Source organism: Marmota marmota, unplaced genomic scaffold, assembly GCF_001458135.2.
Source record: "Marmota marmota marmota unplaced genomic scaffold, marMar, whole genome shotgun sequence".
NCBI lineage: Eukaryota > Metazoa > Chordata > Mammalia > Rodentia > Sciuridae > Marmota > Marmota marmota.
Genome location: NW_025999932.1, coordinates 23,038,976 through 23,111,064, shown reverse-complemented (window position 1 = coordinate 23,111,064; position 72,089 = coordinate 23,038,976). Strand labels below are relative to the sequence as shown.

Here is a 72,089-nt window from a genome sequence, read left to right as displayed (position 1 = left end):
GAGCTGTGTTGGAGATGGAACCCAAATCTAAACACAGAATTCAATGATGTTCTATAGAGACTTGATATACATAGCCAGAAGATAATCCTATACAATATTTTTAGTGTGCCTACCTTTTGATTGTGACCTGCCACAAGGACTTCTGCTGCCCTAGGAAACAAGCACTAAGTAACTCATTGCTGAGCAAAGGTCCCCTGGTGCTGTTGATTGCTTACCCAATAACTAACCATCTCTACTTTTTCTTGTTCTTAGAATCCAGATTCAGTCTGGTCAATAGTATGCTTGGTTGCGTGAGTTGACATGTGATTGGTCTTGACAGTCTCTTCCTAGCCATTGTTTAATCTGAGGTTGGGCTGTGGTCCAGTTGTGGCAGTGAGAAAAATAGGGATATATAGTGGGGACTTCTTCTCTAAAAGAGGAAGATGGAGGAAGAGACAGCCTTTGAAACCCATCTCTTTCCTTCATGTTCTGGGCTTCATAATGGGAAGCTGATGCTCATCCATGAAAGAGAAAAACACCGAAGCTATTGAAGCTCTTATCAGAAGCAAAAGTCTCATCCTTGAGGGTATTGTTGAGGTGCCAAATCAACCCCTGGGTTGCCCACTTCCCAAAGTTCTTGTTAAGTAAACAATGTGTCTTAGTTCATTTTCTGTTGCTATAACAAAATACCAGAGACTGGGTGATTTATAAAGAAAGAAGTTTATTTTGACTCATGGTTCTAGAGGCTGGGAAGTCCAAGAATATTGTGTTGGCATCTACTTAGCTTCTAGTGAGGGCCTCATGCTACTTTAATTCATGGTGAAAAATAGAAGGCAAATAGGTGATGGTAGAAGAGATAAAAAGGATCCAAATTCCTGAGATAACGGCATTGATCCTTTCATGAGGACTTCACCTCCATGACCTAAACACCTCCCACAAGGCCCCACCTCCCAATGCTGCTGGTCGAAGTATCGAGTTTCCAGCACATGAATTTATGGGGACACACCCAAAACATTCCACACTACATAACCTTCTATTTAAGGAACATGTGGCAAAATTTTCTGTTCTTTACAGCCAGAGGCAAATGTGGTGTGAAGAATGGGGGAGTGGGTCTGGAATGAAGCTTCAGTTATGGCAAAGGCAGTTCTGGGGTCATCGGCTCCTCACACCATAGCTGTGTCTCAACCACAAAGACTAAACAGCAGCAGACAAAGAGCACAGGACTTGGGTACACACACACAAAAACAAGGGGATCTAGAGGGCCCAGGGAAAGACAAAAGCTGGGCCTGGCAAAGGAATGCTTTCAAGGTTTGGAAGTATTTTTAAAATATTCACATTGATCCAAAAAATATGGAGCTTTGTGGTTCTGGCCAGTGCTGGGTGTCTTGGCCCCAGTCACAGCTGCACATAGGATGCAAAAAGAAGCCCTTGTTCTTGGTGAAGAAACTACAGCTTCGAGTGTCAACTCCTACCTCCTGGTAAGCACCAGAGTCGGAGTGTTAACACGCTGCTGAAAGACACTTTAAGACTCTATTTACGAAGGCTTTTGCAGTTAACATTTGGAGGAGGTATTGGGTTAAAACAAGGTTTTTCTCTGTGGCTGGGAGTTTTCACTGCACAAGCTCTGGGGTGTGTGCAGGTGGCAGCCACCTGCTCTGTCCTGTGGCCTTCTTCTCTCTGTTGCTCGGGGACACCTCTTGCCAATCTTCGTTTGCAGATTGGTTCCAGGTGTGACTGAGACATTGATCCCTTCTTCCCTTGAGGCATCCAGGTGGGACTTAAGCCAGCCTTTGCCCCTGGGCCTGTTTGATCTTTGATAGCATCAAACACATACCCCTGTATGCTACCCAAATGTTATCATTTTCTTTTTCTTTTTTGGTACTGGGGGTTAAACCCAGAAGCACTTAACCACGCTGACCTAATTCCCCAGTAAACCCCCATTTAAAAAAAATTTTGAGACAGGTTCTTGCTAAATTGCCTAGGGCCTTGCAAAGTTGCTGAGGCTGGCCTTCAACTTGCCTGAGCCTCCCAAGTCACTGAGATTACAGGTGTGCACTAAACGTCAGCTATTAGCATTTTCCACAGTAAGATGTTGCACAAATATTTGGGAAGGCTGCTAACTGATGTTCGGTCTTCCAGCTGCCTTTGTAGCTAGGGACAGTCAAATGGCACAGCTCTGGCTAATGGTCTCAAGTTGATGTCACCCAGCACTGACTCCTACCCTCCTTCCTTCTCCAACTTGAATACAGAGACTGGCCAACTGGTCTGTAGGTCACATTCCACTGGCTGCCTGTTTTTGTAAATAGGTTGTTTTGCAACACAGCTAGCCCCTGTGTGTATGTATGTCCGCAGCCGCTTTTGTGCCACAATGGCAGAGTTGATTAGCTTTAACTAAGACCTGTGACCCATATGCCAATGCCTGACCCCTTCAAAAAAGTTTGCTGACCTCCGACGTAAAAAATGTACCTTATGGTCATGAGGACAAAAGCACACACTGAAGACAGTAGAGCAGGGTAAGAAGGGAGCCAGAGCCCTTCATAACACCACTGTATCCATCCTGGGTCACCCAAGTCAAGACTGCCTGGAGCATATAGCTAAAGAATACTTTCTCAAAAAAAAAAATGAAAATGTCTTTATTTTGCCGAGATTTAAAAATTATATTTTCCAGTGAGCATGTATTACTTTTATAATTAATAACCCATTAAATCTTTAGAATATATATATATATATAGTACCAGGGATTTAACCCAGAGGCACTTGACAACTGAGTCACATCCCCAGTCTTTTTAATTTATTTATCTTTATTTTGAGAAAGGCTCTTGCTAAATTGCTTAGAGCCTGGCTAAATTGCCAAGGCTGGTCTCAAACTTGTGATCCTCCTGTCTCAGTCTCCCAAAACACTGGGATTTCAGGTGTGTACCATCACACCCAGCTATAAGAATCATGAGAGAGAGAGAGAGAGAGAGAGAGAGAGAGAGAGAAAACTATTGTTTCAGGAATAATACAGTTCATTGTAAATAATTATTTAAATATGGTAAAAATCTGTATTCTTTTTTTTTTTTACTTCTTGGAAGGTTTTTTTTGTCCTATTTCTATTTTAATGAATATATTGAAAAATGTAATTTTCATCAATGTCAAGAATTACATAATATGCATAACTTCCCCAACTTCAAAAAACAATGTGCAATGTTTTACTTCTTCTCTGCCTCCTTCCTCTGAGTATTTCAACCTCTGTTGAAATCATCTAAATATTTAGACTTACATTGTTATTAATTTTTACATTTATGCCTATTCTATTTTAAGAATACTTTAAAAATATGCCACAATTAACCATGCTATTGATAATTACTTGAACTTAACTTCAGGATTTATTGTTTATCTCTGATTCTTGTCTCCTTTTCTGAATTATTTATTTGGGTGAAATTTTTTATTACTCCCTTGAGATTTTTGTTGTTCATTTTTAGCAGAGGAGAGATGTGGTAGGAAGTCACGATCCCTTCCTTGACCCTCACCCACAGCCGGTCAGTTGAGCAGATATGGCAGCCCCCTTTCAGTTCCCTGGGGACAGTGTTTCACAATCTTAGTTTTTGATGTTGTGAGTCACAAGTCTGATTCTCTTTTCTCTGAAGATATATTTTTTTCTGCCTTGAAATTTTATACATTTTTCTCCTTCACCTTGGAATTGAGAGCTTTCCTCCGTCTATGCCTAGATAATTTTTTAAAATTCCTACTTGGCATTCCAGGGTCCCTTTACCACTCAGAAATGATTATATATTTTCAATGATTTTTTTTCTTCAATTCCTCTATTCTTTCCTCACCAAGTTTTAATTGTATAAGTGTTGGTTACTCAACATTTTTTTGTTTTTGTTTTTTAGTTGTCAATGGACCTTTATTTTGCTTATTTATATGCAGTGCTGAGAATCGAACCTAGTGCCTCACACATGCTAGGCAAGTGCTCTACCACTGAGCCCCAGCCCCAGCCCTAGTCTAGGTTTTTGTTTCATTATTTCTCATGATTTCCTTCCCCCCATCCCTCCCCCGCTCCCCGCCCCGCTAATTTTTTTGACTGCATTTTTCAGCCGAATTACAAATCGGTGTCCATTAGGATATTTTTTTGTTGTTTATAAGAGGGGAGTCAGTTCATTTGGTCTTTGTATACTTTTTAAATTACTGTATAATAGTCATACAATAAATTATACAAATGTGTGGGTGCAGCAGCCTTCGCCTGTAATCCCAGCTACTCTGGAGGCTGAAGTAGGAGGATCATAAACTTGAAGCCAGCCTCAGCAATTTAGCAAGACTCAGTCTCAAAATTTTATAAAAGGGCTGGGGATGTAGCTTGGGGTGAAGTGCCACTGAGTTCTCTCTCTAATACCAAAAAATAAAAAAAATAACAAAATATTACACAAATTTCAAATATATAGTTCAAGGAAAACAAGTGCATACATATAGCCATATAAGCCACCTGACTGAGAAAGTATTCCCACCACCTCAGAAAATTCTTCTGACCTTTTCCTGTCAATTCATGATGCTGCCCCAGAAATAACTAATGATTTATGTCACCACAGATTAATTTTACCTATTTTAGAGTTTCGTGCAAATGAAACCATGAAACATGTATTCTTTTATGTCTGGCTTCTTTAGCTCAACACCTTATCTGTAGGTGCCTCACTTGGAGAGGGGTCCCTAGAAGTGGCCTTGGCACATTTGCCCTTCAACCATCCCCCCAAATTCACAATATCCTGTGACCAGCCTAAGCTTGGGTCCACTGGGGAAATGTACCCAGCCATTTCCCAGGACAGCCCTCCACTTCTTATCCCCTGGGAAACAGAAGGCTGAGTGCTGTGTGGCTTCCCCCCAGACTGGTTCCATCTGCTGTACAGCTTCCACTTCTGCTATGGTTTGGATCTGGTTTGTTCCCCAAGGGTACATACGTTTGGAAGCTTTGTCCCCAGTGGGGTGATGTTAATAGGCAGTAGGAACTTAAAGGTGGAGCCTGGTGGAAGGTTGTTAGCTCACTGGGAGTGCTGCCTTCAGAAAAGATTAAAGTTGCTCTATGGGACCCTGCTTAGTTCTCTGAAGGGGGTTGTATATAAAACAACAAGACTGGCCCCTCTCTCCTCCCTGGCTTCCTGTCTTGGCTACGTGATTTCTCCTTCTTTCTGCACTTCCATCATGAAGCTATGTATCATGATGTGACAGGCTAAGGGACCCTCACAGGAGCTGACACCTTGCTTTTTGGACTTTCCACGCCCAAATTTGTAAGCTAAATAAAACTCTTTTTATTATATATTACCTTGCCTCAGGTACTTTGCTATATAGCAACAGAAAACAGGCTCATACAACCTACTATTTATCTCACAGGGTTGTCAAGCATATTAAATGACATGATACATGCCAAGACATTGCACAATGTGCATAGTAAATCCACATAGCTATTGTCATTATGTCAGAATGTCTTTTCTATCAATGGTGTGCTTTCCAAATATCTATTTCTGGCTTAGATTCTTCCCATCTGGTCTCTTGGGATACTTGATTCTTTCTCAGTCCCAAGAGAAAAGATATCAAGATAACAAAACTGGGATTCTCACTCTCTCCTACTGTTTACATTCCTTCATTGTTTACTTTAAAATTTTATTTCAGTGAAGATGTTGGGAAGGACCTAGAGATAAACACATGGCAATTCGTTAGTTTTAAGCCAGAAGTCAGCTTTATTTATTATAGTTTTCAAAACGTGACAACAACTTATAGTCCAGCAATAGGACCACAATTGGGTCATGGGGTACTTGAAGAATGAGATTTTTATGTAGAAAGGAGTTTTAGAATAAGTACAGAAAATCACAACTAAAGTAGATCTTCTTCAGACTGCAAAGAATTATGTCAATGAAAGGATGACATAAAGCATGTCATACTTCTAAATAAATCAGCAGAATCTTACACACTCAATTTGTAGAGTTGCTGGCTGGAAATGAAGTAGACTGATCTGCCTAAGAAGTCCAGGGTTCTCCAAATCAATCAGTGATTCCTTTAAATTTAAACTTAGAAAGCCTGATCAGGTACAAGGGTAAGGGTGGGGGCCTTGAATCTAGCTGCAGGTAAGTGAACAAGATCTTGAAATAAAGTTATTCTGAGAAAAGAGAAGCCTCAAGTCCCAAGTTCGTAGGAGGGATCTAAGAATTGGGGGTGAAACTGGTTTCACAGCAGAATATGGCTGATCTTGGAAGCACCTCAGACCCTAAATGTTGCCAGTGACTGTGGCTTAGAGGGAAATGGCTGAGCAGCGTGAAACAGTGAACTACAAAGACGGGGCCACAAAGAACATCCTGGGAAGGACATCCGGGTTGGGTGGTCTTTGCTGTTGAGAGGGTACAGGACTACTCTTCAACAGTGACACCATGTGGCATCCAGGAGGAACTTCAGGGCCGGAGCTCAGGCGGGCGGTTTTACTAGTTGGTTGTCAGGAGACCTCTTGGGACTGAGGAGGGATCCAGTGTTCTTGAACAACCTGGCAGAAGTGTTGGTGGGAAGGGAATTTTGACAGGGAAAACAATGGACTTTCTACTCAAAGGACATGGGCTGCTCCATCAGTCAATTCTAAAAAAAAAAAAAAAAAAAAAAATAGCACAGGTATGACCATGTTTTGTNTAAAAAAAAAAAAAAAAAAAAGAACATAGCACAGGTATGACCATGTTTTGTTTTGTTTTTTTACACTGTGCTTATGAAACAAACCTCAAGATTCACATGGAAATTTTTAAACAACCATTAGAGGGACTGCTATAAGCCTATTAATATAATGCTTTAGATCAATAATTAAAGCTTTAAACTATTTATAATATAATGTCAAATTTTAAAGGCAGAATATAAAACCATACATGTGTATTTTATTACATTTATCTATCAAAAATAGGAGCTTATGAGGAATGGAAATACATGTAAACAAGAAGCTGATCAGAGATGAGCCCTCTGTTGCTGGCTGTGAGGCTCATATTCTCCTGCTCCACACTAGCAGAACTGGCTTTCCTTTTACCCATGATTTCACCTTCAATGCTGAGGCAACTCTCCTAAGAACACAAGTGTGGGGTGGATGTGGGTATGGGAGAAGGCCTTCCTCTTTCTTTTATTTAATTATTGCTTGATTCATAACAAAGGTCCTTTTACCTACATTTTTATCACATAGGGGAGTATCATAAAGAGAACTTCAGATTCTGCACTTCAGATTTTCCCTTCTCTCCATAAGAAAATAATGGAAATTTGATTGGCAAGACCCCTCCAGCTATTGGACCCCAACAGCAGCAGGTAAGGTCCTTAAGTCACAAAAGCAACACAGCACAACATCAGGCCTCAGTGTCATCTCTTGCTCCTTAGGTCTGTTTGCCCTCGGGGACGCATCCTTCCGTCTTGGTCTCCTGCCCCACTCACCCTGAGCCCCTGAGTTAGAGCACGCCCTTCTTCTGCTCTACCTGATGCTAAGCAGAAACCTTTAGTTTGGGACCTTGGGAAAGAAAGGAGAAAGCCCTTATCTTGGCCAAGGTACTTTCATTTTCAAACCAGTTTTGTTGCTTTGAGACTGACCATCTGCTCCCATTTGACTGGAAGCTATTCCTAGTTGGTAGAACTTGGAAGCCTTGGCCCCGAGTGGCTGGCAACCTGAAAAAAGAGCACCTTCATTTAAAACAACAACAACAACAAATCTACAAGGTCCTTTTGAAGTAATGTCACATTTTCATCTTTGCACTTTGGCAACTTGTATAGACTAGGAAAAAAATTCACCTGACTTTATTTGAGTACATCCACGTAACAAGCAGGGACATGGGACAGGGAGGGAGGGGATGAGCTCAGAGCACATAGTCCCTTTGGCCCAGGGACAGAGAGCAACTTATCTGCCCTCTGATCCATTGTTCCTCCCTTCTCTGCTCTGCTCAGTGTCACTGCAGGCTTCAGGGCCGATTGCTGCCAGCCAGGTGTGGCATAGGAGGCACTGGTGCTGGTGCAGAGGAGGAAGAAAGGACCCCAGTGTTCCTTCCCTCCTTCAGGGCCTGGATCCACAGGAAATCTCGCGGGCTCCTGCTTCTTCAGAGCCACAGCCATTGGCTCCCTTTGTCCCTGCAGCCTAGAGACAAGGTCCCTTCGCTTATTTCTCAGTGGCTTCATGGTGCCCTGTTGGTCTCTCAGCTCTTGCTTCACCCGTGAAGCTGATTTCTTCTATTTATTTCTCCCTTCCTTAAATACTTGGAGACATTTCCATTTCCTTAGTTGGACTTTGATCATATCTACTTTGTTCTGAACATGTCCCCCAAATGCAGGAGTTGGCAGCTCAGTCTCCCAGGCAACAGTGTTGAGAGGTGGGACTTTGAGGGAGGCGTTTGGGTGAATGGATTATGAAAGGGCTCCATGGAGGGAGCTTGGCCCTTTCTGCCCTTCTGCCTTTACCACGTGGGGATGGCGAGGCCTTCACCAGATGCCAGCACCTTGATATGGAATTTCCCATCCTCCAGGGCGGTGAGGGATAAGCTGGTTTTTAAAATAAATTTCCCAGTCTCAGGTATTCTGTTATAGCCACACAAAATGAATTAAGGCAGTGAAATTGTCACCTTAAAGCCTGAGCATAGAGATCCTCCAACTGCGGGATTGAGAGCTGCCCACAGTTCCTACTGTCATAGGATATGTGGAGATGGAGGCCCAGGTATCTATGTGAGACCCAGAAAAGCATCACTAGGAATGCCATGATGTTGGTGATGTTACCCGGTCACTGCTTGTGGTCTCTTCTCCAGCCTCAGGTATTAATTGGCATATTTTATTTCTCCATTACCTGGTCTAAGCTGGCTGTTAATTAAGTCCTCTGAAAATGTTGCCAGATGACTATTGAAGAGTTAACCAGTTTCAAGGGTATCTTTGAAGAGGAAATAAAATGTTTATTTCTTTGGGGATTACAAAAGTAATATAGGCTCCTATAGACACTTTGATTAAAATGTAAAAAAGGAAACTAAAAGCCAATTACAATCTCAACCACCTAGAGATAACCTCTTTTAACATTATGGCTGTGAAGTTTTATTAATTTTTAAATGCACCTGTGCATGTATGTGTGTGTGTGCGCGTGTGCGTGTGCATGCATGCACTGAGTGTGTGAATGTATTCATAGCTGAGCTTATATCTTATATATAGTTCAGTTTTCTCATTTTTATTATTTAAGAATCAAAGGCTTATCAAAACCAGAAACTCTCTACCTCCCACCCCAGAGCAAGAAACTAATTCATGTTAACACATGCTGATTCAGTGTCCTCCTGTCTGCCTACTAACTGCTGGGGTCATATTAGCACAAAGAAAGGATGAAATTGGAGACAGGCTGACAAGTACCCCCCACAAAATGCAAAAGAGTGGCCCTGAGTATAGTTAGTGTGCAAACAAATCAAGGGACAAACTGTGACAATGTGGCAATCAGGGTAAGTGGGCAGGAGCAGAATAGGTGTGGAAGTATGTTCTCTTCATCTCTACTTTACCCCAAAGAGAAATAAAACATACTTTCCCAAAGAGGAGGTGGTGTAAACCTCTCCTCTAACATCTCCTTCACACAACAGATTCTCCACTCCAAGGGGACGGGTCCTTGTTAATGTGTCTTTGCAATGAGAACATCCCCTGCACAATTTATACTCATGTCCTACCTAGCATCTAGATACAAGCATGGTATTGTGGGTGGGAGGATGCAAACAGGTCGAATTTCAAAACCCTTGGTGATTCTGAGGCTTCTGAATCCAGGAATAGTTAATCTCAGCTTTATTTTGTTCTTCATTTTAAAAAAAGAGAGCATTTTGGATTTGGATGAAGCATCCAATCACATGTACCAGGCAGAGGAGAAGGGAATAAAGACCCTACCTCCTTAACAAAGATGAGATCTCTCCCCTTCTCCTTGCTGAACTCTTCTGGTTTGTGGCATTTTCTGATCAGGGTGATGGCCCAGGAGATATCCTATTAATGAAAATCAGAATAAATGCCAAAAATGATTTACATAGGAGGAGACTGTCCCTACTGATATTTGAAGAGGAAGTCCCAGGGGAGGTGCCCCACATAATGGACCTTCCTTTGTCACCTTGAATTTGAAAGAAGCAAGTCTAGAAAAACTAGTTGCCAGTTTCTCTCTCAACCAGGGAGCGCTGGCAAGACTCCCTCCTGTTTCCAATTGGAAAAATCATTCTGCAAATCATTCCACAAGTGTGTGTGAATTTGCACTCCTCTTTGCTCTAGGAATGCCCAATAATACCCCCAGGGCCTGCCCCAGGGGGACCAGGAATGGGGTCTGCTGCCAGATGTGCAGATGCAGGGCTCTGAGATCAGCCAATTTAGGACAAGGAAGGGGAAATGAAAACACTGTCCTGAGCCACTGGTGATGGTACACGACCATGTTGAGTCCTTCTCCTGGTGGCAAGAGCTCCATCACCAAGTTTCCAAATTCTAGGAAGGATTCTATGCTCCCCGAATCTTCCACAAACACCAGGGTCTATGGCTGAGATGGAGTTCAGGTGTTAGTGTTGCTGAGAGAGACAAAGGAGATGTTCAGGTCTTACAAGATGTCTCTAGAACTTTGAAGGTGCCCAGGGCTCCAGAACCTTCCATCATCTTCTCTCTAAGACAAATTTCACCTCATCTGGGAGCCAGTGATTTGGGGGTGATTATGGAACCAAATGTGTTATGATTCATAGTTAACTTCAGACTGGATTTGGGGTAAGAGGAAGAAGGACAGTGACATTGCTAGGTACCTACTATGTGCCAGGCTCTGTGCTGGTACTTTGTTCTCTAAATTCTCCCAACAAATTTACAAGATGGGTATGATTATCCCCTAATGCAGATACGGACACTGAAGCCCAGAAAAACTAGAAGCCTCACTTAAGGTCATCTGAGCCAAAGTCCAAATCTAAGTCAGCCTGGTTCAGTCTGAGAGCCTTCTGACATTCATTCTTCCATCTCATTCCTCTTGGTTGAGGGCTACTGTCTGCTAGGCATTCTATTCAGTGCAGGGACTATGGCGGGGAGTGACACACTGGGCTTGGGGAAAGCAGATCTCACAAACCAGATGTATAACAATAGGTCTGTGCCATGCAGTGAGGAGACACCAAGGTGCCCGAGAGAGGAAGCTGTACTACTGACTAGGATGAGATCTCAGATCTGGGTTGTGTTGCAGGGTGGGTCAACCAGGTAGAGACAGGTGAGAAAGTTACCTGGGCTGAGGATCTAAGGGGTTGGGAGGACACCAAGGAGTCTGGAGGGCAGTGCCCCAGGGATGGAGGGAAAGTGATGAAGTCATTCTGCACAGGGGGCACAGATAGCTGGGCAAAGATTTATGCCACCTTCAGGGATCTAATCAAATTCCAACTTAACATTCTGAAATGATCCAAGTGTCCATCAATAAATGGATGGTTAAACAAAATGTGGAATGTTATTCAACCTTAAAAGGAAGGAAATCCTGTTACATGCTGCCAATGAGTGAACCCTGAGGACATTATGCTAAGTGACTATGACAGTCATATAACAACAAATGCTGTATGATTCTACCTACAGGAGGTACCCAGAGAAGTCAAAATCACAGGGACACAGAGTAGAATGACAGATGCCAGAGGCTGGAGAGAGGGGAGAAGAGGAAGCCATTGTTTAATGAGGAAAGAGTTTTCATCTGGCAAGATGAAAAGAGTTCTGGAGATGGGTGGTAATGCTGGTTGCACAACAGCGTGCCTGTACTTATGTCACTGGGAAATAGTTACAAGGGTAAATCTTATGTGCATTTTATCACCACGACAACAAACAAGCAAAACCCCTCCTAGCTGCCAGGTGGAGAGAAAGTGGGAAGGAAGGTTAGATAGGGAAGAGCAGAACCAGACATGATACTTTTCAGGAGACCAGGTGAGAGATGGCACTATACTCATCTCCTCAATGGAAATATCTCCACTTAAATTACTGGGGGAATTTCCTCTTTTCCAGAACATCTGGTTGGTGTTCATCCAAATGAAGACTGTATCTTTTAAGAATGAACTCCTATTAAAACACACACACACACACACACACACACACATCAGAGGGTTCCCTGTGGCATGAAGCCCTGCAGACAGTGCAATTTGATCTTTCATCTGCAGGCAGCGGGCTGTCTTTACATGACAGGTATGGTAAGTCTGGGCCTGGCCGTGTCTGTCATCATAGACCTTTGAGGATGAAAGCAAAAGATTCCAGGTAGCATTCCAGTGAATCACTTGGCACAAGTGTCTTCTACAGTTTGGGGGCTTTGGCTTCTGCTTTGCTTCCAAGAAGCAACAGTGTGTAGGTCTGGTCCAGCCTCAGCAGAGGTGGATCATCAGCAAATCTTCCCTGTTAATGCATTTTATTTATTTATTATTTATGTATTTTAGTACCAAGGATTGAACTCAGGGGTACTTGACCACTGAGTCCCATCCCCAGCCCTATTTTGTGTTTCATTTAGACAGAGGGTCTCACTGAATTGCTTAGCGCCTTACCTTTGAACTCGGGATTCTCTTGTCTCAGCCTCCCCAGCTGCTGGGATTACAGGTGTGCCCCCCCCACCCCCCTGCATCCGGCTGTTAATGGACTTTCTGTATTAGCTCTGTGGTGGGCCTGAAAGCTCCTCTTTCCAGCTCCCAGGTAATGTCTACAGGCCCAGAGGCTGTTCTTCCTTGAGACTGTCCCAGGCAAGACCAAGGCAATCCAGGCAGAAGGGAAGCCTAGGAACTACCTCTGCTGCTCTCAAAGAGCATGGAGTCTGCATATCAGCATCAGCACATGGACCTTCTTTACTGGGAGGTGAAAAAGAAATCCCAATGGATTTAAGGGAATGGATGGGTTTTGAAGGATATAATAAAATTGTTTTGTAGGAGATTCTCTCCCCAAAGCATCTTTAGAGATGACCCACTTAATTATTTAAAAAGAAAGAAAGCAGAATCCCATCCATTTCTGGTCTCATTTGTTAATTATCTTGGGAGAGAAAACTGAAAGATAGGAATCCTGGCTCACTTTTCAAGTTCTTCTGTGGTCCCTCCATCATACAGCAAGGCGTGGGGGTGTGATGGGCTCTGTATCCAGACTGACTACTGTTAGTTCTTTCTTGGCAGCAGGGGTGGGTGCAGAACTGAATTCACATCTACAAGAGTCCACAGAGCTTGGTTGTCTTCCTTCTAAACCCTCTGTCTTATTTTCTCTTCTTGAATAATGACTTTTGTTGATTAATTTTCTGGGGCTTCCATATATAATACATAAGCAAATATAAATAATAAACTCAGAAGACTCCAACCAATTATTAAAATAGATTAAAAGAAGTTAATTATAATCAAACTCTTCAGGGTTTTTTTAAAAGATAGGCATTATATTTAAGAGCAGTTTTAGGTTCACAGCAAAACTGAGCAGAAGGTACAGAGTTCCCACGTATCCTCTTTACCTCCACACATGGCCAGTGTCCCCCACTGTCAACATCCTCAGCAGAGGGGGACATTTGCACCACCTGTGAACCTACACTGACACATGGTGATCACCCAGAGTCTACACTTACCATTAGTGCTCACTCTTGGTGCTGTATATTTGGTGGGTTTGGACAACTGTATGATGACGTGCATCCACCATTAGAGCATCACACAGAAGAGTTTTACTGCCATAAAAAAAAAAAAAAATCCTCTGTGCTCCACCTACTCATCCTCTTCTCCCCCAAGCCCTGACAACCACTAATCCCTTTGCTGTCTCCATAATTTTGCCTTTCCAGAATGATGTATACTTGGAATCAGCTCTGCTCTGTTTGCCAACTCAATAAAAGTCAGGAATCAAAATTAAAAGGCAAGTTCAAGCTCACCCTCCTCATGCTTCGGTTTCTTTGTCCATAAAATGAGAGGGGTGCATGGCTAAACCCTGACACAGTCTCAGTGTTCAAGGGTGGTACAAATTTGTTTGAATGTAGGAGTCCCTTGAAGGCAGGGCTCGTGACATTCTTCTACACTGTGTGCCCAGCTGCTAGAACAATGTCGGAAACACAGTGAGCCCTCATGAACTGAGTGCCGAATAAATTTTATTTACATGATTTGATTTAATTAATCAAATGGTCTTGAATTATTTAAACATTAAAGAAAGTGATATTAAAACATAATACCTTTCCAAGCCAAGCTATAAATTTCATCATGACCCTTCTCAAATAATTTCAACTCTATTAAATTTCTCTTCTCTACCAAAAAAGGTAAAAATGGTCAAAATTACAAGTGCATCACAAGGCTCATCGCATGACTAATACGTCACATGACTGGATGTCAGAAAAGAGTTATAAATTTTATTTAGGGGGGGTGACTGAATGGATACCATTTTACAAATACAGAAGACTGGAAAAAACTCACGCTGGTCCCTTGGACTGCAGACATAGTTATAAAAATAAATCCACAGCACTGTTGCTTCATCCAATAAAGACTGACTACAAAGTGCTTTCTACCCCTTCATGATTTACTTTTATAAGTTTCTAACAGACTTGGTGAGTAAAGTTATTCCTTAGTCCTGCCTAAACATCTCCTGTGTTCTCAATCAAGAGTGAATTTAACATAGATGAGTGGTGGACCTCAGGCTTGAAGGTGTGTTTGCATGGCACTACTAACAGTCCTCACTTGGTGGTGATTGGAACTGTTTTTGTTTTGTTTTGTACCAGGAATTGAACTCAGGGGTACTTTAACACTGAGCTACATCCCCAGTCCTTTTTTAAAAATATTTTTTTGTGTTGTAGATGGATCAAATACCTTTATTTTATTTATTTATCTTTATGTGGTGCTGAGGATCGAACCCAGGGCCTCACACATGCAAGGAAAGTGTTCTGCCACTGAGCTACAATCCCAGCCCTCCCCAGTCCTTTTTATTTATTTATTTATTTTTATTTTGAGACAAGATCTCATTAAGTTGCTAGAGGCCTTGCTAAATTGCTGGCCTGGAACTTGAGATTCTCCTGCGTCAGCCTCTCAAGTCTCTGGGATGACAGGTATGTACCCCCTCATTATGCTGGAACTGTTTTTTGGAGATAATCATCAGTCTTTGCCACTTGACATGTCTTATTCCTTTCTGCCTTCATCACCATTCTGCATTCTGTGTTTATTCATTTAACATTAAAACATGATGTTTCTATATCATAGTAGTGTTCATGTTTAGAACAGACCACCTTTTTACTGCCCTCCCCTCAACCTCCCATACACGACACCCACAGGTCTCTTTGGCCTTGACTGAGGGCACTACTTGATGACCCAGAGTCAGGGACATTCTGAGCATTGGAGACTGCTCTGTGCACACCTGCTCTGTGCACACCTGCACACTTCTGCTGTCACCTGTTGGATAGTCTGATCAAAAGTCTATTCCCCCCCCTCCGAATCTGTTCTTGTCAGCATACTATAATTATAATCACATGATTTAATTAAATACAATCATGCACTGAAAATAACATCTCAGGCAATGGCAGATCACATATATAGTGATCCTGTAAGAACACATAGCCTAGGTGTTGTAGTAGCCTAGGTGTGTAGTAGGCCATACTGTTTAGGTTTGTGTGAGTGTACCCTAGCATGATTGAACAATGACAAAATTACCTAATGACCCATTTCTCAGAACAGTCTCTCTGTGGTTAAGTGATACACAACAGTATTACATAAATCATTTAATTGTGAGCGTAGAAAGAATCATAAAAACTAAGTTGCAAATCTCAATAAAACTGAGTCACTAAAAAATAAAGATTATTGTCATAGGTACAGTGAGAAAACTAAAAACCTTGGGAGGGGGAGATCTAGACCCTTCTACATTCAAATAGATTCTCAAATGTCTTCAATTTTTACACACAGTAGTGTATAGACACAATTATGCAAAAGACAGTGTGGAACTCCAAGCAGCAAAAATGACTTTGGCTCTGCATCAGAGGCAGTCATATAAATGTAACTTTGTATTCTTTAAGTAAAAATAAGTATTTAAATAAGGATTCATTTTTTTTTATCTTTGGTTTCAGTTGAGTTCATAAGAGGGATTCTATTGTATCATTTTAAAAGACAGAAATTACCATTCCTATGCATTGATGTATCACAATTTAGTGAACCTATAATTAATTTCTGCTCCATTAGATTAATTGTAAGCTTTTAAAACAAGAATGCCAAAATGAACACTTTTCATGTTTCTGTTTCTGTTTGTTTGTTTTGGCTTGTTGGATCAATTTTTAGGGTCCTATTAGAAGACGAGCATATAAATACTTTTCTGGATTTGCTAAGTAGTACCTTTCTGATTTCCCAAAGAGTAATATTTCCATGTTTTAATATTAGTCTAGTGGATTATGTTTTATCTGTTACTAGTAACATCATGGCTTAGACCAACCACCATTGCATTATTACTCGTGGCTCTTAAAACTTGCCTTTAAGATCAAACATTTCAATCTACATTTTCTCCCTTCCCACCCCCAGCCCCTACCCCAGTTCTGTGGGACAGCTGTAAGCTCAAACAACACAGTGCAAAAGTCAGAATGTGGCCCTGGGGAGCCAGTGTGGATGGATTTCAAGGGCAAGTGAGTCCTTAATTTATTTCAAGAACCTGCTTTGAGAACCGGCTTTAGCTTGACATGATGAGGGTTCCAGAACCCCCTGAAGCAGTGGGAGTCGGAGGCTCATGTGGAAGCTTTTGTTCTGTGTTCATCCTCATCCCTGCATCTGGGCGTGCAGTTCATAATTACTACTTTCTTTTTTAAACACTACTTCAGCGAAGCTAGAGTGCCACCAGTATAGGAGGCGACTCTGAAAGGAAGACCAAAATGTGGAACAGCCCCTCTCAGAGCACAACAAAAGCTGGGCTGTGACCTTCACAGGGGAACCAATATTTCAAAGGAGCCTGTGCACTTCTGGGAACATAATTCTATCCAAACGCCCGGGTCCCATCTCCACCCTCTTCTGCAGTTTTCTCCACATGCCACACCTCCTCCTCACCAGGGTCCTCCCCACTCCCCACCTCCAAATAACTGCCAAAAAGCTCAGCTGTCGCTGAATAAGATCTCCAGTAGCATCGCCATGACATGACTCTCAGTTGAGAACTTCTGGAAGGAATAGGGACCTTGGTGGAGGGCTGTGGCATCCGCCATACCTTAAATTGGCAATGACTTAGAAGAGTTTCAAACTATCAACCCACCAAAAAAAACAAAGCAAAATAAAAAAAAACTGTCTTCCCCTAATGCAGACCTGAAATTCTCCTGAGTGTAGAGTGCAGAGGGAAAAGAAGGAGGGCTGTGGGTGAGTGGCAGCATCGTGATGTGGGAGAGGAAAGATAGTCCTCCGCAGGGAGGCGATTTCAGGGACCATCAGACTTGAACTTGCCCAGCTCGTTCTGGCTCCTGCTGCGGTCCTGCTGAAGCTGTTCCTACTGGTCAGATGCAGTAGTGGTTCTTTTGTAGTGTTCCCAGTTCCAAAACTGAGCTTTCTTGAGGCAGTACTCTTACAGGGATGTTGTTTACCTCAGTTTCCTCCTTCTGTGGCTCAGATTCTGGATGGCAGTCACCAGAGGAGAACTGTCAATTTCAGTTATTAATTATTACCACTACCAAGCAGAGGTCCTGAACCTTTCTCTTACTAAATAAGGAAAGGGATAGTTGAACATGATTGCATCTGCACTATAGATTGAGAACTTTATGCTGCTTATTATATAGACCACTTAAATAAAATTTTGTACCATGAGCTTCAGTGATAAGAATTTTGATATTCATCGTCATTTCTCTTCTCTGGGAAGCTGAGTTAAAACCCTCTGCTACCTGGACTCAGGAAATAGCCCCTCTTTGGAATTTCTTTCACTTTCCTTCTTCATCCAAGTTTTGGGACCCTGCTCTCCCTGACCCTGCCTATCTGTCGCTGTGGGATATTTTTGGAGTTTGCCCCCTCCCCGGTGAAGCAGTGGCCACCACTTCTAACACAGGAACTTGAAGTTGGAGGGGTCTTTCTCTCTGCCAGATTAAGAGTTGCCTAAGGGCAAGGAGGAGGTCTTGTTCACAGCATCTGAGTTGCCCTACACAGGATAGAAGGGAAGTAAATATTCAATGAGTTTAGCATTTGCAGATAATTGTTATAGCAAGAACAGTCTCTTCTTCCCAAAAAGACAAAATTCATCCTGTTTGCAACTCAATAAATGAGCAGAGCTGATGCCTAACAAAGGGAGAGAGAGAGAGAGAGAGAGAGAGAGAATCACCACATTCTATCAATACCCTCCCACACTCCCTCCCTCGTCCCCTTTCATTCTTACTTCATTCTTCTTCATTCTTGTCTTTCATCAGTGCACATTCAAGAGCCCTATCCATCTAAGTATTGAGCTCTTGGGCCGGGGTCATGGCTCAGTGGTAGAGTGCTTACCTAGCATGCATGAGGCACTGGGTTCAATCCTTAGTACCACATAAAAATAAAATAATAAAATAAGGATATTGTGCCCATCTATAACTTAAAAAAAAAAGATAAATAAAAGTATTGAGCTCTGAAAAGAAGCAAAAGAAAAGAAAAAGCAGGCTAGTTTAGGGGTAAAACCAAACATAAAACATTTTACCATCCAACCTGAGAGGTAAATAATAGAGGTACCAACAAAATGCTGAAAGGTAACCTCCCATGTGGAGGGGAAAGTCTTCAACTGAGATGTCTTGAAGGATGCCTAGGGAAGATGTAGGAAGGCTTGCAAGCAGAGAGGTCAATGGGCACAAAAGCATCATGGCCAGAGAGAACATTTTGGAAGAGCATTTTGGAATGACTGGAAGATAGATGGTGGTTGGGAACAGAGCAGAGCTGAAAATGCAGGTAGGCACCTGTGTCCTGCTGAAAGCGGTGTGGACCACGGTCTGGTCCACTGTGGCAGTGCTGTGCCTGAGTTGGCACTGGAACACTATCTCAAAGCGTGAAAAGGAGTTCATTAAGAATATACTGTCACTGAGGATAGCAACTACATCTTGTTTTCCCAACAGTGACTGGCCTTTTCTAGAGACAGTCCATAAGTATTTATTGAATGAGTGGATGAACCCCATGTTGGTACCTCTGAAACTGCAGCACACATACAAATCACTGCTCCATGCTCATGGTTTTAGAATCAATATGTCTGAGAAGTTGCTTTTCTAATGAGCTTCCCAGTAATGCTGATGCAGCTGTTCTGTGGACCACATTTTGAGGAGCACTGATTTTACATAGTATATCTCCCCTTCAGTTTACATACAGAAGTTAGAAAATACTCCGAGTGAATATTTTAAGAAGATTTTATATTTTTCTTATAGTTTTCCAAGTAGTCTCTCTCTCTCTTCTCTCTCTCTCTCTCTCGACCCTTGCAATTCATTCTTTCTTCTTCTTTTTTTTGTTAAATATTTATTTTTTAATTATAGGTGGACATAATATCTTTATTTTATTCTTATGTGTTGCTGAGGATCGAACCCAGTGCCTCACACATGGTAAGCGAGCGCTCTACTTCTGAGCCACAACCTCAGCCTCCCCTCCTTGCATTTCGGAGACACTATTGTCTGATGTTACAGAAGACATCCAGATAGTCAAAATTACTTGTGAAAGGACCCACCACAGGTAAAATATGGAGCTTGGAAATAAATCCAGTTTCTCTAATTTCTACTATAAAGCCTTTTTCTCCATACTGAACACAAATAAATTTGAGAATAAAGGAAATACCAATAAAATATTCCTTCATAGTAGATGATTTTCAGTATTACTCTCCTAACAGTATTTTTGAGAAGTTAAGGAAGTTCTGGAACTCTAATGTACTTTAAGATAGACCTAATGTAAATGTAAAACTTCAGTTTAATAATAATAATATATTATCATGATTACACAAATAGCATAGAACAGTCTTAGTTGTGCTATCATTTGTAGTGCAGTAGCTAAGAGCATGGGCTCTGGAGACAGACTTCCTAGGTTTAATCCCAGCTCTGCCATCTATTAGTTGTATGAACTTAGACAAGGACAACCTTTCTTCCTCAGTTTCCTTATCAATGAAAATTAAAACAATAATAGTAATTGTTCACAAAGTTTTTAAAAGAGAGCTAAATGAGTCAATTTATGTGAAGTGCTTGTAAGAGTGCCTGATACATATAATCAGCTATGTACATATGTATGTGTGTGAATAAGTAAATCATGTTATTATTTTAAAATGTGCCCTGGAGTCATTTTGTCTTCAATTTGGGGGCCAGGGATCTGTAGGAGGCCAGAATCTGTTGAGCACCAGGACTCCTGAGTGTTGAGGCTGTTTCCTGATCCTGAGTTCCCTTTCTCAAAAACAAGGCATAATATACCTTTTTTTTTGGTCAGTGCCCATGAAAGTTTTCCATTTAGAGTGACTACCATTTTATGCATTTGTTGCCCTTCAAAAAATAACTTGAACGATTTTTAGGTAATCTTATTTCAAACAATAAATATGTACATGTCACTGGAGAGTCATTAAAATAGATAAATAAATGACTGAAATTTGAAGAAAAAAAAAAAAAGGTAGAATTTCTCCATCCAAAATGACAGGGAGGAATGCACACAGCATGTCTGCCCGGCCCTTGTTGTGGAGGCAGGAAAAGCCCAAAGGCTCCGGGGAGGCAGATCTGGGGCAGCCAGACGGCCGGCACAGGATGGGCAGTGCCAGCAGTGCTTGCTGGCTGAGTACCACAATCTGCCGCCACTCACCGCCCCACCCCCCGCCTTTATGTGTGCACATTGCTGGGTCATTGGAGGTGCATGGCCAACTTACAGTATCATTTCCAAGAAGGCACTGAAGCAGAAAATTAGACAGCTGGAGAGGGCAGCACTGCGCATCCTATGCTACCACCTAGAGCATCCCTGAGGCGAGCCAGGGTGTGCACCAACAGGAGGCTCAGCGGGTTGCTCCCTAGGTTTATTTAACTCCTGTGTCCTGTGTCCCAGGGCCTTTTTCTAACTGTGAGTCCTCTGGGTTGGCAATTCCTCTCCTGTCTGTATTCCTCCTTAGTAGTTTTCCTTTGGCTGTGTGTGCTGCCCCCTTCAGGAATCCCATGTCATTCATTTGTCAAGGAATTAGGGACAAAACTCACCAATGTAGTTTTTGTCCTCAGAAGACTGATTCCCATTCAGGACAATATCTGTGAGACACATAGGAATTATTCCACAGCAGGACCGTGGAAACCCATCAACCTCTCGGTTTGGACTTCTAGAAAGCCTGAAGAAAGACTAGAAAGTCTAGTGGAATCTATAGGACTAATACCCAAACCAGAGCACTGTAGACACCTGAAGCCTTTGCAGAGGAGCCATTTAAATATAAAGTGTCAGCTCTAGTCCAGCCCAACTCATGAGAACATTTTAGACAATTATTGGTAAAAACAAGAAATCTGCCTTTTTGTGAGATCATATGCTCTCTCCCATTTACAAAGAGTCTATACATTAACCATTTTTATGGGTTAATTTAGAGAAGAAATTCCATCTACTTACAGGCTGAATTTATAAAATCTCTCCTATAAAACTGATTTCTATACAATCTAATTGCAAAAATATAGTTGTGTTTTAATTTTCATTTTACATAATATTCTATCAACATTAATCAAAATATTTTACAATTATGACATCTTTGAAACATAAACATCATGAATATTCTGCTGTAATTTTTTTTTTAATTGCTAAGGCCACAGCGTAAAACCTAAGCAGCCTCAAAACCCCCATGGATGTGGACTCCCTGGGGAAAGAAAGCATGCAGCAGTCAAGCCAATGTCACCTGGATCCAAGTCACCTGAGTGCCAGGTCTGCAGCTTTGGGCAGTGTTGGCAGCCGGCAGGCTGTCATTACTCTTTAGACCTTTTCTGTATATTGTCCTTAGAATGCTCTGTTTTCCTCTTCAAGTTTGTTACATAACAATATTAATGTGTGCCTCAGCCACTGTTTTGTTCTTTGACCCACAGAATTGCCGTTGCAGGAAAGCAGGGAAGCAGGCAGTGGCCTTGCCTAACCTGGTGTTGGGAAAGATGCCGCTCCTGTGTGGTCAAGTGCAACTCAGCAGATTTCCTTCCCATTCAAGGAGCAAGTGAGCTACTGGCCAGTTATCAGAAAAACTTCAAATCATTCTAATTTATTAAAAAAAAAACCAGCAAAATCAGTGGCAACTTCTATCCCCATGACTCATACACCCTGGTATATCAGATGTGATGACTGAATATGTAAAGGGATTCAATGATTTGCCAGTGGTTATCAATTACAGCCTGACCATGGTACATCAGAGGCAAATGTACTCTTTTTCAATAGCCCACATTATTCAGTGGCATTCTGTCCTGGTAATAATTTAAAGTTGCACTTATAATTTCACATGGATCAGTTTTACAATGTCTGTTGTTCACAGTGAGCATCAATACCCAAACATTTGTCCAAGTCAGTCATAAAATTTGTCAATTATATACAGAAAATGAAAGAGGTGGTTACACTGGCTTTTCTATCATGTTGTGAACTAGATCTAATCTAACCATCAACCCAATGTTACTTACGTTACTTATTTAATAATCTGACAATTATGTTGATAATGATACTGGATGTAGGTTGCAGATAATAGAATCCATAATGTAGTAGTAATTAATGCAAGGAAATCTAGAGATCTCCTTATTACCCATTCATGAGACAGGCTTTCTCTGTGACTTTTCATACATCGTTTAGACTTTCTGTGCTTCTACTGTGGTCATAAGCATACTTAGTATGGATGTGTGTTTCCACAAAAGGTCCCTATCTCAGCAGAGCTTCCCATGGTGACTGTGTTAGTCAGCTTTTTGTCACTGTGACAAAATAGCTGAGAAAATTAACTTATAGGAGGGAAAATTTTATTTTGGCTTATGGTTTCAATCCAAGGTCAACTGACTTCATTGTTTTGGGCCTGAGGTGAAGCAGAACTTAATGGGGGTGGGGAGAATATCCTGGGGCAAAGCTGCTCATCTCATAGTGTCCTGGAAGGAGAGAAAGAGGCAAAACGGAGGAAAAGACCAGATAGAGTGTACGAAGGCATAGTGCCAAGGACTCACTCCTTTCAACTAGGTCCCACCTCTGATATTTCCACCACCTCCCGATACTCCCTTCAGCTATGAATCAGAGCCCTCATGATCCATTTGCTTTCCAAAGCTCCACCTCTGATATTTGCTGCATTGGGGACCAAGCCTCCAACGTAAGAGCCTTTGGGGGACATTCCAGATCCAATCTAAAACAGTGACCTAGAAAGTTTCCTTCCAATAACTGCCATGAAATACCTCATGGTTTCTTATTAAGCACCTTCAACTCAAAGCCACCTTCAACTGACACAAAGGCTTACACCAAAGCCCATATACCTTACTCAGTGAGAGCCTGCTCTTAGTTCAGGGACCATTTGGAAAGGCTTTGTTATAAATTGACAGCCCACACTGTTCGATGAATATATACGCTACACTGATGAGACACAGACCAGTCTGCTGGGTGATATATATGACACAAAACTTATAAAAATACAATCCCTGCCTCCAAAGAGCCAACAATACTAAGGGCAGGATGTTAGGATGTTCAACTATGTTAGGAGATGGAGAAAAATAAATGTCACAGGATGGGCCTGGGCAAAATGACAGGGGGTAAGAAAGTAGAAATCCACTCAGTTGGGCTGAGAGATGGCTTCACGAAGAGGTGGTCCTGGGCAGGGCTGAAAGAATCACATTCCAGGCAGAGGAGAGATCACAAACAACACAGAGGCAGGAAAGTTCGAAGCGTGTCTAGGGAACAGCAAGTCGCCTGTTCAGCAGTGTTGGATAAAGAGAGTGAAAGCTCTAAGTATATCTGCTTGCAATGAACAGGAAGTTATCTACCTAGAGACAGGGCATGGAAGAAGAGGAGGCCACTGGGACTGGAATTTGAAATGTAGAAATAAAGCCCCTTCCTCCTTTATCATGGGGGTCCGAGAGTCTCAGGTCTTTTTTTTCATTCTCTCTGCAGAATAACTCACCTGCTTGAAGGTCTTCAGCATGCAGGTGACATTGGCTTGTACAGTAAAAGAAACACTTTTCAAGGTGTCTTAGTTCAGGTACTGCATTGGTTACAAGTAGGTTCAACAGCAATATGAAAGCATATTTCTTGCTCATATTTCAGAAGCCCAGGAGTCCTAACCCTCAGGCTGGCGTGATGTGTCATGGTGTCAGGACCCACTCCTTCCATATCATTACTCTGTTATGCATGGTTTCCATTCTGTGATCTCCTCATCCCCCAAAGTGACACTGAAGCTCAGCAGTTATGTCCACCTTCCAGCCAGCAGGAAGGAAGGAAGGGAGCAAGAAGAGGACTCTGTCTCTTTCAGAGAACTTTCTGAAAGTTGCCCATTCCATATCTGCTGATTTAGGTTGACTATATAATATGCTATCAAACTTGAATCCTTGTGACAGTGAAAGTGATGCTATTAATGATTCTACCAGAACAAAAGGGTTAGGGCTATCCCAGGACTTAATGATTATCTCACTTTATAAATTCCATCGGTCAGAATGCAGGTATATGGCCACAACTTTCTGTACGGAATTATTCTGGGCAGCCTGTGCCTGCTCAAGCTTGGGAAAGAGAACAGATATCCAGTTAGTGCTCCTGTCACAAGTACCCTTTGACACCCAACTCATCTGCCAGTTCAAACTGGCAAGCCATCACTGTCTGTGGACTAATTTCTTACAGGTACAGGTAAGGCTTCTATCCTGCCCTAAATGTCTATGACAGGACATTTGGGTATCGGCAGCCCTTTCAGAAGCAGGAGTAAAGACCTGAGAAAGGGGCCAGGCAAATGGACTGACTCCTTTACTACAAAAGGCTGTAGATATGTTGCAGAGGGTGATAAATGCCAGAGTGGAAAATCATCATTCAATTAAGCAGGCAGGTGTGGGAAACCCCCAGAAGTGTTTTGAGTTTTGTTTATCTTGGTTTTTGTTTTGTTTTGCAAGGAAATGTTACAAAATGAAGCTTTAGTATGACAAGCTTATACTGGCAATGGTGCGTGGGCTGATTTGGAATAAGATGAAATGAAGACCTAGAAAATCCTTCAGGTGATGCCTGCATTAGACCAGATGAGACTGAATTTGACATTGAGTAGAACTTCAGAAAGGGAGGACTATTAAGACTAGCTGGGCAATTAGAGCAGCAAGAAGAGGTAACTTCCAGTATAATGCAAGAGTAAGAAAACCTATAAGGAGTAGGATTACAAACTCAAAAACTCATGACAGCTTGAGCCATATGTAGTATACTGGCATTTAATACAAATCTGACTGTATTATATATCACCATATAATAATGTACAGTAGTAATGATACCAGTTCTTTAAAAAATTTATACCATATTTCAGAAAGTGAGAAAATTCTCATAATTTATTAGATAAAATACTTTTATTCAAACTGATAAGAATAAGAAAGCTTTGTATTAATTCAAGAAATACACTTAGCTGTCTAGAAATTCTTTTATACAAGAGATATAATTTCCCAAATAATAATTAAATGATTCTCACCCTACCTGAAACAAAGATATTTTCAAACACATAGTATAGTTTGGCACTCAGATGTGTACAACACATTTACCTTGTTGACCAGTGGGTAGACAGCATATCTCAAAATCCCAAGTTCAGCATGCTAACACATAACCTAAAAGAATATGTAAAACTCATTTAAAAAGCCAAGCCTCTTGTTTATAAGAGAAGTACATCTAAATAACACATAAGGCCTTAGTGTGAGGAAGAACACTCAGCCTGAGTCCTAGGTAACTAGACATTTCCAATTGAAAGGCTGGAGTGTACCTGACTCTCTTTTGAGAGAACCGTTTTCATAACATATCAATCCTTCAACAGAAAATGTTGAGTAACTGAATTATAGAGAGAGCATAAAGGATATATCCAGAAATCTATAACCATCTTTTTTGTTTACATAGAAATAAACAAGTTGTTCTGCCCAGAATAATGCTCTAAATTTAGACACCTACATCCAGGGAAACTAAGAGAAGGCCTCTTCGGTAATTTTCAACAACTGGGAAATCTATGCTAGGACAGCTGAGAGAAAAATACAAAGAATCTTCTAGAAGTTTGAGCCTCTGCATCTGATTGCTGAAGCGTTCCTCCATTTCTAATGGGGATTTTTTTCAACATCCCTTACAGATTATTTTTGACTTAGCCAAGCAGGGAGCCTATTTTAAAGCTCCCAATTTGAAAATCATGGAAGCTTTATAAAGCCCTCCACCTGCATCTCTTTTAGGAACACAGTTCTTTATTCTTTAAAGGATGAAAACCTCCAGCATGTAAAAACTTTGTTAAGCTGTCACATCAATAGGGTTAAAAAAAATAACAGTGGACAAAGAAGAAACAAATTGCATCTTCGAATAAGTTTTCTTGAAGCTCTTGTTAAAAGCTATAACCTCTGATGTTAACTAAATTTAACCCATCATGACCCTAGTGGTGACCTTCACCTCTCCTTTCTTCTGCTTCCTGAGGCTGCTGGAGAAAACTGGCCTTGTCATTGGAAAAGCGTTCTCTGTAGCACACAAAGACCCAGCCTTCCTGCTACCCTGTCAGGAGGCCCCGCATCGACCGAGGGGTCAGCACCTGTGCTGAGAAGCAGGTGACAGTGGCCTGCCTGTATCCTTCTAGAGCAAGTTGTAAGAGTGTCTACCCTTCAAATATCACACTGCAGTTTCAGGCATTCAAGCCAATGAAGTTCAGGTTTCCTTTGTGAATGCAGACTTTACACAAATTAATCCATTGCTGTTCAACTGACTGTAAAATTAGTAGATTTACTGTTGCAAAAGGGGGAAAAAAAGAAGACAGAAAGAAAGAAGAAAAACTGAGAGCTTTCATTTCCACTTTGATAAGGTCACGGATGCGTCCTAGCTTGCCTGCCAACAAAGCATCCTTTAAAATCTTTGCAGCAGAACCTAGCAACTTTCAGGGGAAAAGCAGCAAAACAATGACTCCCAAAGACAGTGGAAAGTCTTCCCCGTACAGTAAACATATAAAACTCCACACTGGAGGAACTGTCCCAAATGGAATTATTTGCCTTTAATTTTGTTTGCCTCAAAGGTGGGAAACAGTGAGAGTACAACTTTGTTCTATCACCAACGTTGTATTTTCCATCAGTCCTGCTTTCTTCAAGTTGCTATAAACTAGAAGATCTCAGCTGTGCATTTAAAAATAGTATTTAGTTCTATTTTAAATGTAAAATTCTAATAACTTGGTTCTGTTTTGCTTTGATTTCCATAGGCAGTTAACACTGAACATCTTGCAAGGTTTCATATACTAGCTCTTTAGTTCTACATGACATCCTACAAAAGCAATGAGAATTATTTTCATTAAATATTTCAAAAATGACCAAAGGTAACAGAATCACCCCCAAACTCAATACTTTTGAAACAGAAATACATGGCTCTGCTGTTTTTCTTCTCACTCATTTGCACTAAGAGTCTTCACATAAATTAAACTTCCATATATAAACATTTTTTCACAGATACGAAAGCTTTTAAAAATATTCATTGCAATGTCACTCATTTTAGACATATTTCTTTTGCTCAATCACAACCACTACTGTTTTTTAGTAATTGGTTTCATCATTTTTTCACAAGAGAAATGATTAATCTGATGTGTAATGTTATGGGAAATCTTACACATGACGGAGAAATTTATTCTGAATCTAATAATAGTTTGGGAGCACACAAAGGGTTATAACACAGATGTGGCCACCAGATGTTCTCCAGCTCTACTGGGAAACCAGCCTAAGTAGGAATGAAATGAATTTAGGTTACACACAGGAAAAGATTCCTGAATCTTATAAACATTGAAACAAGAAGCTAAAATACCCTTGCCTGGAGGTTTCTGGGGTTTGTTTTTGTTGTTCTTTTTTTAATTAGATGGATGTTTACATGTTTTAAGCAGATTAACCACAGTCCTGCAAAAGGTGAATGGTAGAGATTCCTTATGAAGGTTTCCAGACAATAGTTTATGATAATAAACACATGGTATCAGGCTGTGAATATCTTCAGGAGATTTTCATTTCGTTTCCTAATACTGAGTTAAAGCCCCTGATCCCATTTCTTGCTTTCTATGTCCTTTTACGAGTTGGTAAACAAAAGCTACGGCAAACATGGATCCTCTCAGTGGTTAAACTGGCACTGTAACGGCAGAGTTGGCTGCCATTTACGACAATGAATCTCAGGAAGATTTAGTTGACACTGTAGAGGATCTCACACACAACAGACTTCAATTCCCCTATTCAACAAAACTGCACTAATAAAAGCTTACAATCATATGGCGGAGTACATAAAGTAACTGTAGTCCCAGAATAACTACTTGTTAAGGAACACACTGAATGTATAAACCCACACAAGCTTGATAGCATCTATGTAACTTAAAAAAAAAAACTATCTCAGAATTTTTACTATATTTTTTTAAAAGATTTGCTTTTAAAATTAATTCTTTCTGTCATTGTAGCATCATGGTCTAGTGTTAATAAATTTTTAGAGAAGCCACCATAGAATAATTTCTCTGCAAGACGGATATTATCTCAAGGACCTTGGGATAAGAACTGAATCTTACATGTCTCCTGGTGTCAGTGGAAAGAGAAGGATTGTGAAAGTTAATAAGCAAGGAGAGGGACAGAATATTTTCATTAATCCTTTGCCAGAGCAAAACAGGAATATAACCATTGAGAAAAATCCATGGAATTGCCATGGGATTTACTATTGATAGAAAATGTCATTTTAGTTGCAAGGATGAGTCTTATTGGGTTACTTGGGTTTTATTTGTAAATTAGGGACAGAAATAATGACAACTGGGAAAGCTCTATGGATGTCCCAGTCCTTTTTTATGCACACAATGGATCAGTTTACAGATTTGTGGCATAGTAATCACTTCCCCAACCCAGAAAGTGTGCCTTAGCAAGTAGAGACCATAAATGTAGGAAGGGGGCTTGGAGGAGCCAGTGATTGCTTTATGCACTCTTTATTCAAAGGTCTCCAAAATCTGCCACCACCAAGCTGAGTCCAAGGCTCTCAATGACTCTTCAAAGGCCTCCACAACTCATTTCAACTAAAGGTTAAAAGAGAGTTCAAGAGAAGAAAAAAAAATGGGTTCTCTCCACTTGAGAGCATGTCTGTAATATCCATCTCTTTTCTGCTATGTCCTCCCAGGAGAACTAAACAACCATCTTATAGGTGTTGGATACACCTGACAACAGCAGAAAGCTGCCCAAATCACTCTAGACATGTGACCCTTTAAAGAGGGGCTCCAAACAGGAGGACTTTTAAGTCCACACTTCAATCACTACTCTAGTGCAGCAGCATAAGGAGTATTTAGGGTTAAGAGCACACAGCTGTTCAAGTTTTTTCTAACTTTTTTTTAAACCTTTATTTATTTGATGTGATGCTGAGGATTGAACTCAGTGCCTCACACATGCTAGGCAAGTGGGCTACCACTGAGCCACAACTGCAGCCACACTGAGTTTTTTCTTTTTAAAAAATGTTTGATTCTTCTACTGATTGTGTAAACTTGGGCAAATTACTTAATTTCTTCATGTTTCAGTTATCTCATCTGTGAAATGGGTAATAATAGTAATTAGCTCATGCTGTTGCCCTGAGGATTAAATTAATTTGACATAATGTCAAGTGTTTAGAACAGTGACTGGCTGGTAAGTAAATGTTATCATAAATGCGGGCATTTACCGATGTAGAGCACCTACTACTTCCCAGGGCATTGCCCTATTTACTCTATGTCTATATCTACTTTTTTTTTTTAATGTCTTAGTACTAAGGAATAATATCAGTAGAATAAAATGAATCCCTAACTTGGAAATGGCGAACATGCAGCCACTAACCCTCAACTTGGTCACACACGAGTTGCCTCAAGGTTTATGTCACAAATTATCAGTGCCTAAAGTGCCAGATGCTGTTATTTGATGAAGAACAGGAGACATAGTCTTTGCTCTCATGTAGCTATTTAAGGCTGACCTAGATTCCTCACTTACAAGAGGTAATACCTGATTCAAAGAATTATTTAATGACCATTAAAAGACAAGGTATTCCAGCAGACTATAAGTAGCCAGTAAACGATAGTTCAACTTTATAGGAGGAATGGAACGATTAAGTTGGCTTCATTAAGCCCAGCCTGCAGATTCTCACTCTGACACTAAGCATTTTTTTTTTTTTTTTTACTAATGATCAGAGGGGAAGGTGATTAACACCAACACTAAAACGGAGCCAGAAGCCTGGTGGTAGAGGGTGGGCCCCCACAGACCGGAGGAGAGAAACCACGGGGTTCATACAACAGCAGGGTTCCGAACTGGCTCTTCGCTGACTCTGGGAAGTCAATTAAACACGCTGCGTTGACGACCGCTTAGAACAACTCGCAATTCGAACAGCACTTTAATCTGACTTGCTCCTTATCCATCACCGGTTTCTTCGAGAAGCCTCAGTTAGGAACCCAGAAACTGCAAGTGGTGGTCGGAGGCGGGGTTCCAGCTTGCCTAGTGTTATCTGGGAATTAAGAGAATGTTTTTACTTCCTGAATCTGTCTTTCACCTGTAAATCGATGACAATGTTTCCTAACTCACAAAGATTGTGAGACGTTTATAAAACATTGTATTAAATATCTCACTAAATAAAAACATTGGCATTAACGTAATGTAACTAGTGAAAGCGATCAGCTACTGCTGCAAAACCTCGATGTGACTGATCTTCATCTCGCATCTGGAGCGGGAGAAGAGTAGCAATCTCCCTGCAATTAGTTACCCATGCCCTCAGCATTTTTTGTCGGGGAAAATTTTCCCAAGTCACCTTTCCTTTAAAGGACAAGAGAAGCCCTGCCCACTACGGAAAGCGAAAGGGTCCTGACGCCGAGCTCGTTCACTGGCTCTTTTTGTCAGACATTACCAATCGCCGACCCCAGTTACAGGTAATGCTAAAGGTAAAGGGGGCCGAGCGGTGAGGGGACCTGTGGAGGGAGGACGTGGTCTTGGGGGATGTGCGTGCAGAGCAAGCGGCCTTGCATTGGCCCGGGAACATGCAAGGTCAGGCTTAACGTCCTGCCGGGCGGAGGGTGGCGAGCCCTCCGCATCCCCGAAGCACCGAGTGGGAGGCCGGGGGTTCCGAGAGATTACAAAGCCGAAGCTTTCAGGTCCAGGTCATAGCCCAAGCTTCCCAGTAACCACCGACCTAGACCTGGCAACCGTACTCCTGGGTGCTGCCGGTTCCACCTGCCATTCCGGCCCGCTTGCACGCATGCTTGCACGCATGCACGCACGCACGCACGCACGCAGCACGTCCCCACGTCCTTTCTCGTCCTGGCGCGTCGTGAGCACTCTGCCGGGTGGGCGTGGCAAGCGCTGGGCACGTGATTAAGTCAGCTCCTCCCGGAAGCGCTGGCTCCCTGGGCTAGAGCCTGAACGCAGCTCGGCTGATCCAGACTAGCGGAGAGCGCTTGCGTTTAGAAAGGTTGAGCTAAGCAAATACATTTCTTTTGCTGCCTGCTGTCCCCGGGGGAGGTCTTAGTAGGAAGTTCATGAAGTGACTGTGGGGTCCCCCCTCCTATTTATCGCTTAGTAGGTGCCATGGTTTAAGACTCGCATGAGACGTAAAGTAAGTTTTTTTTACTGAGAAGCCACAGTTCCAAGTACAGAAGTTACAGAAGATGTCAGTCTAAGAAAAATGAGAGGGTGGATGGGAGATTTTGGAAGATCAACTATGGTGCCAGTCTCACCGTTAATGAATAAACCACATTTGTTCCCTGCTTCAGAGTTCATGGTCTAGTGAGGGAGTGCAATAGTATTAAGATAATCGCAAAGTTATAATTGTAATAAGTGCTATAAGGGAAGAATAAGTCGGACTGTGGAAATATTTTATGTTGAGCCCAACAGACAAATGGGGGAAAGAAGGTGACATGTCTGGCTTACTTGTGGAGGTAATAGAAATAATGCCCTGAGAAAGAGCAGAGGCATTAATTGGCCTCTGACATATTTCCCTTAGTTTCCTATACTGAAGGAAAGAGTACTTTAAAAAGTGAAAAGGCCATGTGGTTTAGGCAGAAAAAAGTGAGAAGCGTCTTTCTGCCTACTGAAGATTGATGTCTTTAATCTGCAGCCAGTTAGTTTTAAATTGGGGTGGGGAGAAGGGCTGGTGTGGTTTGGACAGCAGTATGGTGGCTAAAATTGGTTGCAGGGACCAACAAGAGATGGACAATATTTTTTTTTTAAAGAGAGAGAATTTTTTAATATTTATTTTTCAGTTTTCGGTGGACACAACATCTTTTTATTTTATTTTTATGTGGTGCTGAGGATCGAACCCAGAGCCCTGTGCTTGTTACTGCTTGAGCCACATCCCCAGCCCAAGATGGACAATCATAAGCAAGAGTGGTGGCAGTGAATATAGGAAAAAGTGGATAAATCTGAGTGGGACTTAGGAAAGTAAAGTTGCTGAGACTTGGTAATGGATTGGATTGAAAGGGAGAGTGGAGATGTCATTTGCCTCCAAAGGGCTAGGCATGCAGGTCACTGAGCTAGGGAATTTGGGAAGAGGACATGGCCATTTTGAAGATTAACAAACAGGAATAAGTTCAAGTTTTAGTGCTGATTCTTCTGAGTTTACAGGGTTCTTAAATATTTTCTGAATGGTTATTAAGTCGTTTCAATTTAATAGCTAAAAAATGGTTAAGTAATTGGCCAAAGATATATGGGGACTTTTTCCAGTGTTGTAAGTTGGAGTTCTAGCTCTTAAACAGCTCAGCCTCATTATGGAGAGCAATTTGTGCTTCTTATGAAGAACAAAACCAGGGCCATTTCTTTTTCCAGGTCACTCATCAACATGAGGAGTAAGGGATCATGCTGGGATAGGACATGGATCATAACCAGGGCCCGAGGGAGTTTCCAGTTTTATATACCATCAGTGATTCTCATGTAGGCCGTGCAGTGAGCATTCTTTGGGAGGAGGCACTTCCTCCTGTCCTCTTTGACTTTTCATAAGTCATACCTCTCTGAATCCTTGTTTCTTTATGTTTCTCAGTAGACCCTAAATGAGATGAATGGGTCCTCCTGTCACTCCTTTAGCCTGTGTGTCTAAGATTTACCAAACCTTTGAATGAGAGAGGCATTTTGATAGCAGAGAAACAAAATCAATGTGTCATTTTAAAGCATTTCAAATTCAGTCTTACACCATAAAGTAAATCCAATGTCATATATGCCTAATGCTTAGTTAACACTTGCTAGTAATGCCTACCTTACCTGGGTAGTGATCTTTATAGTTTATGAGGCTAGCACTTCAGTTTATGTCAGGGGGTATTTTTTCTGACAGTCTGTTCTTCCAGTAGGTCAGTATACTTCTTGGAGGGTTCCCCTTCCCATAATACTATTCTTAACTTTTATATACCATCAGATATACAAATAAATGGTTAGCAATTTATGAACTGATATTTATAAGTCAGCAGGCATTTTATATACTGCATCCTCATAAACAAGCCCTCAGTATGATCTTTGCTCTTAGTGTTGACACTATAAGTTCCTGGCAAAAATAGTCAAGTGAGTATAGAAGAGCATAGGAGAAAAAAATGTGCAGTCCTGGGTTGTTCTGATAACTATTTGTACTAGGAACAGTACCACCATGAATTAATCTGGCCGGGGTTACCCAATGGTCCATCTTACTGGTGCAAACTTCCATGCATGGATTTAGTCATCCTGAGAACAGCATTTCCATAACACTTACAGAAGGCAGCCTGTGGCCCAGTATATATCACATAGCAGACTATGGGAATGATTAATTTAATTTTTTGGGTGGTATTGAAATTTGAACCCAGGGCCTTGTGTATGTTAGGCAAGGGTTCTACCACTGAACTAGATCCCCATCCCTTTTTTATTTTGAAACAGAGTCTCACTGAGTTGCCAAGGCTGGCCTTGAACTTGTAATCCTCCTTGCCTCAGTCTTCCTTGTAGCTGGGACTACAGGTGTGTACCATAATTCCTGGAAAATGATTGAATCTTAATGAACTTTTCTCATTACTTTCTTAGGATGGCTGCTCTTCTGAAGAGGTTAATGCTACAAACCTTAAGGACTGAAAATAATTGCATTGGAAGGTGTTTTGATAAACACATTGTACAAAAGACAGTCCCAGCACAGTTGTCCCTGGTTGCTTCTGCCCCAAGACTGCCCTACCTAATTCATGCAAAAAGATTTAGTACAGTTGAGGACAGCCAGGATGAGAGGAAAACGAAAAAAAAGAATGATACGACTTTCAGTAATATTGGAAGGAAAATTGGTGAGCGAATTATTCGTGTCCTTGATGAGAAGGGCAATGATTTGGGAAACATGCACCGAGCAGATGCGATTAGACTCATGGAAGAGCGAGACCTGAGGCTGGTGAGGAGGAACGTCAGCACAGAGCCCCCGGAATACCAGCTCATGACAGGAACACAGATTCACCAGGAACGGCTACGGCTCAGAGACATGGAAAAGGCCAAACTAAAAGCTGGTAGGTATTTTGCTGTTTGTTTCTTGAATCCTTTAGGACCAAAAATCGGCAATTTAAACTTTGGCATCTGCCATGATGCCTGTGACAGTGGGAAACGAGAAACTGGAAAATTCAGAATATTCATGGTTTTACCAGCATTCCCAGTGTCTTTGACTCCTCCGCTGTCCCTTAGTTCTGTTCCTTATTTAATTCCCTGTATCTATTGTCTCTTCCTTTGAACCTTTGTAAATTGGAGGGTGAAACAAGGCGAACCAACCAAAACAATTGAAATACCCTGCCTCTGTCCTGTCGCCTTGTCTCTGAGTGATACAATGAAATTCAGAAGAGGTGGAATGAGACCTGTCCTAGACAATTCACTTAACTCCTTCCTTTTGTTTTGCTTTTCTCATCTCTTAACTAGAAGTGTTTGGTTAATTATTTGGAAGCACCTTTTAAATTTTGAAGGGGTCCAAAATGCACCTCATACGAAAGCATCTTATTAGAATATCAGTTGTGATGCTCATTTGCATATGTGGCCAGTCACCATTCCAGGCACTTATCTGTGAAGCCTCACAGAAGCCATGAGCTGGATATTAAGTGAAGATATCCTTGTTTTTCATGGTTCCTAAAAAGTGCTGATTGTTATGGAAGATTGCTCACTGGGAAGCACCCTGGGACAATTGTCAGAAAACTGGTACCTGGGCAGCCATCCTGAGGTTTTGTGCTTTGAGAAAAGCACATGTTGACTGTGGCTCAGTTTTGTACCACCAGAGTTAACAAGGATGTTGATTGGAAAATAGATATTCAGAAGAGATCAACCAGAGGGGAAAGGACATCAAACTATGTCATTGAAAAAAGTTGAACAACAACCACAAAAACAAAAGCTGAACAGACTGGAGAAGTTGAAGGGCTAATATATGGAAGGCATTGCTAATGGAGACCCAGGACCAACTGTAGGAACTGCCAGGAAGCAAGGTGTTAAAAACTCTTTTTAAAAGATTTTTTTTTTTTATTTAAAAGGTTACAGAAAAAATAGATAATAAACCTTGTTACCCATCATGCAAAATGAACAAGTGTTAACATGGTTATACTTCACATATTTAGTAGAAATCACTACAGAAAAGTTGAAGCCCCTTCCCTAGAGGTGTCCTTGCTCACTGTTAGTGTGTAGATCCACTTGCTAAACTCGTTACATAGATACACCCATAAACACTAGATTTTAATAGTAAGAAAGTATAAATGACACTATTGTTTCTAACATCTGTTCATATTTACATAATAGCTATAGCTAGTTTATTATAATTACCATATTTTAAGAACATATCAAATTTGTTAATCCATTTTCATGACATTGGGTTTATTCCCAGTTTTTCATTATTATGAACACTTGTTCATACTATAAATTCAATGAAGTCACATAGTTGCACTTGCTCTCATCAGCAACATATGAAAATTCTCTACATTCTCACCTACACTTAGTACTGTCATGCTATAATTTTTGCATGCTAATAGGTAAGAAATCATTACTTACTGTTCTGTTTCCTGCCACCATTTGAGCTTTTTTGAGTTGCCTATTCATGTTCATTTTTTCTTGGTTATTTTTCTTCCTGATTTATAGTGTTCTGTTATGTATAATGCAAAAACCCTATCAGATTTGAACTGGCAGGTAAAATATTGGTACTTTATGTCTATCTCCCCAATTTAAAAGAGCAGTTACTGGTCTGTGAAGCTACAAGTCAGATGAGGACCATTGAGGCCTCTGTGGCAACCTAAGATCTTCAAGTTGTGCATGCAAGTTCGGGTTTCAAAGGAGACTAGTAAGTAGTCCTAGCATCAAATCTCACTGTTTCAAACCAGGACCAGCTGTGACAAAGGAACTAACTTTTTCTTCAAATATTGAACAACATGATTTGGACACAAAGAGTAAACAGATTCAGCAGTGGATTGAGAAAAAATACAAAGTTCAAATTACTATAAAGAAGGGGAAAAATGCAGATGAGCAAGAAAATAAGATGGTAAGTAAAAGCTGGAATAAGTAACCACTTGTGTTTTTTGTTTTCTGATATAAAAATACATTTGTAGAAAATCTGGGAAAATTAAAGGCAAAGAAAAGTGAGTGTAATTCTACTTCCCAGTAATGATAAGAGCTTTCTAGTTTGTTTCTTCTCAAAGCGCAAGCATATTGTATTTTCCATTGTAACATACCTTGCCATATGAAAAATGTGTAAGCTAATATACTGTTCTATTTTACAGATTGTTGACTGTGTAGCCTTTAAAATAGGAAAACTAGAAACTTTATAGATTCTTCTTTTAGGTTGTCCTAAGTGTTTATGAGAATTCTATAGCTGAAATGTGTTGATTTACAATGCCAGGACAAGTTTATGTGCTGTTTGTTCCACTTTTTAAAAAATATTTCTTAGTTGTTGATGTACCTTTATTATTTATTTATTTATATGTGGTGCTGAGGATCGAACCAAATGCCTCACACATGCAAGGCAAGCACTCTGCCACTGAGCTGTCAGCTCCAGCCCTGTCTGTTCCACTTTTAAGTTGGGTAACTTTATCACCCACCAAAAGCAGCATTGGTAAACTGGCTTCAACCCTAATTCCATATTAGGATCATTTAGGCCTGGATTATAGCCCAATTGGTTGAGGATTTGTGGAGTCCAGGGTCTCCATGATTTTATTTTTTTAACAAGTGATTCTGTGATAGTGAGCATCAGTGTTAGGAACTGCACTGAGCTAAAAATTTTGGGGATAAAGAGGTAGGTTGCCAAGGTGCAAGCCTAGTTTTTGGTACTTATTTTTAGGAGAGGCTAGTCTGGGGCCAAATATGACCCCTTAGTGCTGTGACAGAGTGGAGACTCAAGACTGTCAGGCCTTCGGTGTGTTCCTTCAGTCACTTAGAGTTACTCTGCAGATTTCAGTCACTTAACCAGATATATGAGCTAATCAGCTAGTTATTTAAATAAGTCACTAGTACACTGATTTTTGTGTGTATTCATCACACATTTTTGTGTGATTTTAAATTATTCTTGAACTGTTTTCCCGTTTTAGGAGGAGATACTTAATCAAATAGTTCAGACTATGCCTGGAATAGCTACCTTCTTATCCAAGCCACAACCTGTTAAAGGAGGAAAAGGCTTAATGTGTGTTCTTCGTCATCTGACCAAGAAAGAAGAGAAGGCACATGGAGACTTGCAAGAGGCCCAGAAAAGAGACATTGTGAACAAAGAAAATGGAAATGACAAGGAATCAAATGTTCTGCATCAGTGATTTTAATAAAGAAAAACAGGCTTCTGAGCAACTAAAAATTCAGTTGTTAGTCCTTCAACAAGGTCCAGTAGTTGCCTAGTGGAGGGTAAGTACTGCGACTGTGGAGAGCACCTTGTTTTCCACGCAGCTCCCCAACCCTCCGTTTTTAGGCAAAGATGCGTCTTGCTCTTGTTTCCTTTTGGGAGGGATGTAGCCACTGAGTCGAGAGGCCAAACTCCGTTTTTCACGAGATGGTTTTACCTTTGGGAATAAGGAAGACAGACAACTAGAATTCGAAGTCAAAATTATCTGGGTTAGTTTTACAGTAGTTGTGTGCTCTCACAGAGAAACACGCCTACAGAGAGGCAGGTCCTCAACAGTGGGGAAGGCCCCACAGTGGGGCCAGAGGAACACACACCAGGCTTCAGGCGCTGCAGGTTTTAGAACCAAGAACTTCCCTAAGCACCTTCAACTTACTTTAAGCTTCATTTTCTTCTTGTCAGGATCATGCACAACAGCATGCCTCATGAGGCTTTGCTATAGTGAAGAAAAAAAAGAAACCTTGTATTTTAAAAACCTTAACACTGGAGAATCCATGAACATGAAAGCTGCAGAAGTTATTTACCCTGTTAGTCTTCTTTCTGTTCAGGGATAGGATTTAAATCCACCCCCCATACCTGCCCCTGGGGTAAGGGAAGAATTCTTCACTCCAGGACTAGTGATTTTCACTGTCCTTCCAAGGACCACTTTAGGAATGTATACAACCCCAACCACTGTGGCTTTTCTTGAAGAGGGGAAATCTGTTGTAAACGAGTCATTTATTGTTTCAAACTGAATTTTCCCAAACCATATTCCTGACCACTAGTGGGAAACCTGACCAATGTCCTGCTGATACTGACGACAGTGCTGGCCACCCTCAGCTTCCTGGGGGTTTTCTAGCAGGGTTGACTGTGCTGAGTGAACCTCAGCTCTCTCTTCAGTCTCTATTATAATTGTGGGTAAGAATCTGTAAGACACCAACCAGAGAGAATGCAGACTGCATAGGCCCCTCCCAAGTGTCACATTCTCACTGACCCCATGCACACTGCTCAGACCTAGATGAAATCCCCAAAGTTCTGTGGCCCCTCATCTCCTTGTTGCTCATTTCCCCTTCCAAGTCCTTAAGTGATGGTATCTAGAAGAACCCAAAGCACCAACATACTCTAAATAAGCATAGATACCAAGGTCATTGGCTCCCCAACTTAGTACATGATTCCTGGGCCCCACCCACAGGGCTTCTGACTCAGCAGGGTTAAAGTGGGCCTGAGAACCTTAATTTTTAACAAGTTCCCTGTTGATGCCAATGCTTCTGGTGGAGGGCACACTCTGAGACTTGGTGAAGCCAGTAGATTCTGCAGATCTGAATGAAGAACCACGCAGCTGAAGCAAAAGTGTGAGGTGTGTCATGCCTGCTCAGCAGTTCTTCCCATTTGCAGACCCCAGGATGCCAATCCAAAGCCCATGTATAAGCACAGAGAGAAAGGGGGCTGTACACATTGGGGAGAACTTACTTTCATTGCAAATGTTTTGCCACAGCCAGAGTGTTCACACACAAATGGGCGCTGTTCCTCATGGAAAGAGAGAATATGGCTCTGGAGATTAAACACAGTTGTGTAGGTCCTACCACAGCCTTCTCTTGGGCATCGACACATATGCCGTTCTGGGGCATGAGTTTTCATGTGCTGCTTCAGGTAATCTTTGCGTTTAAATGTTTTCTGGCATACTTCACATGATATTTCCTCTGTGAAGTAGACAAATTTAACCAACTTTTTCTTAGATAGTGCCACACAGAAAAAATAATGCTGAATGCATAAATAACATACTCAAATGTCCCAAACCTATGACTATACAGAAATTTCCAAGGAAACTCTAACCCAAGATTTTTTTGCAGGGGGATGGGGGGTACCAGGGATTGAATCCAGGGGCACTTAACTACTAAGCCACATCCCTAGTCCCAAGTTGCTTAGGGTCTTGCTAAGTTGCTGAGGTTGGCTTTGAACTTGGGATCCTCCTGCCTCATCTTCCCAAGTTGCTGGGATTACAGGCATGTGTCGCCATGCTTGGCCTAACCCCAACTTTTACTGCTAGGAGATTTGTCTCAATTCGTTTAATTTCTTATATCACTCCCAAGCCCCTTGGGTGTTCATCATCTAGAAGCAGAGGTTCTCAGCATGGTAACTGGACAGGTGGAGAAAACAAAATATTGCCTACACCATGTCCTTCAATATGAGGCACTGTTTTCCCAAGCGCCTCACAGAGCACTGGTGCCTTCCAAGACTGTTCACTGGAGACTTCAAGAACCTTTGGGCATGTTAAGTCATGGCATGCTAGTTCCAGGAGACCTGGCCCAGCTCTGCTAACCTGGCAAACAGCTGAGGGAGCCAGCATTTCACAAAACATAAAAAATCTTTACTTTATTGTATATATTTAACATTCCACTCTTTAAAAGCACTACATCAATTCTGCAGTGGCAAATATTTATATCATGTCTTTCATGTGTGCCTTACCGTTGTGGGTTTCTCTCATGTGTTTTAAAAGTTCTGTCCATGTTTTTGCCATAAAGGAACATCCCTTTTGACATATATAGCCTGTTTAAAAAAAAAAAAAAAAAGACTGGTGCTCTGTTTAGAATATTCAGGGTAAACACTGATAATTAGAAAGGAAACTTATATGCCTGAAAATCTTTCTCCTTTCTCCCAATAACGTTCAATTCTGTTGGACTCAAGAGGTGAGAATAAAAACTTAAGAAAGGGTAACGTTATAGTGAAATTGTATACAAGGTGCTTCGTGTTAGGACTTTACCCTAGCAGATACCCCAGGAAGGGTGCCTCTATCTCGTTAGGTAAACCATGTACATATTTCACCTGCTAATTAACCCCACCCCCAACACACACACAGGTTCATGTTCCCTTTCCCTGCCTCTCTAAGCATGCTTCTTTTTTCCATCAGCAAAAGTGTTACCCAGCCCTTTGTCCTTGGCAGACCATCAGCACCAAGACTCGGGAGTTACACTGCCCATTCCCTAGCTACCTCTAGTCTTGCATCTTTGTAAGTTTCATACTGCAAAAACAAGTAAGGTATAGCTATGGAAGAAAATAAACCAGGAGAATCCAGAGAAAAACACTGTGATCCGAAATATATATTGTGCAAAGCACAATAACTGGATTATCAGCCATATGAAACAAGCTGAGTTTCTCCCACTACAAACCAAAAAGAATGTGGCTGTCTTGCACTCTTGCTCACTAATTCATTTAAAAACAAAATTCTAGGACCTGGAAAACTAGAGTATAGATACCACAAAGCCCTCCTAGTAACAAGACAACAAATAGAAGTAGTTAACGGAATCAAGTAGTTTTTGTTAAGTTACAGTCTCATGGCTGTGAAAACTTCACCCTATTATCTTAGCCTTCTGAAAAGCCAATAAGGAAGAGAGTAGCACAGGTAGTAAACAGAAGGGTTCAGACTGATGTAAAGAAGCAAAGCCCTGGCTGGATACAAACGGCTTCTGTGCAGAGCAGGAACAGGCACTGGGAAAGAACAAGACCTGAATAAGCAGAAGGGCATCCCTCTTGCTCCTCAGCACGGGCATGGAATAGAATAGAAAGCACCAAGTAGTCAATTAAACACACCCGACTGTCCATGTGAGTGCACACAGGGCCATCCATACATACCCTCGTGGACCTTTCCATGTCGTTTCAGGCTACTGGGTGAGGCAAAGTGCTTCCCACATCCTTCCTGGGGACACCTTAGTTACAACACATGAAATGTTAGCAATCCACTTCCACAAAGAACTCCACTTAGAGCAAATGGTACTTAATTCTACTTCTTCCAACATCTTGCCTCTCCCTACAACCAGTCACAAAAGTAAGATTAAAATGTAGATCTAATCAGAGATGAAATTCCAGTCACTTAAATAGTCTTGGAGCAAAAATTAACTACTTGAGAGAAAAAAGCCACATTACTTCTTTTGTTTATATGATCACATAAACAGTCTTCATCATCATACCACTGAAAAATATTCTGCTTTCATAGCTACAAAGATACCTCAAGAGGTGTCAGACTTGGCTTAGGTAAATACCTGAACAATCCTGAGCAATTTGTGACAAAGGATGTGGGTTGTGTGATAAGAAAACACAGCAGCAGATGCAGGAGCCCCGGGTGAGCCATAAAAAGCACATGCTCGATCCCCAGCACCACCAAAAACAAACAAAACATGCTACTTTGGTGTTAAAGGAACTGACAGCACAGGAATAAGCTGCAGACCTACAAGCAATGACAGCACTGTCACTGCAGCAACTCCAGGGCGCAGGGCAGCCAGCATGAGCCAGAAGGAAGACAATGACCAGCTCCACTACACAGGGAGCACCAGCATGAGGCGCAGTTCTCGTCCCTTGGTGCCCTTTGTAGCTCTATCTGACATGTCCAGCCACCCTTCCGTGTTCCTCAGGAAACCCTCTCTAACTGCAGGTTGAGGCCACTTGTTCTACAGGAAAATAACTCGTGCCTTCATAATGACATTTCATGGAGTTGCACAGGCTCTACATGAACAGATAGGCCATTCCTGAGCCTTCCCTTCAAGCTTGACTACAACTGTACCATCTCATAGCCTTCTCTGAAACACACTAAATATTTATTTTAAAGAAACAAAACAAAATTTACCTTTTAAAATCCCTCATATATAAACAGGTATATATGATGCATATTAACAGAAAAACATTGGTTAGGAAGCAGTTCCAGAACATCGGCTCCCAATCTTTGCATTTCAATCTTATTCACACCTAGAATTTCAGAGACCACCAGCCCTGTGCAACACACACCTGAATGGAGGCTCATTGGTATGTTCGCACTGATGAACTTTCAGCTGCTGATGTTTTTTAAAGGCCTTCTTGCAACCTTCGAAATTACACTGTTAATAAATGTTTGTTAGTCTTGAGAAAAAACAAAAAAATCAACAGTTCATAACAATCCTTTAAAGGTAAAACTATTTTAGAGACTACACATTTGCTCCTTTCACTTATTTAGTTACCTTAAAATTCTACTTTATGTCAAGAAGCTTTAAAGATTAATGACATTTGAAAAAGCAAAAATATTTTGGTTGAGGTAGTTACCCAATTATATACTTTAAAAGTGCACAGTGATTGCTTACAAAATAAAACCTTTATGATTAGGATAGCCAGTACCAGACTAAATTTAGATATTTGAGAGACAAAATTTGGTTAATGGAAACTTTAGAACATCAGCAATAAGTGTAAAAATATTCAGAAAATTTAAACATATGAAAATCATACTACACAAAAGCATATACAATCATACTTACAACATATTGTTTTTGCTGATTTTCATGTTTGTGTTCAAAATGTTTCTTCAAGTTTGATTTTGTGTTGAATTTCTGATCACAACCATTAGCTGTACAACTGTAAGAAATTTTATAAACCAATATATTAACAAGCCAAGGGAAGAGAAATTTTAATGTATATCCCCCTATTTTTAAAATTTTTCTTTTTTTGGTGCTGAAGATGGAACCTACAGGCCCTTTACCACTGAGCTACATCCCAGCCCATTTTTAAAATTTTGAGACAGGATCTCACTAAGTTGCTAAGGCTGGTCTCAAAACTGCAATCCTCCTGCCTCAGCTTCTCAGGTTGCTGAGATTACAGGCATGTGCCACTATGCCCAGCGTACCTTCCTATTTATAAAAAATATTCCAAAGGAAAGTATAAAATAGTAAATTTCAAAGTGTTGAGCTGGGGATACAGCTCAGTGGAAGAACATGTGCTTGGCATGTACAAGGCCCTGGTTTTATCCCCACCACCATCAAAAAAAAAAGGAAAAAATTCCAAAGTGTTAAGCCATATGATACAGGCCTTTCAACTCTGATGTGACCACCACATAACAAGAGGCTTTTTCGTGTTTGACTTTTAACATAAAGCATACTACATGAGACATTCTCCATACACTAGCAGAAGAGAAGGTAAAAACACTAGTCCCAAGGCCTAAATCCTGCTCAGGTTCTAATCAGGCTCACATCAGTCTCAGGTTAGAATCTGATAACCTTAATTTTACATGAAATGTCACCATAAACTGCATTTTCAGAAAGGTCTCAAAAAAAAAAAAAAAAAAAAAAAAACTTGGTTTCAGCTTATGATTAAAGGTAAAACAGATACCTGGAGCAGAACCATAAACCATATGCTCTCTGGCATATCACCAAGCCATTCTAGTTTCCCATAAGTTGGCATCCTGGCCTTGAATGATCTAAATCCTCTGTGCAGCTTAAGAAAAGAAAGAAAAAAAAAAAGAAAAAGTGCCTCTTGTGAAGAGCATTCATAAGGCTGGCCGATGAAGCAGGACTTCCTTTCCAAGTCTCAGTCTCAGCTACCATTCAACTCTGATGCTCAGCAGTTACTCCTAGCAGGCACTGAGGGTCCCCAGGGCCAGGTGAGGAAAGGCAGTGACCAGGAGTTGCTGAGACAGTGAAAACTCCAGAGCCGAGGCCCACGGAAGCTCAAGGGAGAATTGCTGTGCCAGAGAATACCAGAAGCCCTCGACCGCAGATCAGAATGCTGAGGGTCGACTGAGCAGGTGGCCAACAAAAAGCTTTGTCCAGCCTCCCTGCATTAGAAGAGGCCAGGTGGCAAAGTTCCACCAAGTTGTTCAACTCTCACAGTGGTTAAAATGGGGGCACACCTTTGCCCCTTCCTCCTCCTTGCCTGCTCGTATGCTGATGCAGCAGCCAGAACTCCAACAGGCATCTTGGAACACAAGGATGAAGCCCCAAGATGAAGACCACAGAGAAAGCAGGCAGAAGCAGCTCCAAAACTTCCACAACTGTCCTGCCAAATAGCCATGCTGTCTAAGCCTCTTTCTTCACTCTAAACCTGACACAGGCATCTAACTCAACATGCGTGTGGGGCAGGAAGTTGGAGGCAGGAAATCCTGACAGGAACCAAACAGCAGGTGCAGAGACAGGAAGGCCCCAGGCAGACTGGGGGTGAAGGGTATCGGTTAGTTAAGCATAGCTGGACCACAATTCCATGTCTGAGAATCAAGCAAACGGTGCAAGATAAACAGCAAAGGGCTAAATCACACTGGCCATTTGTGTGACACACTAGGAACCTGGACTTCATCACGTAAGCAGAGGTCAAAACTGCTTCAGTGTTAAGAAGGGAAGCCATCTGGAGGTGACAAGGGAGAGGGCCAGGTGAGGCAGAGAAAACACCTCAGGCACTAGGGAGTGAGGGCCTGGGACAGGACAGCTGCAGAGTGAACAGGAGGACCCAGGGGATAGTCAGGGACCTCAGCTGCAGGGGGTGGGGGAGAAGGATGAGGGAGCTGCCTTATCTTTACATAGGTGACCAAACAGTGCTGTCCCCTACCCAGATAAGAAAAAGAGCAGGAGTCCAAGGAGAGGAGAGCTCAGTTTGGACTGTGAGCAAATTCAGCCACAAAGAATTAACCCCAGAGACAGCCAAGCAGTACTGTCCAGTGAGCCAATGACCTGGAGCTACAGAGAGGGAGGGCTGGGCTGGAGCAAGCTCAAGGACCACCACCAAGTGTTTTTCCACTGCGTGGCAATGACCCTGCCCTTTCCATGTGTCTGTGCAGGTGGGCCGAGCCCTAATTCCCCTTTAAGATTTAATAGAGCACACACTTTGTACAGAAATCATGATGCATAAAAAAGAAGCGTGGCTGCAGTGTTCCTACCCAACCAGCACTCTCCTGCCACTTCCAAAATGGATATTTTTAGTATTGCTATGTGACTTTTAGGGTTTCTCAATATAAACAAAAGCAAATGGTTTCTTCCCGTCCCACCCCTGCTTTTTTACACACAAAAAGGTAGCCCTGTATATAGGACGTTAATACATTAGTTTTTTGATTAATATGCCGTGATGATTTTTTTCCAATGGTTTCTCAGAAAATGTCTTCATTCATTTTTCTAGCTGTATAGTATTCCTTCAGGTTGATATACCTTGACCTGCCCTTACTGATGAGCATTTGGATTGATTCCAATGTTTTGCTACTAACAACAGTGTGCATGCAACTTGTATGTACCTTTACTACATTTGTAAATTCCCAAAGTAAATCTTCCAGGTCAAAGACCATCCCTGTAGTACTTCACAGACCTCTTTAGTTGTTCTGTTCTGGTCTAGGTGGACTATATTTTGAAATAATTTAAGCTGTGCTTAGGTTCACTGATTTTGACAATACCCTATGCACATGAACAGGGACTGAAATGAAAGCCATCCTCAGTACTCTGCCCCATTCCTGCAGGCTAGCATGCTGTTAGGACAGAGCCTCTGACCTGTCTGTCACGGAGGAGACAGTGAAGTCTGTCCCATGTCATGAATTCACCTTTCTCAGATCATCTGAGTAATTCAGACAAGAAATAATTCACGTTCGCTTCATCTTAAAACTCAAAGAAATTCAACTCAGGCCATTAGGAAAGCTTCTTGAACAAAGAAATGTGTCACAGAACAAAATTATGATATTAAATCCTAGTATCTGAAAAAGTTTCTAAGCAGCTATTTCCTGTCATAGTCTCTGCATATAGCTCTGGACAGCTATTATGGTTATTTTGTTTTGCTTTCTTCTTTGAAAACTATTTTGTTTTCATGATAAATAATCTGGTTAATGGTTCTCAGAGTGTGGGAGCCAGATGGGCAGATCAGCATCATTTGGGAACTTGCTAGAAATACCAATTCTCAGGCCCCATCCTGCACCTACTAAGTCAAATTCAAGTGGATCCTGAAGTCTGTGGCTTTCCTGGTCTTTGTTGTGGTGCCCAGGATTGAGCTCAGGGCCTCACAAATGCTAAGCACACATACTACCACTGAGCCACACCCCTAGCCCTCTGAAATCTGTTTTAACAAGCTCTTTGAGTGATCTGATGTGCCCTAAATTTGAGTTCCACTGGTATGAAACAGCAGATAGAAAGGCAGTATTTCCACCCTTCCAGAAACAGCAACTTCTAGAAGAATAAAATTAAAACTTAAACAGTAGTGGTGGCAAAAGCTTGGTTCTGGGAAACACCAGACCAGATAGTAAGAGCCCTACTTCATCATGCTTTTATCACTTATCCTAGCAACTTACAAAGACTACACTGTTCACAAAGACCTTGACAACACCAAGCCAAGAATTTTCCAGGTAACTGTTTTCTATTCAGTGATTTCCAAATTGTTTTTCAAGATTGATTTCTAATTATTATATGTTTTAAAGGGAGATGAGAGGATGCAAACCAAGGGAACTTCCTATCAACTCATTCCTAAATTTATTATACAAATAACCTGCAATAACCCTTTCTCTCTTCCACACATTCAAAACCTATTCTCCTCTCATATAAGAAGATGAAAGCAACTTCACATTCATGATCTTGTGAGTTTAGGATCAATCCTCTTAGCAGGTATATATGCCAAACACTTCCTACCTCAAAGCCCTAAAACCAGTTCTGTACTTACACAAATGGTTTTTCTCCAGTATGAATCAGGATGTGGCGACTCAGATGGTAGTCCCTGACAAAGGCCTTGCCACAGCCTTCATAGTCACAAGCAAATGGTCTCTAGCAGGAAGAAAAAAACATGTCAATCTTGCCCTAGTTAGAGATTAACTGGTATTTATTTAAAAGCCTAAAGTGTTTACTAGGCAAAGTCACAGACTCCCTATCCACAGATGATTTCCATTCAGAAAGCAAGTTGAACACTTGCTATACTCAAGCAAGACCAGGTTTTCCTACCTGAAATTACACAGCATAAATGCCACAACTTCTCACATCACTGCAGATTTTTTCTCTGTGGCTATCACCTGGAATAAGCAGGCAGCCTTTCCAGTAATGGCACAGCACTGCTAACCTGTTTCTAACTGGTGTCTGTGGTAAGAGAATGAATGCCAAGCACAGTTACAGGAAAATGTGTCACCTGAGAAAGCTCATAGATGCTGGGGCCAAGCAAAGACAACAGCTCAAGGCCCTGATTACAACCATTATTTGGGACCCAGGAGGTGGGAAGGGCCCCAGATGACATTGAGGGAGGCCAACAAATTTTCCCAGTTTCGGCACAGCCAGAATAGGTGATGCCTCAGCAGAAGGCCCTTAATTTCTTAAGTTAAGGCCTGCATCCCTGCGTTTGCTCCCTGCATCTACCCTAACTTACAGGCTACCTCCTCCATGTGTTCTCATGGTCCCAATTCTCACCCTCTCCAGCCTTTGAAGGCTGACTGCCTCTAGTTTTTTTGCTTTTCCTCACTGGCCCAGAATCCCATTCTGAATCTACAGGGAAAACCAAAACACATCCCCAATCAGTTTCATGTGTCTAACTATGGAAAGCACACCACCATGACATCCAAGAGGGAGGTACTAAGACCTTGATGAGTGGACTGGGAACAGTCAGTGGGCAGGAAGGCACAAGTGAGCCACATTACCTACCAAGGGCAGAACCACAGAACCTTGCTCAGCTTACCAAGGAGCAGGCTCAATGAGTATCTGTCAGTTAATCAGCGTGTGAGATGTGGGACAACACAGATGACTTCATGTTTTCCAACTGTATAACAAAGCTGGCAACACTGATATCCAAAATACAACATACAGGTCTAAAAGGAAAGGCAAGCTCTAACTCAGACACACTGGTTACATGGATCCCAAAATTTGGGACAAGGACAGCCATCAGTCTTCAAAGGCAGTGGAGCGTGAGAATGCTTGACGGCATTGCATGATGGAGGTGGCCTGTAAGTTAGGGTAGGTGCAACAAGCAAAGACAGGAATGCAGGGATGTGGGCAGTGTGTGTTCTGTGGCATTCCTGTGAGGCACTGCCAATCCCAGCTCTGCCCCAAACTGGCAAAAGGGGCGGATTTCATAGCCTCCATGAGTCTTGTTTTCCTCACCTGCAACCCAGAATGCCACATCACATAACTTTAACTAACATCCTCCAAAGGCTTACACTGCCCTAAAATAAACTCCTACCCTGAACTACAAGCGATTCCACCCGGCCTCTCAGACCTCACCTCTTAAAGATCCCCTCACCTAATCACACTGCTCTGCTTTCCACCCCAGGATCCCTTTGCCATTCTTTCTACCTGACTCAAATGTCTGTCCGGCTAGATCCTTCTTATTCAGCTCACACAGTAAGGCCTTTCCTGACCACTCTTCACTGCTTTTCATTCCTGCCTAGTCCTTTGCCTGATCCGCTAAAACAAGGTCCGTGGCAGCAAAAGCCTGGTCTGTTCTGTCCAGTACTTTCCCCCTACTTATGAAAGAACGAACACGTGCTGCTTGCACAATCCCGGGTTCTGGGAAGTTTTCCTCTGTACCAGCTCTAGGAGGGCAGAGGGAGGCGGTCTGGGAGGGTAGTGGGCTGTCTCGCCGTGCGGCATTTACAGATCATCGGAAGGTGCTTGAATGGCAGACTCAGGATCCAAGGAGAAAGGACTGAGTAGGAAGCCACGAGCCGTGGCAAAGATACCGCGGCCCTAGGACTTCTTGTCACTTCCTCAGCTCCTTTCCTAACTTAAGACCAGGATGCCAAGGCTGAACACGACTAGCAAACCTGGCCCTCGGCACCCGCAGGACACAGCGGCCGCTCTGTGGCCACGCCCCGTCCTAAGCGGAGGGGAACAGCCCACCAGTCAAGTCACCGCGCGCTCAAGGGCTGAGCACCGCGCCCTCCGCAGTTCCGTTACCTCCCCCGTGTGCTTGCACAGGTGCGCGTCTAGCTTCCAGGCCTTGTTGTAACTGGCGCTGCAGTCCGGGAAGGAGCAGATGAACTGCCTGGGGAGTGCGCCGGAAGGCGCGGGCGGCGCTGGGCTGTCGCCAGCGGCTATGAACGCGTCGGCAATGGTCAACGACGACACCGCCTCGGCAACCAAGGCCGGCTGCTCCAGGGCGCCCGGGTCCCCGCCCACGGGGCCAGGCGCGCGGCCAAGTGCCGCGAACCGGCGAGCGCGGCAGAACGCTCCGGGGACACTTCCGGGAGCGGGGCGCGGCGGGCATCAGGCTCCGCCTCGGCGTCGCGGCCGCGCACGTTCTGCAAGTCCCTGCGGAGAGTCCGGGCCGCGCATGCGCCGGGAGTCCTGGCCGCGACCGGAACCCCAGCGGTTTACCAATTTGCAGCAAAAGGGTCCCAGGCAGCACAAACGCCTAAGCACTGCTTCACTGCTACTTGTTTCCCATCCGCCACTATCCTCTAGAAACTGCTAACCTTATGTACTTTAACTTGTTCGTTAACTTTATGGCATTGCACGCTTTGTGGATTCCTTTCCTTGCGTACTGTCCAGGTTCTTCTGCTGCAAACCCAGAATAGAACCACGTAGAGATCTTTCAAAACTTCCAAAGCTCAGAGTGAATCTGGACCATTTAAGCCACAATTTGGGGGATCAGGGAGGGTAGAAACAGGCATCAGTATTTTTAAATGCCCAATTGATTACAATGTGCAAGCAACATGCAAACCATAACTTTATGGCCTTTTATACTGGACTTTGAACCGTCAGCATCACTAGAGACAGGAATCTCAAACTTACTTGAATCCGGGAGATCTCCAAGTGATTTGATGCATATGGAATCCGAGGAAGCATTGTTGAGAGGTTTGAATATGGGTAGCCTGGTTTATGAGAATCACACATGTAAAGGATAAGCCTGAATAACAGGGATACTATGGATTGCCTGATGTTCCATCAGGTTCATCTTTTCATATCCTGCAGCGTTCCAAATCATTAGGTTAACATCTGTGTGAAAATGATGGACAGGTCTCTGAGCCAACAAGCCAGGACTTTGATAATCCAAACTGGAATCCTCATATAGTACTTCTAAGAATCAGTCTCCTCATCTTGAAAATGGGGAAAATAATACTAATGCCTGAGAGGTAACTTTTGTGAAAAGGACTGAGAGGGTGTCTGTGATGTAGGCCTATATGTTGCTTTCCTGGTTTACTGCTCCACCTCTTTCCAGGAGAGAAGTCCACACATACCTTTCCTACAATTCTGGAAGTGTGACATGGTTGCCCTGTGCTGTTCCTAGCTTTCTCCTTCTGTTGCTTTGTGAACATGGCCAGAGTACATGGTGAACCTCTGAGGTCCTTCTTTCTCTATTGGCCACCTGGCCCCATACAGCACACCATGGCTCTTCTCATGACTTCCTGACTGTTCCTGTCTCCTTGACCAATTGTTCTTCCACCTTCTTACTTTAACTCTCATGTGTTCGTGCTCAGCAACAGCAGAACATGGGCTTTCAAGCTCAGTCACCTGGCTTTGGATTCTCAGTAAATTTATTAACTATAGGACTTTGGTATGGGTCTCTGAATTTTTTTACCTTAAAACTGAAATTGTTATCTCACCTACCTTAAGGCCATTTTTAAAATTAAATGAGATCATTACCAAACCCAGGTCCAGAAGTACATCCCATGGGGAAACCAATATCAGAGGGATGAGTGTTGGGGAGAAAGAAAGGCTTTATTCAGGAGTCAAAGAATGGGGAGGTGGGAGCTCTGCTCCCAAACCAGCTTATCAACTCTTGGGTTTGAGGGTTTACAGATACAGGGTAGAAATTACAGGGGGAGGGGCTAATAAAAGGGAAGATACTCATGTATTTTCTGAGAATATGCAGAAATCTTCGAGGAACTCAGGTATCACCTCTTTACTTCTTTCATAGTCTGGTGTTTCCTATCATGGTGGCTGGTGTGCCTTGAAGTGAGAGGAGAGTGGCTGGGAAAGCCTAGGTCAAGTTAACCCTGGATTATAATTTAAGAGCGAACATTTCTCAAATGATCAACAAGTCTACATGCAGATTTGAGTAAAGGATATGCATGCAATATGGAGACAGAGACGTTGAGGGTTTTCACTCATTGTACATCTGCAGGTTCAATAAGAGTCAGTGTTTTCAGCAAAAGGAGCCTTCAAGTTTCTGAAAATTAACCTAGACAACTTTGATCACCATAACTCTCATGTCAGAAATATTATCTACAACAAAGCTAATGGGAGACTAATAATGTATTGCCCAGCTCTTTGACCTCCAGAATTAGTGATTTTTAAGTTAACTAAGAACCAGTGGAGCTAGAGGGTTCATATAGATCTTTTTTCAATAATGATATTAATGACAAATATTATTAATGATATTAATTACAAATATTATTCTCTTTCTTTCCCTGAATTGATCCATGGCCCTACCTCTTTCCTCTCTGCAGTTTATTCCCCAATATATTTTTCCAATGCCCCACATTTCTAAAGTGGATTTTTCTTGAACATTAAGCAGTCACCTCAAACTCAATATAATTTGTAGGTCAAGCAATATTGCCATCTGTCTACTTACATCATCCCCTGCCCTTTTTTCTCCCTGTCAACAACACTAGAATTCTCCCAGTCATGAAAACAGTGGTTCTCAACTCTATACATTAGAGTCCCTGGGAGCTTTTGAAAATGATGATTCTTGGGCTGGGGATGTGGCTCAAGCGGTAGCGCGCTCCTCTGGCATGCGTGCGGCCCGGGTTCGATCCTCAGCACCACATACAAACAAAGATGTTGTGTCAGCCAAAAGCTAAAAAATAAATATAAAAAAAATTAAAAAAAAAAAAAAAAGAAAATGATGATTCTTGGGCTCCTACCACCAGCTCCTTCCTCTGCCCTTCCCTTACTGGCTTCTGCACACTTCTTGTCCATTCTCCCCTCCACAGGATTTCCTGCCTTTACATTCTCCTACCTTTCATCTCTCCTGCATGTGCTGCCAGCATCTTCTCCCTAAACCATTGAGACTTTACAGGTTTAAGCTCATACGACTAATATTTGCAAAGCATTTTTATTTCTCAAAGTATTATTCCTATAATTCTGTGATGACGTTTAGGTGGGAAATGAGAGACCTGGGTTCAGACCTCCTCCAGGCCAGGATCAAGCCCAACATCCTCTAGACAAGCATCACCTGCAGTCCCCAGATTTACTGACTTTGAATTTTTGTGACCTTTTCTTTCTGTAGCACTGATTAGATGGTCCTCTGATGTGTTGGGCTATTTTTAATTGTCCAGACATATAATTTCCAATTTGCCAGATCTTGGTTTTATCACGAAAAGGGCAGGCATTGATTCTTTTTGAATCCTCAGTAGCAAGGTGAAATTCATACAGGAAGGGCTGATTTATTTTTTGTTAGTTGAATGAACATAACCATGAATTCATGGTGTGAAATCTTAAAGGTTTTACACAAGTGTCTTCATTGAGGAGTCTTTGGTGTGCAAGGGAAGGAACATAATTCCACTCCTAATCCATGTGAAAGGAAGGATATGAAGATATGAGGGGGCATTGAGCCAATTACTGAAAGCCCTTGGGATTTCTGAGTCATCTGCAGACAGTCCATTTCTCAGTCTACCACTATTGGGACCTGCTGTCCACCTTAGTCTTTCTCCTCCTTTGTTCTCTGGGCATTCATTTCCCCAGCCTCTTCCCTTGCTCTTCTCCCCCTCAATTCCTCTCCCCACTACCTGTCCCTATTCAGGCTTCAGGCCCTCCCAGGAGCAGGTCTCTCCTCACCTCTGCCAGTTTCTTCACTCTCTTCTCTGTGAATCAGCTGCTTCTAGGAGACTCAGAGTTTCTACCCTTATAACTGTAATTTTCCAAGGATTTTGTCTCTACCCATGCAGCTAGACCTTATGTAATCTGGTCTCTAAACTATTCATAGCTAATAACCCCTGCAGGAGAGTTTGGTCCAGTTAGGATTCCAGCTCTTCCTCCATCCCAAACAGCTTCAGCCCTGGAGGGGATATGACTGTGCATCATGAGGATCAAGCCCAAAAGTTACAAAAGACAGAAGAATCATGGCTTTCCTGTTGTAAGTGGTAAATTTCATTTACTAGCCACCCTTTGTAGTATGACTTTGTTCCACCCATAAAGGGAGCTGGAGATCTTTTCCCACCCCCGATTCTGTGCTCAGCTTTATAATTTCTTTGACCCTGTAAGTTGGAAACAACAGTGTGTGGGTTCCAAGCCTAGGCCTCAAGAGACCTTGCCCATAGCTCCCTGTGCCTGTGACATGGCCACAAGGATGACATTTCTACAGTAGCCTGGCCCAGGAAGCAGAAGGGACATGAGGAGCAAAGCTGAGCCTTCCCAGCTAACCCCAGTCTGGCTCAGCCAGTCCACAGATTTGTGACAATAAATGATTTAAGCCATTGATTTGTTATGCAGTGATTTTATGATAATAATAAAGTAATATACCCTCTTTGATGTGATGGTATAAATAATAAACATGCTTGGTAAATGAACATGCTCAAATCTGTACCTATCGTCTTTCAAACAAACCCTTTTCAAGTCCCTGTGATCCCCCATCCACTGCCTGACCACACTCCCCTTCCTCGCCAAGTTAACTAAAAGACTAGCATGTGCTCTTCTTCCTCTTTGTCTATTCACACTTTCTTCATCATCACAGAAATTTTAAGCATTGACAAAAATAGAGCTAATAGTAGAAAGAACCCCTTTGGCCCGTCACAACCACCATCAATCTTTTGCCATTCTGTATTCATTTCCCTGCCTTCATTCCAAGCTAGGACCCACAGACCCGGAAACTCAGTGTGCCCAAAGCTACTCTCCTTCTCCCCTTCCCTACATATGGGGTCACCTTGCCTCCATGAGAGGTGCCAGCATCCACCCAGCGGGCTGACCGTGGCTCCTTCCCTCTTGCCCCCTCCATGGTCCATCGCTATTGATTTTACTTCCTCCTTATCAGTAACACCCAAGGAAGACTCTGGTCTTCTAGTTCCCATGGTGAGTTGTGATTCTATCAGAAAAAGAGTTTTCAGGTTGATCAAATCAGCCCACTCCTAACCATGTGGAGAGATTCCTGCTGCTTAGGAGCTATTCTTCCCCGCAAACTGTTCCAGATCTGCCCAGATCCCCTGTTATTCTACCAAGCCTTAGACCTACCAACACCATCTCAGGTACTTTGATTTTATTATGGGCATAGCATATTGAAAACCTGCTTCACCTCCCCTCTCACCATCCCCCAACCAGTAATTAAAGGAGGATTAATCTCAGAAAGAAGTTGCATAAAATGGAAACCCAAGATCCCTTCCAGCTCTAACATTCTATGGTTCTTTGGCAGGAAATGGAGAGATGGCAAGGCTTTTTTTTTTTTGTTTTTTGTTTTGTGGGTTTTTTTTTTTAGTTAAAACTTGGCAAGACAAATGTGATAACTGCAGTTCTTAACAGTCTATGATTCTGTTATAAGAAAGGAAGAGAGTGATAATATTTTGAGCCAGCACTTGACAAGATAAATATGTACTAAAGAAGAAGAAGGTATATAGTAGGTTTGGAAGGGAGAGTCCTTAAGTAGGGGAGGCACACTAAGAAGCCATTGTCATCAGTAGAGTAGGAACTTTGGACTTGAGGTGATCGTGGAAATAGAGAACATCTGAGGGCTCAGGTAAGATGCCAGATCAGTAATGGTGGTGGTTAGAAGCATGGACTTTAGAGTTTGGCAGACCTAACTTTGAATCCTGGCTCTACTGTTTACTATTTGACCTTGAGACAGTAATTTAATGCCACTAAAGTTCATGTTTTTTATATAATGAAAATAATAACGTGCCACACAGTGTACTGAGAATTACATGAGGCAATTCATTAAGACACAAGGTGCTTAACCCAGGATCCAGAAACATAGTAAATAAACAAAAATTATAGCCTATTTGTGTATGTGTGTGAAATCATATAGGATTGGGACTTCCATCTTACTGGCAAAGTCTCCTCCTTGCCTTCTTGAGCTTTTCGGTTTGCACACTTTAATGAAACAAACTACTGTGCTGGAGACATCTACACAGCAAGGAATTGAGAGTGGTCTCTGACCAGCTGCCAACTTGGCAGTGAGGCCCCCCCGTTGGCAATCCTCAAGGAATGGAATCCTGCCAACAATCATGTAAGCTTGGAATTAGATACTGTCCCAGTCAGACCTGCAGATGAGACCTGAACCCTTACTGACTGCATCCTCATAGAGACCCTGAAGCAGAGAAACCAGTTAAGCTGTGCCCAGATTTATGACCTACAGAAACTATGAGATAAGAAGTATGTATTGGTTTAAGGCCCTACGTTTGGGGGAGATTTTTATGTGGCATAACTAAAACACAGAGTCAAAGATCCTACTCCACAAAATCATTCTAGATCTGTTGGTTCTGAATCCACCTGAAGAAGAGATTCATGTGGGTTCAAAACCACCACAAACAGTGGGGGGCTTCTGAACAAGAGGGTTCTGGTAAGAAGGGGGAGGGGCTCTGATATCAAGTTCATCCATTTTACAAGTTTCTTCAAAAAAAATCATACACATAATGTAAAAAGAAAGAGTGCATTTCTGGTGATAACTAGACAAAAATCTCTTGAATGTGGACTGTCCTGTAAAACCTTCAATATGGAATCCCTTTATCCTTATTTTATTTTATTTTACAGTACTGGGAATTGACCTAGGGGCACTCTACCCCTGAGCGACATCCTTAGCCCTTTTCATTTTGAGACAGGTTCTCACTAAGTTGCCCACGCTAAATTGCTTGAACTTGCAAGCCTCCTGTCTCAGCACCCTCCAGTCATTGAGCATAGGTGTGTACCAACAGGCCCAGCTCCAATTTTATCCTTATTATCCAAAAGTAACCTCTCTCAGATTGATCCAGCATAGTTGAAGTAGTTAGCTTGGTCTATTGTCTCTGTGGGTCAGGCAAGGAATCAAGACTCATCTCTAAAAATGCCTTTAGTTTAAAGAATCAGAACTACATGCTCTGCTGCTGCTTTTATGAACCACACAGTATGGTAGAAAGACCTTTGGGTTGGGCTCCAATAAGTCTGACTTTGAGTAATTCTTCCCAACCTGGATTGCCTCATTTATAAAATAGCGGAGATCCTCTCCTAAATCCCTCACTAAATTGTTATGAGCATCACGTGATATCTTGGGAAACAACTTAACCTCTCTCTACCTTAGTTTCCTCATCAGTCACTTGAGGACAAGAGAACCTACCTTACAGTCTGGGAGGATTAATCAACAAAACACATGGAAAGCAAAACACACGAGTGAGAGGAACAGCTCAGGAGACCTTAGCTCTCGCTGTCATCATGACAATGGTCTATGTGGACACCTTTGCCAATCACGGAAGGTCATATGTCTATAAACTGTTGTTGGTGATGGGTTCTCAAATATTGGGTCAGATAAAAGGTGACTGAATAAATAAGCCCTGTTCCATTGCCCAAGCTCAGCCCCAAGTGAATTTCCTTTGCCTCTATATTGGGCAGGAGAGATTTTCACCTCTTGGCCACATTCTTCCCATGCTCCAGTGTCTCAGAAATCTGGAGGCATCACTGCGTGTCCAATTGCTGGGTTAGGACCTGACCCCCAAGCTGTCACTTGTGTCTTTGTCCTTGTTCCCAGCTGTAGAGTGTCAGCAGATTCCTCACTCTCTCTCTCAGCATCTGTTCTTTGAATGCTCCCCACGACTTCCACGGGTCGTTTGCTTATCTGGAATCATCTAGTGGACAGTGTTTAGACACAGTTCCATTTTGTCTTCTTGATTATCAGCTCATCACATGATTCCTGCCCGGCTTCTGTAATTAGCCCCCTTCTCACTCGGTCAGATCATCACATTTTCCTGCAGCTATAATTGCCCCGTCAGGGTACTGCCACAAGCCTGTGCTTAATCACTCCCATCCACTTCAAATCCATTTTGGTCTGCAATAGCCAGATTCTATCTAGCAAGTGAGGCTTAATTGCTCTCTGATTACCCACAGGGTCAGGTGCTTGAATGCACAGTTTCCATCCACAGCACATGCAAGATTTTTGTGTTTGCTAATTTCCTCTGACAGCTTTTTTCCACTGAGCCACCAGAAATGCACATGGCAGAGGTGAGCAGACACATTTAGAGAGTCCTTGCCCCTTTTCTGGATGTCTTCTGGGATTACTTTCAGGGTAGAATCCACCCATCTCCTTCCACCTCCACTGCTGCCATTCTGATCCAGTCTGTCATGGTCCTCTCTGACCTCCAAGTGCAACCAGCATCTGACCTCCAAGTGTAACGCTGTCCAATCCTTTCTTCACACAGCAGCTAAGAGATCCCTCCCAAATGCAGGGATTTCAGTGACACCCACAGCCTTTAGGATAGTCTCAATTCCTTTCTGGGATACTTTCAAGGCCTCCGAGGACCTGGCATTATTTCCAAGGCTTCATTTCTCACCACTTCCATGGTGGCCACACTCAGTGAACTGAGCTTTCTTGGTTACTCCCACTTGGCCCTCTCTCTCCCTTTGCTTTGGACCATCCCATATACAGCCAGTATTGGAGGGCTCTCACTTAGTAATTCCACCAGCTTTGGATTGAAAAGAAGTTGAAAAAAAAAAGATGGTCTTCATTGAAAATATACAGACTTTTTTTTCTTATTCTCGTTTCATAAGCTATACAGTACAGCGACTATTTACATAGCACACATGTTATGCGAGGTGTTGTAAGTAACGTAGTGAAGATAAAAGTAGATGGAAGGTTGACAAGGTCCTATACAAATACAATGACATTTCATATAAGGGACCTGAGCATCCTCAGATTTTGATATCCTTGGCAATCCTGGAACCAGTCCTGGAATCCGTAGATTCCAAGGGACCACTTTACTGTCTTTTGGTCTTTACATCTCTCCTTGCCTGCTGTTGTCCCTCACAATTTGCGAATGCCTACTCATCCATCAGGGGGCAGCTTAGGGTACAGCTCCTCAGGTTGGCCAGCTATGCTTGCTCCATGCCCCACAATACTCTTCACTTCCCATCTCACAGCACTCAATGCATTTTACTGCAATTATATGTTTAATTAATCTTCCCTGGCAGCATACAAAATCTGTAGAGACACTTCTGTGTATCTTATTCACCAACATATCCCCAGCACCTAGCACGGCCTGGCACTTGGCAGGTCAGGGGATTTTCAAGCTATTGAGTTTGTGTTACTCCAAACTCCGTATTGAGGGGATTCTCAGCCTTCCCAGGCTGTGCTGATCAGCACTGTAAGACAAAGGAGATGATGAGAGTACAGGGTGCTTTGGGTCCAATCTCCTTTCTTGCTGGTCTTTGAGTCAGCTTCAGAAATTGGAGCCATCTCTCTTTACATGGAAGGTCGGGGCTCCTTGAGACATCAGGGGAGCCCTGTTTGAGAAGGTACGGGACTTCTGGAGAACCACTGTTGTCACTTGGGTGATAATATGAACTTGTGCCAGCATCTCAAAGAACTTCTACTAATATTCCTTTACCTACGAAGAAGAGAAAATAGTTGGTCTCAAATGTTCATCTTTTAAAAATAGGAATTTGAGCAGATGTAGGAACAGTTGCTGGCTCTGCTGTCTGTGCCCTGCCCCTGCCCTTCCAGTGGGAAAAGAAACCTAAACAGATAAAATACCTTCATTTATTTGCAGCTGGAACCGAATGGAGGGGAATAGAATGATTCCGTGTGGCTTTTCCCTTTCTAGGTCTTCTGTCATTCTTTTATCTCGTGAAGGTAGGGTTAAACAAGTAGATTCATACCAGTATCGCCTCTATCAGAGATAGAAAGGAAAGTATTCCACCACACACCAAAAGCTCTTTCTTTGCTGCCTTATGTACCTTCACACACACCCATAGAAAACAGGACCCCTTAATTCAAATGTATGAACACCTCTCAGAGAAATAAGGCAGGAGAGCCAGCTGTCAGTCTCATGGGGTTAACAGCCAGACTAGAAAATTAGAGTTAAATGTGCTCTAGTTTTCAAGGCTGTGGGAGTGAGATCACATACCAAGAGACGAGAGGCTGGGAAAGTCAGCTCAGCCTCCTGAGATTATGTGCTCAGCAGAAATGCCAACCAGAGCCAGACAAAACAGGGTCCCCCCTATTCTGAACATAATACCAGACATCCAGATGATAAGGGCAAATTCCCAGACAATGAAAGGCAAATGCATACATAGCCTCCAAAGTGACCTACAGTTACCTTTACCTTATTAGCATAGTGACATGGAACACCCCTAGATGGAGACTTCAGATGGTAATGAGATGGAGAACACAATATAAAAGAGAACAAGGGCAATTAAAGCCCCACCTCCATGAGTTCCCGCCTGCCGCTGACATGCCATAGAGCTATTCGCCCATGTTCTTTGCTTGAACCAACCTGACATGCTTTCTGTCTGTGCTGGTCATCTCTTTTGGCTCTAGCAGAAACCCCTGATAAACTCTTGCTCGTGCCTAAATTCTTTCTGGATCCCTTGTTCATTTTTTACAACTCTGAATTCAAGAACCCAAGTTCAGTCACAGACTACATCACTACAATTAGGAGCCCATTCCCAGAGTCCTCTCCCTGAAAAATACACACATAAGCAGAAAATATTGAACACAGTTTCATAGACTTCTGACCCATGTCTGCTCCAGAGGTGAGTAGAAATGGATTTTTCAAAAGTAACACTTATTAGAGCAACTGAGACCAAATAAAGCCAACAATTTGGCTTGAGATTTTAGATCTTTCTGTTGTTTTTGTTGTCACAATTTGAAATCCCAGAGCTAGTGACTATTCCCAACCAGGAGCTCAATGGCCTCCTCCAGCATCCCAGAGGGAGGAGTCATCCAGAAGAAGTGCACTGTCATTCAGAAGGGAGCCTCTTTTCTTGTGGAATAGTTCATGACAATAAATTTTGTGCATAAGCAGATGGCTTACTTACTAGTTGCTTCACCTTCCACAGAGACTTACCATTTATTATGCATTCAGTGATTGTCACATAGAGACATATGTTTGTGGTATCAGTGATAATGGGAGTGAACCCGCACATAGAGTTGTCCCTCAGTGTCTAAGGCAGATGGGTTCCAGGTCAGTCATGAACATCAAAACCCACATACGCTCAAGTCCTTTATATAAAATGGTGTAATATTTGCTTAGAACCTATGCATATCCTGTGAATACTTTAAACATCTCTAGATTACTTGTAATACCTAATACGATGTAAATGCTAGGTAAGTAGCTGTTATACTGTATTATTTAGGAACTATTGACAAGAAGAAAAAAGGCTGTTTGCATTCAGAACAGATGCAACATCATCAATTTAACCACCTAGTACACAAGCAAGACTGGAGGCCAGCAATGCAAGGCTCCAGCGATTGCTGGAGAGAGATTGAGAAGGTGTGGGGAGCTCTAGCAGGTGTGCCTCCACATCACTTCATTTGCATGGATCCAGCATGGTACTTGATGTTCCACAAATTCAAGTTTTGCTTTTTGGAAATTTCTGGAATTTTTTGGTACTAAAGATTGAACCCAGGGGTACCTAATCACTGATCCACATCCCCAGCACTTTTTATTTTTAATTTTGAGACAGACTCTCACTAAGTTACCTAGGGCCTTGCTAAGTTGCTAAGGCTGGCTTTTAACTTGCAATCCTCCTCCCTCAGCCCTCAAGTTTCTGGGATTACAGGTGTGAGCCACCATACCAGGCTTGGGATTTTTTAAAAGCATTTTTGATCATTGATTGGTTGAGTCCGTGGATTCTAAACCCATGACACGAAGGGCCACCTGTAAGGCTAAAGTTGGTCCTGTTGAATGTTTACTGGGAATCTGTGTGAGATACTGTGTCAATCCTAAGGGGCTGCCCAGGGGATGTACCATGGAGACTTCCAGCTGCTCCCTGTTTAGAAAAAGGCACTCAGAAAACTGTGGCCAGGGGCACATTAGTGGTAAAAAGTGTTGAAAGCGTGAGAGTGTGTTCACACCTCGTTTACAGCAGGGTTGTGAAGAAAGGCTTCCTGCGAGGTCTACTCCTGTCCTGCCAAACGTACTTTCTACTAAGCTTCTGTTTAGCTTATGTTCTTTAATAAATGAAAGTATGTAAATCTAGAAGAAATTTAGAGTAGTGCCCCATGGGGAAAGTGAAAGGACAGGCTTTTCTTTATTTCAAAATTGTTTTGAGCAACAAAGAATTGTTTGTTGCTGATTACATTTGCAAAAAAAAGAGTACTTTTCGACATTATAATTGTACTAAAATTGCCTTTACTAAGCACTATTGTTTTTACACAAAGAAACTGTATGAAAGGTGACAGTAAATAATTAGGATAAATTCCTTGAGTGTACCCTGCTCATCACAATAAGAGCCACCCCAAAGGAGATGCTGTCTCTGCAAAATAGATTTCTGGGGTTCAAGAAAGAACTCCACCCTCAGTGGTCCCTCTACTTCAAGCCTGAAGGTACACAAAGTAATTGGATATCTGGGAAGATAAACTCAGGACCCTCCATATGTTAGTACCCTACAGCCACAGTCCTCCAGGGAGGCTGAACAATTTATCACCCATCCCACTGTGTGTACAAATATGGAAAGAATCTGACCTGAGATGCAAAATCGAGAGTATTGAATATATTTTTAGGACCTATGGGTATTTTTTTTTCATTTTTAATTTTGATTTGTTATATATGCAGCAGAATGCATTATAATTCATAATACTCATCTAGAGCACATTTTTTCTGTCTCTGGTTGTATACAAAGTAGAGTCACACCATTCATGTCTTCATACATGTACTTAAGGTAATGATGTCCATCTCATTCTACCATCTTTCCTACCACTATGCTCCCTCCCTTCCCCTCCCGCCCTCCCCTTTCCCCCTTTGCCTGATCTAGAGTTCATCTAATCCTCCCATGCTCCCCTCTCCATTATGAATCAGCTGTCTTAAATCAGAGAAAACATTTGGCGTTTGGTTTTTGGGATTGGCTAACTTCACTTAGCATTATATGCTCCAATTCCATTCATTTGCCTGCAAATGCCATGATTTTATTCTCTTTTCATACTGAATAATATTCCATTGTGTATATACACCACATTTTTTAATCCATTCATCTACTGAAGGGCATCTAAGTTGGTTCCACAGTTTAGCTATTGTGAACTGTACTGCTATAAACATTGATGTGGCTGTGTCCCTGTAATATGCTGTTTTTAAGTCCTTTGGGTATAGATCGAGGAGTGGGATAGCTGGATCAAATGGTGGTTCCATTCCCAATTTTCCAAGGATTCTCCATACTGCTTTCCATATTGGTTGCACCAATTTGCAAGCTCACCAGCAGAGTATGAGTGTGCCTTTTTCCCCACATCCTCACCAACACTTATTGTTGTTTGTCTTCATAACAGCTGCCATTCTGATTGGAGTGAGATGAAATCTTAGAGAGGTTTTGATTAGCATTTCTCTAATTGCTAGAGATGTTTTCATATATTTATTGATTTATTGTATATCTTCTTCTGAGAAGTGTCTGTTTAGTCTCTTGGCCCATTTATTGGTTGGTTATTTGGGTTTTTTGATGTTAAGATTTTTGAGTTCTTTATATATCACTGATGGATTCTTTTGCTGAGAAGAAGCTTTTTAGTTTGAATCCATCCCATTTATTGATTCTTGATATTAATTCTTGCACTATAGGAGTCTTATTAAGGAAGTTAGGACCTAATCCAACATGACAGAGATTTGGGCCTACTTTTTCTTCTCTGGCTTAATTCCTAAGGACCTGTAGGTATTTAGAGGTCATCTCTCAGATCATCTCAGGGTATTTTACATTTCTGAGGCCTGATACCAGCCTTCTCGCTATGCTGTCCCCCATGGCGTACCCTGGGGCTGCAGGAGCCTGTCCACCTGTATATGGGTGTGGCAGGCTCTGAGGGGTAAAACTCAGTCATCTTGCCTGCAGCAAGTCTGGGCTGTGCTTTCCAATCTCTTACCAGTTCCCCTGGGCACATTTTATAAATCACTTGCACCCAAATTCACATTTCAGGGTCTGCTTCTGGGAAATCTAGAGTCAAATCATTTTATAAGGTTTGATATGATTTCAAACAACAGGCCCCCTGCGTGTCCCCCTGGACTTCCTCCAATTTCTTCTTCTCCAGAAGGAACAATTGATTTTATAACCATCTTAGCCCCTCTTAGTATGTTCCTTTATCTCTTTAAATAGCATTCCTATAGTGCTGCTTCCTGGTTTTCCAGTTTTAGGCATTTCCTATTAATTTTCCTCTATCGAATATAAAGATTAAACCCCCACCCCAGCTCCCTTCTCTCCCTTCATTTTCCTGATATGATTAATATGGTTAGTGTTGTTATTAAATAACAACACTAGGTTGCTCTTATATATAATTTATTATGTACACACATTATTCTAAGCATTTTTCACATATTAATTTACTTAATATTCTCCCAGATCCTATGCAATAAGTTTTGTTATGACTCCCATTTTACAGATAAGGAAATTGAGTTGCAGGGTGGTTAAGCACATAGCTTAGTCTCAGGAAGTAGTGGATACACAGAATGGAACATGTACAGGCTAACTTTAGCATGTCTGCTCTTGAATTATGCTTCTGAGATTATGCCCCAATTTCAGTTAGATCAGTTTTCAGTATCTTTACTGATTTGATGACATTAAAACTCATGGGATAAACTGTGACTTCTTTCCTTCTTGCCAAACATTGTGGTTCCTGATTTTTTTTTTCTATTGACATTGTTCTTCCTTGAGAGCTCTGGAAACTTCCAAAGTCTTCTTCTTTTAGTCTGAAATTTTACAATGATACATAATGTCATGTCTTGTTGGCAAATTTTCTTCCATTGTGCTGGGCACAAAGTGGGTTCTCACCATCTGGAAACCCATGGCCTTGTACAACTAGGAGATTTTCTTGTCTATTTCTTGGATGGTGCCCGCTAATCCTCTCATGTTCTCATCTTTCCATTTCCTATTTTTCTTTTTTGTTCTATTTTTTGAAAGATTTCCCCAAATTTGTCTTTTACCTTTTCTACTGAGTTTTTAAAAATCTATAATATTTTTATGTTTTCAAATTTCTTCTATTGTTTTAAATTTAAAATTTTTAAATTGGTTCTCTGGGTACTACTTTTTGATAACATCCTGTTCTTGTTCCATGTATATGCTATCTTCTCTTATATATTGGAGGATATTAATAATAGTGGTTTTGAAATTTCTACCTCCAGCATAGTCTGTATCCTCTGCTTTCTCTTTCCATTTGTTGGTCCATGTTTTACAATAGAGTTTCTTTAACTATCTAGAGATCTTTGGCTGCTTTCTCACTTTTAACTTAAAACAAAAAGAAGTCCCGTACCTGTGGGATGTGACCAAGAATGGGGGCATGTCACTGGGAACTATAGTGTTTTTAGCACTTTCCTCTTAGGCTGATCACTTTCCCCTGGTTTGTGCGGATGGTGTGCTTCTGGAGGCCAGAATTCCAGAAGCTTAGTGAAGGAAGAGAGTGGGAGTTGCCTTGTTCATTAGATAAACCTTCCCTCAGTCCCTTGCTCTCAACTGTACCAGATTCTTATCAATTCAGATATGCTATGCTTTATTCTCTCAATTGAGTATAACTCCAAGCTTCTACTGAAAAGAGGGAAGGAGAAATTTCCCACAGCAGGAAGTATATGTGTGTGTATGGGGGGTGTTGTGAATGTATACCATAAGAACTAAATTTCCTGTGTTGCATGACATCTTGGAACCTCAAAGGGCCCCTAAAACCTAACTGTGAGTTCCCCTGCTCTGGTCATAGACACCCCCAAGCAGGAACACCTCCCCAACTGTCTCGTTCTCTGTGCAGCCAGACAGCTGTACCCTACTTGGTCCTCAATAGCTTTCACCCCCTTGCCAGTCCACAACATTGTTCAAACAAACCAACAGACCCTCTTATGGGGGACCCAGTGGCACCCCACCCTCTTGTTATTTACAAAGCCTCCTCCCACAGCCCCTGCGGTGTCACTCTGCCCTGCCTGCTCCTCAGTGCCCTCCTCCCCCAGGCTGTGAGTATATGTGGCTAATAAACAGCTGACACCTCAGGCATGCAGTGTTGAGTGCCATGTGTTCAGCCACCCCTGTTGAAGGCAGGCACCCCACCCTCTCCAGGGAGAAAACAGGGGGCAATCAGTGCCGTGTGTGTTTGAGAGTGCACCTGTGCGTGTGTAGAGCCCCCTGGGTTCTCACTGCTTCATAAACAGACTTTCCATCAGTGTCTCTGTTTCCTCTTCTGGAGGAAAGACATGATCATTGTTGGAGTCAGATTCCCAGGAATTATGTTCTAACTTCATGCTGCTTCCTGGCTGTGTGGACTTGAGCAAATTATTCAACTTCTCCATGCCTCAGTTTCCCCATCTGAAAAAATAGGGACGATGACAGTGTAAGGTTATTGTGATAAGCAAATGGCACCACATGCCAGGACTCACTGTGGGCATCTTATTAAAGTTGGTGGATTGAACATAAGCATTCACTTCTGCTTTTTTCTGAAGTTCCAGTTAAACGACAGTAAGGACCTTTTAAAAAAAATCTTGTCATCCCAGAAAGATAAAAGAATAAGAGACATATTTGTTGCAACAGAATTGTGGATGCTGGAAAAATTCTATAATTGATTCAGCAGAGTCAAGAAGCCATGAGGAAAATTAATTAAGATAATACACGTTAAATACTCAGAAGAGATGGTAGAAAAAGAAAACACTTTGGAGAGAATGAGATAAATCCACAGACTTGCTGAAAAAAATATTATTCAGCCATAAAAAAAGAATGAAATCCAGCAACATGGTTGGAACTGGAGGACATCATGTTAAGTGAAATAAGCCAGGAACAGATGCTGTGTGATTTCATTCGTTTGTAGAAGCAAAAAAGTTGATCTCACAGGAGAGAGTAGAATAGTGGTCACTAGAGGCTGAGAAGGACCAGGGGCAGTGGGCATTGAGAGAGTTTGGATAATGAATACCAACACCGCTAGACAGAAGGAATAAGTTCTAGTGTTCTACAGAACAGGAAGGTAACTGTAGTCTACAATTAATTATGCATTTCAAAATAAAATAGAGAAGACTCAGAAAGTTCCTAACACAAAGAAATGATAATGTTTAAGGAGACAAAAATGTTAATTATCCCATTTGATCATTACATGTTGCATACATGTATCCAATTGTCATACAGTACCCCCACAGGTATGTACAAATACAATGGGTCAATTTAAAAAAAGAGAGAGAGAGAGCACTGATAGCAGGTGGTACTGCTCAGGAATGGTAGGCATCCCTAGGAAGGGGTGTGAATGAGGCTTATTCGTAAGCAAAATCCAGTTTTGAATGCTATGACTTTGTTGGGGACTGGAAAATGGATTATAAATCACCAAAGATAATAAATTAAAATGATGTAAAACTTGACCATCATTCCATGCAGAGAAATGCTTGAAATTTCCCCTGCATGGAACCTAAATGAAGGCTATCACCCCTAAATGGAGGCTGATACAGCCTGGGATGGACCCTGGTTCAGCCTGTGGTTTTCTGACACCTGTGGCCGTGGCATCCTCTACCACCCTGTAATGAAGCACACCCCAAATTTCCAAGTACACTTGTATGTTTAACTCTAAGTACTAGAAAGACAAAGGTCAGGTCCCTGCCAAAGCTGTAGGGTCCAGACCCTGCTTTAACCTTGGGTGAAGGGAAGCCAAGGGTGCTGGGTGCTGGGGAGGTGGAGGGGTGAGAGGGTTTTGCTCAGCAAGGGAGGGAGGCTGGAGTCACTAGTTCAAGCCCACTGTCCAGTTTTGATACTACCATCACCTAGGGGTTTGTGGCTGTTTCCCAAAAATGAGTTTGCCCGAGAGCCCGTATCGCTTCTCAGAAGAAACCATACAGAGCCATCTTGTGGTAGGAAAAAGATGTGCAGGTTCCAACCTGAATCCTTGACTGGATTTTATATGACATTAGCGGGTGTAAATAGATCTGCATGCTATTATACCCTTAATTCCTCCCATATGGTTGGGCAGCATTTTAAAGTGGTCAGCAAATGTTGACAGCAATCTATACTTGTCCCACTAACACATTTACCACAGGTAATTAACTTAACTACCTGATAAAAATGTAATTGGCATGTTGTAATGCTAGCTATTGTCTGAAAAGACTTTGACTGACAGTTACTTATGTTGGCTTCTTGGTTATCTTTATAACCAAGAATCAAATCCAAATTTGGTCATTATTTTGTGATTTGATTAAAGTAAACAGCCAAATTGGGTAATCAGGATCTGGAAAGATTTATTATTTGCTTCAAAGATGAGGTTTGGGTTTTTACGTTGTTAGAACATAATAAGAAATTAGTCTGAGTGGTCTCCGGTGCTGCCAGATGCTGTGTATCCACACCCTCCACATCAAGGATAAATTAATTCGTCAGAGATGATTCCACGAGTCCACGCACCACCAGTCTGTATGCTGCAGGGATTTGTGCTGCCTCTCCTGGAAGCATCCATCATGTCATGGAAGCCTTCTATCACGCTGCAAACAGGAATGACACACTCTGAGTTCCACGAGACCATGGAGAGTGTGCCTGGCCGAGTCTGGGGACATACTTTCAGGATGTGGGTGGCAAAGCAGCCTCAGTATAAATTGTTGCTTTTCTGAGCACTAGTGTCACCTGCAGTTTCAGGCTGATTAATCAACAGGATGAGTGAAAAGCTTCATCCTGTTATTCCAGCTAGAACTGGGGACATGTGTGTGTGTGTGTGTGTGTGTGTGTCTTTTCTACATATAAACCTCAGCACTCGATGAAGCAAACAGCCTCCTGCATAAGCTTGGCAGACGCTTCCATCTTGAATACTCATTACAAGAGACATTAAAAATGTGACAGCTTATATTGTCACACTGCCTAGAGGGTGGTAAGGACGCTTCCACTGATTTGGGTCTCTTCTCAGCAGCCTGTCCTATGTTGGGAGAAGAGGGTCTGGGCTAGGTTGTTTATGAAGGCCAAGTCTCAAACCACAAACAATGGAACTGCAGGGGCCTCAAACCCATGGCTTTGGACATGCACTTGAAGTTGGGTAAAACAGGATTCAGTCCAATTCTTTAAACTAGTCTTTCCCATGTTCTGGAGGCAGACTAAAATATATTTCCTGCTCCTCCTCAACTGTCCAGCACCCCAAAGGCCCACAGCAACCTGACCTTTGTTCAGCAGATATGAAGGCACCTGTCCAGCCTCAACCCTGAGCCCATGAAGGCCTCTAGGATGCTGCCTTCCTGTAGCATGCTGATGTGACAGTGTGTTAGCTCCTGGCTCTGCTGGTCTTATCCTGGTTCCACATGTGCCACACACCTGTGTCTCCCCAGTGAGACAGTAAGTGCCACAGAGATGGCAGGTAACAAGCACAGGGCAGATTGTGGGACCCATTGGTTTGCTCAGTAATGCTCACTGTGGGTCTGCCCTATGCCAGAAGACTGATGATAGACAAATAAACACATCTCATTCTAGATATGGAATCTGTCCATGGTTCCAGGTCACCTGGAGATCTGGGGGTCAGAGATAAAAATAAAATTCTAGAGTCTTCAACCATGTAAGTCAATCTGATTTCCAGCTTTCCAAACTTCTACATTACATGGCTGTGAATGTCTATGTGCCTTAGATGGTACTTTGCTTATGGGCCAGATTCTGGGAAGTCTGTGTGGCTCCTCACATTTAGTAATCCAGTGGTTCTCTCAAAATATGCAGCATTTTCCCCAGTGGGGGCACTCAATTACAGTGGGCCTTGGGATTAGCTCTTTGCATACCCACCTTGCGACACTTACCTCAGACACAGGAGGAAGTCAAGGAGCATTTGCACTGCCAATTTCAAATTGCCCTAAGAAAATACCCCCTTTATACAGCAAACAGGATCACCCAGTTCTCTTATGCAGCGTGAGAGAAAGAACTTTACCCATCATTAATGTTTTACTACCTTTCTCAAGAAACGTAACCTTTAACCCCTAAGTCAACTCTAAACCAAGGCTAAGGAGGGGCAGCTCCTGAGTCAGTTCCGGGTGCTGGCGCTATCCCTGTGCCAATGCTGTTTCTATCTGGAGAAACAAATAAACAGAAAGATAAGCTCTTTAAAGCACATGATGAAGCAGACCCAGAATTTCCAAAGCAGAGATAGCCAGCCACTTGGCCCTCATTTGGAATGATGTATGGCTGTCTGCCCAAGCGCCACCCTGCCTGAGACAGAGCTGAGCCTCTGCAGTAGCTGGTGGCAAGGCTTGGGGAGTGGGGGAGCAGCAGGCAGACCCCGCAGAAAGCTAACTGCAGAAATTCTGTGATTGACTTGGCCCCAGCAGAAACTGAGTGACATCCTGGAGGATTTGATGCTTGCGCAAACAGGCCAGATTTATTGCCAGAAACTAAACACAAGGACTGCATTGACTCCAAAGTCTAAATTAAATGTGGGATGGTTAGAAATGGTCTTAACGAAGCCAGAGGGCCAGGAAGACTGTGGGAGTCGTCAGCCACGCAACATAATTCCTAGAGCTTGTGCTGCCTCCCCCGACACCCAGCCAGCCTCCAGCTAGTCAGGGAACTAATGCAAAGGCTCAAGTCCTTTCCTGAGTGTCTCATGTGTAAATGACAGGAAGGTCTAGCACTTTTTATAGATGACTAATGCCTAATTATTTGTGATGCAAGAAGGGAGTCATCAGAAGTTGATATAATTTATTCATGCGCTAAATTAGCACAAGCCCAGAACTTACTGAGGGTTGGACTCTGGTTCCTCCCCAGAGGCCTGGCTGCCACTGTGGCCCAAACATGTGACATGGTTGGAATTCCATGATTTGGAGGAGGAATGCTGTGTTATCAGTGCTGTCTCGAGTGGGTTGTGCTTTACAATCACTGCTTTTCTTGTTTTTAAGTTTAACTCACTGTTGGTTTCACATCTTCAGTGTCAACAGAGTCTGCTGCAGGTGGATGGTAGCGTATTTTGGCATCTGTCTATACTGTTCCAGTAACTGTGCCTTAACACATAAAGGCGCGGGATTTGTGAAGGAACCATCCATGCCACATTGCTAAATAAAAAATGGACATAATTATGCCAGTTTCCATTCCTCTATGCCCTATGGAAACTGACCAAAAATACCATCTAAAAATTTTGAGAGCCACTGTCCTCAAGGTCTGGAGATTCACTGCACTGGTGTATATAGTACTGTGGGAGAAGATATTTAGCAACTAGCTCTCAGGGTTAAAAGCACGTGCGCACGCGCGTTTGTGTATATTTCAAATTATACTAATATAGAAAATATGGAATTATACTGATATAGAAGATATAGGACACACAATTTACAAATAAATATACAACATTCTGAATCATAAATCCCACATAGCAGATTAATCTAACAGAACACTTTCAGCTGGTTTTTGTTGAATTCTTATCTCCATAGCCAAACTATATTGCAATTAATGAATGTATATAGTTCCATCAGAAACATTAGCAGACATCTTTGTTTAAGAGTCAAACAGAAGTGAAGCAATAAAGAAAAAAGTGTTAGCCATTTGTCAATAAAGTGATTTCCTTCTTTGAGGAAATCAGATAATGATTTCAAAAGCTGCAAGAATATATTTCCGGGTTTTAAGCCATTAACTATTTTTTGACAACTATACATATGACACACTTTTAAGTTTAATCTGCATTATGAACATTTTCTCTATCACTTTCGTAAGTCTAAACAATCAATGAAAATTTCAGCCAAATCCCGATTGGTGGTGTTTGCTCATTTCTCTTTTTCAAACACAATAATTTTCCTCATGGCCAATTTTAATCTACTAACATAGTGAAGGTGCAGTTGGTAAGAGATGTGCAATAATACACTGTTGAATAGTATTGCTACTACATAGCTACAATAGTCTAAATAACCACAAGAACATAGATCATAGTAAAATGTGGTTAAAAAAATAGGTGATTCATTTTCAGAATTATTATCTTTGGTTTTTATGTAACTTATTTAATCTTGACTTTATAAAATTTAATTATTAATAATGGCTATGTTTAATAACTGACTCAGAAGATTCCTGAAGATTTTTGCCAGGCTGTATCAACAGGCCCTGGCACACCATTGAATGTGGCTGTTCATGTCAGCTCCCACCCTTTGTCACAGTCACCACCCTGTTCCCCTCTCTGGGACACAGTTTTGTATGGTCTGTCTGCAGCCGAAGTGGGCCAGGCCAGGTCTGCATTTCTGCCAGTGCCGGAAGCTCAGCCCGACCATAAAGAGGAAGTGCTAGAAGCAGTTTGAGAATTAGGAAGAGAGTGCCAGCCAGTGACTAAAGCCTACTGCCGCCATAAAAAATCTGCCCCAGGTTACATCCTGAGAAACAAGTTGGCTTTAAAAGTGCTTCATTTTCTCTCCTGAAAAAACTTAAACTTTAATTATAGGGACATCATAAAACTCAAATTCCAAAACCAAAGGACATTTCCAAGGGCATGGACATATGAGTTTATACATTTTGTAACATTCTATTCAAGGACTGAAAAATTCTTTGTTTTCCCCCCTGTGTGGGTAACTGCATTAGTTCCTTTATTGTTCAACTGTGGTTTCAGATTCTTATTGACTCCAGGGTTTCATGTCTTCCAAAAAGGATCCATTTGTTTAAAAATAAGACGAAAACATTTCCTCCATTTTTCTAGGAACTGGGGTCCTGGAGT

General features: G+C 42.1%; 2 protein-coding genes and 1 long non-coding RNA gene across 8 annotated transcripts; 1 reads left to right on the top strand and 2 right to left on the bottom strand.

Moving 5' to 3' along the window:
* Window positions 1-30,724: 30,724 nt before the first annotated feature.
* Window positions 30,725-37,723, top strand: Mtif3 (mitochondrial translational initiation factor 3). 5 transcript variants are annotated; one of them, XM_015484167.2, is made up of 4 exons: window positions 30,725-30,876; window positions 33,977-34,437; window positions 36,274-36,431; window positions 37,474-37,723. In XM_015484167.2, the coding sequence occupies exons 2-4, from the start codon at window positions 33,978-33,980 to the stop codon at window positions 37,690-37,692; spliced, it is 837 nt and encodes a 278-aa protein (XP_015339653.1). In that variant the 5' UTR covers window positions 30,725-30,876; window position 33,977; the 3' UTR covers window positions 37,693-37,723. The 5 variants fall into 5 exon arrangements, with proteins under 5 accessions (XP_015339653.1, XP_015339656.1, XP_015339655.1 ...); XM_015484170.2 differs by having other exon boundaries at window positions 30,785-30,888; XM_015484169.2 differs by lacking the exon at window positions 30,725-30,876 and adding an exon at window positions 31,292-31,415.
* Gtf3a (general transcription factor IIIA) lies at window positions 37,679-49,684 on the bottom strand (the record flags this gene model as incomplete). The annotated part of the gene is made up of 9 exons (XM_015483952.2): window positions 37,679-37,932; window positions 38,149-38,208; window positions 39,222-39,451; window positions 40,218-40,298; window positions 41,382-41,455; window positions 42,528-42,616; window positions 43,028-43,124; window positions 47,163-47,263; window positions 49,376-49,684. Coding segments are annotated over 9 exons (1,206 nt in total), but the record flags the coding sequence as incomplete, so codon positions are not given.
* Window positions 49,685-63,767: 14,083 nt separating this feature from the next.
* Window positions 63,768-70,489, bottom strand: LOC107140839. 2 transcript variants are annotated; one of them, XR_007346719.1, is made up of 3 exons: window positions 69,211-70,486; window positions 65,589-65,788; window positions 63,768-64,194 (listed from the first exon to the last, which is right to left on the bottom strand). It is a non-coding gene; the product is annotated as an uncharacterized LOC107140839 (long non-coding RNA). The 2 variants fall into 2 exon arrangements; XR_001503329.2 differs by lacking the exons at window positions 63,768-64,194; window positions 65,589-65,788 and adding an exon at window positions 67,673-67,926 and having other exon boundaries at window positions 69,211-70,489.
* Window positions 70,490-72,089: the final 1,600 nt, after the last annotated feature.

What these genes read in the sequence shown, in the direction of transcription:
- Mtif3 (XM_015484167.2), top strand. Translation starts at nt 33,978, where the DNA reads ATGGCTGCTCTTCTGAAGAGGTTAATGCTACAAACCTTAAGGACTGAA. An exon ending in AAAGGCCAAACTAAAAGCTG is followed by an intron (nt 34,438 to 36,273) that starts GTAGGTATTTTG and finishes GTTTCAAACCAG; the next exon opens with GACCAGCTGTGACAAAGGAA. An exon ending in ATGAGCAAGAAAATAAGATG is followed by an intron (nt 36,432 to 37,473) that starts GTAAGTAAAAGC and finishes TTCCCGTTTTAG; the next exon opens with GAGGAGATACTTAATCAAAT.